Source organism: Pongo pygmaeus, chromosome 12, assembly GCF_028885625.2.
Source record: "Pongo pygmaeus isolate AG05252 chromosome 12, NHGRI_mPonPyg2-v2.0_pri, whole genome shotgun sequence".
In the NCBI taxonomy this organism is placed as follows: domain Eukaryota; kingdom Metazoa; phylum Chordata; class Mammalia; order Primates; family Hominidae; genus Pongo; species Pongo pygmaeus.
Window position 1 is genome coordinate 18,433,581 of NC_072385.2, and position 72,089 is coordinate 18,505,669.

The following is a 72,089-nucleotide window of genomic DNA, read 5'->3' on the forward strand; positions in this document are numbered from 1 at the left end:
AGGCCCTGAGGCCTGAAAGAAGAGAATAGTTTCTGGGATCAGGTCTAGGACCTGCTGCCCTGGGTAGCTTTGGAACAAGGCTCCCTGCATCCTTGCCACTGCTTCAGCTCCAGGCGTAGCTCATATTGACCCAGTTACAACTCCAGTCACTGCTTCAGAGGGTGCAAGCCATAACCTTGGTAGCGTCCATGTGGTGTTAGGCCTGTGGGTTTACCAAATGCGAGTAGTTGAGACTTGGGAGCCTCCACCTTTATTTCAAAGGATGTATGAAAAAGACAGGGTGTGCAGGCAGAAGCATGTTGCAGGTGTGGAGCCCTCATGGAGATCCTCTACTAAAACAATGGAGAAAAGAAATGTGGGGTGACAGTCCCCAGGAAGGCTCCCCACTGGGTCATGGCCTAGTAGATCCGAGAGGAGAGGATCACTGTCCTCCAGACCTCAGACCCCAGAATGGTAGATCTAGCTACAGCCTGCACCTTGCACCTTGAAAAGCCAGAGGCATAGTATGCCAGCCCATGAGAACAGCTGTGGGGGCTGAACCGTGCAAAGTCACAAGGTAGAACCTTCCCAAGGCATTGGCATGCCCTGGAAATGGGACACAGAGTCAAAGATAATTATTTTGGAGCCTTACAATTCAATAACTGCCCATCTGGGTTTCAGACTTTCATAGATCCTGTGACTGCTTTCTTTTGGCTGATTTCTTCCTTTTAGAAGAGGAGTATTTACTCAATGTCTCTGCCTCAGTTGTATCTTGGAAGAACCTAATTTGTTTCTTTATGTTACAGGCTTATAGGAGGAAGAAATTAGCTTTGTCTTAGATGAGACTTTTGACTTTTGAGTTAAGGCTGAAGTTAGTTAAGACTTTGGGGATTATTGGGAAGTCATGATTGTATTTTGAAATATGAGAAGGATTTGAGATTTGGAAGGGCCAGGGGCAAAATGATACAGTTTGGATGTGTATTCTCACCAAAATCTTATATTGAAATATAATCCTCAATGTTGGAAGTGGGCCTAGAGGGGAGGTGATTGAATCATGAGGACAAGATTTCCACGGACAGTTTGGCATCATTTCCTTTGGTGCCATTCCCACAATAGTAAGTTTTTATCAGAGCTGGTTATCTATAAGTGTGTGTAACACTTCCCCCCTGCCCTCGCACTTACCATGTGATGTGCAAGCACTGGATTTATTTTTCACCTTGTCAGTTGTCAGAGGCTTCCCCAGAAGCAGAAGCCAGTGCTATGCTTTCTGTACAGCCTGTAGAAACATGAACCAATAAACCTATTTTCTTTATAAATTAACCAGTCACTGATTACTTTTTATAGCAATATGAGAATGGCCTAATACATCCACCAAAATCTATTAGAGGTAATAACTTGAGTAAATTTGCAGAATACGAAATCAACACATACAAATAAGTAGGGTTTCTATATGCCAACAGTCAACAAACTGAAAAAGAATTCAAAAATTAATACTATTTGCAGTAGCCACAAATAAAACAAAATATGTGGGAATTTACCAAAGAAATAAAAGTTCTCAACAATTAAAACTGTAAAACACTGATAAAAGAAATGAAAAACGACACCAAAATTGGAAAGATATTTTTATGTTCACAGATTGGAAGAATCAGTATTTTTTAAAAAATGTCCGTACGATCCATAGCAATCTATACATTTCATGCCATCTCTATCAAAATAACAGGCCAGGGGCAGTGGCTCAAGCCTGTAATCCCAGCACTTTGGGAGGCCAAATTTGGTGGATCATGAGGTCAGGAGTTCAAGACCAGCCTGGCCAACTTGGTGAAACCCCACCTCTACTAATAATACAAAAAATTAGCCAGGTATGGTGGCGGGTGCCTGTAATCCTAGCTATTCAGGAGGCTGAGGCAAAGGATTGCTTGGACCCAGGAGGCAGAGGTTGCACTGTGCCCAGATCACATCACTGCACTCCAGTCTGGGTGACAGAGCAAGACACCACCAAAAAAAAAAAAGAAAGAAGAAGAAGACATTCCTCACAGATATAGAAAAAAAATTCTGAAATTTATATGGAAACATCACAAAACACCATAATAGTCAAAGCTATGCTGAGTATATAAAACAAAACTGGAGGAATTCCATTACCTGGTTTTAAATTATACTACTAAGTTGTAGTAATTAAAACAACATGACACTAGCATAAAAACAGACATAAAGACAGATGGAACGAAATAGAGACCTGAGAAACAAACTCATACAGCTAAATTAATTTTCAACAAAAGTGCCAAGAACATACAATAAAAAATAAGACAGTTTTTGTAATAAATATGGCTGGTAAAACTGGCATTCTGTGTGAGGGGCAAACATTCAGACGCTCATAGCAGTGTTCTGGAATCCTATGTGAGGGACAAACATTCAGACCACAGCAGGAGTGTTCTGGAATCCCCTGTGAGGAACAAACATTCAGACCCGCGTAGCAGTGTTCTAGAATCTTATGTGACAAACGTTTGGAACCCAGCAGCAGTGTTCTGGAATCCTATGCAAGGGACAAACATTCAGACCCTCATAGCAGTGTTCTGGAATCCTATGGGAGGGGCAGCTAAATTAATTTTCAAAAAAAGTGCCAAGAACATACAATAAAAAATGAGACAGCTTTTGTAATAAATAGGGCTGGGAAAACTGGCAAGCCATAGGCAGAAGAATAAAACTAGAACCCTATTTCTTGCCACTTACAAAAATCAAATTAAAATGAATTAAAGACTTAAACCTAACGCCTCAAACCATCAAACTTTTACAAGAAAACATTGGGGAAACTCTTTAGGGCATTGGTTTGGGCAAAAATTCCTTAAATAATGCCCCAGAAGCACAGACAACTAAAACAAACATGGACAAATCGGATTACAGAAAGTCAGAAAGCCTTTTTAAAGTGAAAGAAACAAGAAACAAAGTGAAGAGAAAATCCACAGAATGGGAGAAAATATTTGTAAATTATCCATTGAAAAGCAATTAACAGCTACATGTTATGGTTAGGATTTGTGTCCCCACCCAAATCTCATATTGAATTGTAATCCCCAGATGTTGAGGGAGAGGTTGGTAGAAGGCGATTGGATCATGGGGGTGGTTTCCCCCATGCTGTTCTTCTGATAATGAGTGATTTCTCATGAAATCTGATGGTTTTATAAGGGACTCTTCCCCCTTTGCTTCACATACATGCTCTCTCTCCTGCTGTCATGTAAGAGGTGCCTGCTTCCCCATCTGCCATTATTGGAAGTTTCCAGAGTCCTCCCCGGCCATGTGGAACTGTGAGTCAATTAAACCCATTTCCTTTATAAATTACCCAGTCTTGCCAGTTGCCATGGCTCATGCCTGTAATCTCACCACTTTGGGAGGCTGAGGAGGGTGGATCACCAGGTCAGGAGTTCAAGACCAGCCTGGCCAAGATGGTGAAACCCTGTCTCCGCTAAAAATACAAAAATTAGCCAGGCATGGCGGCAGGTTCCAGTAATCCCAGCTATTCAGGAGCTGAGGCAGAGAATTGCTTGAATCAGAAGGTGGAGGTTGCAGTGAGCCGAGATTGCACCACTGCACTTCAGTCTGGGCAACAGATCAAGACTACATCTCAGTAAATAAATAGATAACAGTCTCAGATATTTTTTTATAGCAGTGCAGGAACAGACTAATACACTACAATATATTGAGTTCAAAAAATTCCATAGAAAAAAATAATAACCCAAATAAAGAGTGGACAAAAAATTTAAATAGACATTTATGAAAAGAAGACATACAAATGTGAAACAGGCAAATGAAAAGGTACTCCAGATTACCGATCATCATGGAAATGCAAATCAAACCCAAAATGAGATATCATTTCACCCCAGTTAAGGTGGCTTTTATCCAGAAGTCAGTCAAAAACAAATGCTGGTGAGTATGTCGAGTGAAGGGAACCCTTGTACACTGCTGTTGGGAGCACATTTAAGGACAGTTTGGATGTTCCCGATATAACTAAAAATAGAGCTACTATATGGTCCAGCTATCCCACTGCTCATTATATGCCTACAAGAAAAAAAATTAGTAAATCAAAGACCTATTGGCACTCTCATGTTTGCTACAGCAAGGTTTATAATAGCCAAGATTTGGAAGTAACCTAAGTGTCCATCAACAGATGACTGGATAGAGAAAATGTGGTACATATACACAATGGAGTACTATTCAGCTGTAAGAAAGAATGAGAGCCTTCCATTTGCAATAACATAAATGGAACTGAAAGTCTTTATGTTAAGTGAAATATCAGGCACAGAAAGACAAATGCCACATGTTCTCACTATTTGTGGGTGCTAAAATTCAAAACAATTGGCATCATAGAGGTAGAGAGGATAAGGATGGTTACCAGAGGCTGGGAAGGGCAGGGAGGTAGCAAGGGGATAGTGGGGATGCTAAATGGGTAAAAAAACAATTGTTAGAAAGAATGAATAAGACAGCATTTGATAGCACAACACGGTTATTATAGTAAAAAATAATTTAATTCCACATTTAAAAAAACTAAAAGAGTATAATTGGATTGTTTATAACACAAGCTATAAATGCTTGAGGGGACAGATACCCCATTTTTTATTATGTATTACTCATTGCATGACTGCATCAAAGTGTGTCATGTACCCCCATGAATATATACACCAACTGTGTACCCACAAAAATAAATTAAAAATTGAAATTGAAATTAAAATTAAAACAAAAGGGAGGAGAGTATAATGAGGCATGTGTAACCCATGGCTTGAACTAGCTTTTCAGGTTAACTTTGGAAAGTCCTTATCCAAGAAGAGAGGTCCATTTAATCAACAGGGGATTAGAAATTTATTTTTAGTTTATAAATGGAAAAAAGAAGGATTTTAAATCTTGAGCCATAGTTCTCAGTCAATCAATCATTGCAGGGAACTCTGTTCTTTACTCTGGAGATAAACACTAGTTTTCTTTTCCATGGAATAACATCGCATTTCAAAATGTGGGGAAACATCTTGCAACTAAGAGGTGTGGCCTTGCTAAATTTGATTTGGTTTCCATTGTAATTAATTTAATCACATGTGTTCTAGAGTTTGTCCTCCGTCTTCCCCTAGTATAGGCCCATGATCTGTTGAATTTGCTCAGCTCCCTGCTCAACAGCAGGAAATCAGAATTATTTAAAAACCTCATTGTGGCTGGGAGTTGTGGCTCTCGCCTGTAATCCCAGCTATTTGGGAGGCCAGGGTGGGCAGATCGCTTGTTGTCACGGGTTTGAGACCAGCCTGGCCAACAGAGGGAAACCACATCTCTACTAAAGATACAAATATTAGCTGGGTGTGGTGATTCATGCCTGTAATCCCAGCTACTTGGGAGGCTGAGGCAGAAGAATTGCTTGAACCAGGGAGGCACAGGTTTCAGTGAGCCAAGATAGTGCAATGCATTGTAGCCTGGGCAACAGAGCAAGACTCTGTCTCAAAATAATAATAATAATAATAATAATAATAATAATAATAAAAAATAATAATAAAAAATAAGTAACAATAAAAATCTCATTTTGTTTCAAACAAAATTTCTTTTGAATATCAACTGTATCAAATTGCATGTTAACTGCAATCATTTTGTTTATTTGATATCCAATCTTGAGAAATCTTTGAGGAGTAATTTCACTCTTTTCTGCCATTTTGGTAAACATACCAAATGCCATTAAACAAAACGCACAAAATTCCTGAGAAATACATTTTCTTCTTGAGGAGTAGACTTGCTGTGTTAGAGGAACTCATGGTAACCTAGCTTCTAGTTTAATAAACATGACTAGAATATTCTATCTTAATATGAGTAGCTAGGTACTCACAGGGCATCTAGAAGATTAATGTTCATGGTCTGAAAATAGTCACATTTTTTAACTGGCCACAAATTACAATTGCAGAATATTTGTGGTCATACAAGACATCTTCCACCAAGCCTGAAAAATGTATAAATGTCCTAGGAGTGCAGCATTTTTTGTAAGGATATTGTTAATGAGCGAGCTTAGGTCAATGGGTTAATGGTTATTAATAAAACGAATAGCCACGACTTTAGTGACTACATCTGCACCTTCCAAGTTTAATTATAACGCTTTATCTTTATAGTTACTTATAAGTAGAGACACTAACCAATGACAATGCATTCCTGCTCTTGTTTTCTGAGGATGTCCAACTCTGTAATGGAGTAATTTCTAATAAACTTGCTTCTTTCACTGTGCTCTCTAACTCACCCCAAATTTTTTCCTGCAGAAGATCTAGGAATCCTACTTTGTGGTCTGTATCAGGACCCTCTTTTCCAGCAACATCTTTCAGCAACACCATGAACGGACAACAAGACAAGACCCCTACTCCAAGGAAAACAATCCACCCAGAATCAATCAGCTGACACCTGGCAAGTGGGCTGTCTTTTAGAGTCGTGAAGCCATTCTGGTGGGCAAGAATGATTATCCACTATGATCATACTCAGATTAGAGGCCAAGCCCACAGGGTTAGAGGCCCTGGGGAATATTGAGAAGAATGGATTTGGCTAAACAAGATGTTTGCCACTTTCTCTTTTTAGACTGTCCACCTTGTGCTTTCGGTCCCTCAACTGAGTGTTCTACATCTTGTCACATTTCTGCTCATCGCATCTGTTTTGCAGTACCCTGGAGGCTGCCCCAGGACAGAGGCCCCAAACTGTTTAGCTTTTACTTTCCTCAGCGATTCTCTGACTCTGAACTGACTGCTCGTTTAATTTGCCACTTGTCCAAGTAACACTGAAAAAAAGAATTGTCTTGGAACCTAGAAATTTTTACCTTAAATATCAGAAAAGATCAGCAGTAACCTCACCATCATGGCTGAATTTGAAATGTGGTATTTAAGAGCTCTACATGATAAGATCAGATATGCCTGTTTAGTGACAGCCTCTTTTATGACAACCCTTTGCAAACAAATACCCTCAAGATGGAGAACATGAGACTTTTTCTTAATAGTTTTCTCTCATTTCTTAACCATAACGCCATCTTTGATGAGCTGGTATAGGGCAGCTGGACCCTGCTTTCTTAACGCAGCAGGTCACTTTTTCCTGAGAGAGTTTCATCAGATTTGTCATAGCAGTGTGAAAATGGACTAATACCATCACAGTGAACAGGCAACCTACAAAGTGGGAGAAAATTTTCGCAACCTAGTCATCTGACAAATGGCGAATATCCAGAATCTACAATGAACTCCAACAAATTAACAAGAAAAAAACAAACAACCCCATCAAAAACTGGGCAAAGGATATGAACAGACACTTCTCAAAAGAAGACATTTATGCAGCCAAAAGACACATGAAAAAATTCTCATCATCACAGGCCATCAGAGAAATGCAAATCAAAACCACAATGAGATACCATCTCACACCAGTTAGAATGGAGATCATTAAAAAGTCAGGAGACAACAGGTGCTGGAGAGGATGTGGAGAAATAGGAACACTTTTACACTGTTGGTGGGACTGTAAACTAGTTCAACCCTTGTGGAAGTCAGTGTGGCGATTCCTCAGGGATCTAGAACTAGAAATACCATTTGACCCAGCCATCCCATTACTGGATATATACCCAAAGGGTTATAAATCATGCTGCTTTAAAGACACATGCACACGTGTGTTTATTGTGGCACTATTCACAATAGCAAAGACTTGGAACCAACCCAAATGTCCAACAATGATAGACTGGATTAAGAAAATGTGGCACATATACACCATGGAATACTATGCAGCCATAAAAAATGATGAGTTCATGTCCTTTGTAGAGACATGGATGAAATTGGAAATCATCATTCTCAGTAAACTATCGCAAGGACAAAAAACCAAACACCGCATGTTCTCACTCATAGCTGGGAATTGAACAATGAGAACACATGGACACAGGAAGGGGAACGTCACACTCTGGGGACTGTTGTGGGGTGGGCTGGGGGTAGGGAGAGCATTAGGAGATATACCTAATGCTAAATGACGAGTTAATGTGTGCAGCACACCAGCATGACACATGTATACGTATGTAACTAACCTGTACATTGTGCACATGTACCCTAAAACTTAAAGTATATATATATATAAAAGAAAATGGACTAATACATTACAATATACAAGTTACAGCCTTCCTATTTCCCCTGTTTGATCTGACCCCTATTTTGCAGCTTCATTTGTTTTATAGAAGAGAAACTAAGAGGGAGGAAATACATTATATACAGGCTTCTCTGATGCTTGGTCAGGATAAAAAATTAAAATGGGCTTCTATATGTTTGATGGAGGAAAAGACAAAACAGGGAAGGCACATAATTGATTACCCTTTTAATGCTAGTTACTCTTAATATTAGGCTTTTCTTAGCTGGCACTGAACTCCCCCTGCCAGTCCGAGCACCCCATAAGAACACAATCAGATTCCTTCCAGTTCTAGTGAGGTGTACAACATATTATTAATTTCTTCTAGTTTTCCAGGGTTATGTAGTGTCTGCTCATCATCTTCTCCCTGCCCTTCGAGTCCTGTCTTACGTACATACCCCACTCTCGAAACACCCGAGCTTCACCAGAACAACATGTAGTGGGGCCTCTTATCAGCTTGCAAAGTTGAATATTTGCCCTCTCTGGGAAGTGACAGATGATAATAGGGACACTATATTGAAGGAATGGCCTGTCCCTCCACACCTGTGAGCGTTTCTCGTCAGGTAGAACTAGAGGCTTGTGAAAAGAGACGCAGAGACAAAGTATAGAGAAAAAGTGCGCCCAGGGGACAAGAGCTCAGCATACGGAGGACCAGCACCGGCACCAGTCTCTGAGTTTCCTTAGTATTTATTGATCATTATCGGGCATTTCTCGGAGAGGGGGATGTGGCAGGACAATAGGGTAACAGTGGAGAGAGGGCCAGCAGGAAAACATGTGAACAAATGTCTCTGCAACATAAACAAGGTAAAGAAAAAAGTGCTGAGCTTTTGATGTGTATATACATAAATATCTCAATTACTTAAAGAGCAGTATTGCCTCCAGCATGTCTCACCTCCAGCCCTAAGGCAGTTTTCTCCTATCTCAGTAGATGGAATATACAATCGGTTTTTACACTGAGACATTCCATTGCCCAGGGACAAGCAGGAGACAGATGGTTTTGTCTTACCTCAACTGCAAAGAGGCTTTCCTCTTTTACTAATCCTCGTCAGCACAGACCGTTTACAGGTGTCGGGCTGGCGGATTGTCACGTCCTTCCCTTCCCATGAGGCCATATTTCAGACTATCACATGGGGAGAAACCTTGGACAATACCTGCCTTTCCTAGGCAGTTGTCCCTGTGGCCTTCCGCAGTGTTTTGCGTCCCTGGGTACTTGAGAATAGGGAGTGCTGATGACTTTTAACAAGCATGCTGCCTTCAAGCATTTGTTTAACAAAGCACGTCCTTCATATCCCTAAATCCATTAAACCTAGAGTCGACACAGCACATGTTTCTGTGAGCATGGGGTTGAGGCTAGGGTTACAGATTAACAGCATCTCAAGGCAGAAGAATTTTTCTTAGTACAGAACAAAATGGAGTGTCTTATGTCTACTTCTTTCTACATAGACACAGTAACAGTCTGATCTCTCTTTCTTTTCCCCATACTATATAGGTAAATGTACACTTTTCTATATCTGAATTAGCCATATGCAAGGAAAAACTAAAACAGTTTTCAGAGGTTCCGGGAAAATTCATAGACAAATTTAAAAGGCTAACCTTGACGTATGATCTGACCGGGCAGGATTTGCATATATTTATGTTCGCCTGCTGCATGGTAGAAAAGCAGTGCATTATGGGAGTGACTAGAGCACATGCTAATAGGGTGGCAACCTACAACCAGGGGCATGACACCTATCAAGTAGGGGGCACAGCAGTGCCTGACTAGGACCCAAAAGAACTAGAATCTAGAAAAAACAAATGAATTAGGAAGAAAGTAGGATATAGAGAGAAAAAATTATGATTGACTCCGTGAAGGAATAAAAAAAAAGTGTGATACAGCTTTTTAATTTTTATAAAGTCTGGAAAATTACTCAGGGAAAAGATGAAAACCTAGCCTTATTACAAGGGTGGATAATTTAGACCTTGAGGAAATACACTAACACTGACCCTGACTCCAAAAAGGGACAGGCATTTCTAGGAGTTTCATTTATAGCACGGTCTCCTTCTTATATCTGCAGGAAGCTGCCTAAAGCAGCCTTAGGCTTCCAGACTCCCATGGATCAGATTTTAGACTTGGATTTTGCAGTTTTCCATCACAGGAATTGAGCAGAGAAAACATAAAATAAAGCAAATCTTCCAAGAGGCCCAGCTTCTAGCTGCAGCCTTGTGCTCTCCACCACTTCAGAGGCAGCCCCTTAACCCCTGGCCTTCACAGAGGAAGTGAGAAGGTGAAAATCGCAGTCTGTGCCTCTGGGCCACTGCGCCTTGGGTATAAATCTGTGTGCCTTCTGTAGGAAGGTAAGCCTCTGCCGAAGGAAATGCACTGTGCTTCCAAGGGAGCCATCATCAGAGCCCAGCAGACTCAAAAGTGGCGGGGCCTGATACTTCCTACCTTCCCTCCCATTGGACTACTAGCTATCGAGAGATGGAGGAGCCTAGGTGACTGTTGAAGTAGCTGATAGGAGTATTAACTTCGTATTATGTGTGGGAGCAGATTACTCTGTACTGATTTAATTCAATGGTCTCCTGTCTTCTCATGATGGACAAGCCCCAAAACACTTCTTTTTGTATCTTCTAAGTTGTCCTCCAGAGCCTCTAGGTTTCTCGCCTGACTTTTTAGTACTGTCTGATTGCCTGACCTCTTACTGGGGAGAGGTTTATTGACTGAGGAGACCAAGTCATGGTCACCTTCACAGATCATAAAGCATAGAAACTGTTACTTTTGTTCCTGACCCATCGGGGAAAAACGAAGTTAAGAATGAGCTGTCACATTTACCACCTGAGGTGTTGTCTTAAGTAAATCTTGAGGATTGGGCCACACAGGCTCTGGGAAACGCACTAAACACCTCCCCCATTGAAATCCAACTTCAGCCTAGTACTCCTCGACCTCAGAAGAGACAATATGTTTTAAGGCAAGAAGCATGAGGGGAAATTCAACCCCTTATTGCCAAATTCTTGCCATATGATTTATTAAGCCCATGAGAGTCTCCTTACAATACTCTCATGTTACCAGATAAAAAGCCTAATGGCAAGTACAGATTTGTCAGAACCCTTAGAAGATTAAGAAATGCTGTTGTCTCCATACACCTCATTTTCCCCAATACTTACCAGGTCCCAGGGGATGCAAGCTGGTTTACATTCTTAAATCTGAAAGATGCACTTTTCTGGATCTCAATGCATCCAGATTCATAATATGTTTGCCTTTGAATGAACTGATCCAGATATGCATTCAGCCACAAAACTAAACTGGACAGGCATCTCTAAAGGGTTCTGGGATAGCCTCCACTTATTTGAAAATACTCTAGCTAAGGACTTAACAAATCTATAATTGGAAAGGGACACAATTATTCAGTATGTAGGTGACTTGCTCATTGCTAACCCAAATAAAGAAGACTCATAATAATAATGTTAAGTTGGTAAATTTCCTGGGAACTTGCAGATATAGGGCATCACCAAACCGAGCTCAGATTTTGACTGAAAGACTTAAATATTTGGAATCTGTTTTAACCTCTGGAACTGATCAACCTCTCTAGAAGATAAAAAAGTTATTTTAGTCACCCAACAGTCCCTGTCCAAAAAATGACTGTGGGCTTTTTTAAGAGATGGCTGGGTACTGCTGCTTATGGGTGCCCAGATTTGGGCATGTAGCCAAGCCTTTATATGATACACTAAAGGGAAAGGTTTAGAGTTCCTAGAATGTAATGAGAACTGCAAGCAAGACTTCAATACTCTCAAGGAGAAATAGGGCTCTGCTGCAGCCATGGGAGTCCCCAAGTTGGATGAACCATTTTTTCTTTATGTGACCAAAAAGCAAGGCATAGGCCTTGGGTAATCTTGTCCCAAAACTGGGGGACATTCCAAGGCCAGCAGCCTGATTTTCTAAGCAGATTGACCAGGTGGCCTCAGGATGGCCTTGATGTCTTAGAGCTATTTCCACTACCACTTTTCTAGCAGGCAAAGCTAATAAACTAACATTAGAACAGCACCTACAGGTTTTTGACCCCACACCAAGGGAAGGTGGTCCTAGAAGATAAAGTGCAGCAGTGAATAGTAAGAGAACATTTATGAAAGTATCAGGGCTTATTGCTAGGCACTCCAGACATAACCCTTAAAGCCTGCCAAACCATAAACCCAGCTACTTATCTGCCAGAGTCCACAGGTGCTTCTAGCCTTTCTGGCATACAGGTTGTATTAGTCTGTTCTCATGCCGCTAATAAAGACATATCTGAGGCTGGGTAATTTATAAAGAAAAGAGGTTTAATTGACTTACAGTTCCACATGGTCAGGGAAGCCTCACACTCATGGCTGAAGGCAAATGAGGAGCAAAGTCACATCTCTTACATGGCAGCAGGCAAAAGAGCTTGTGTAGGGAAACTCCCCTTTATAAACCCATCAGCTGTAATCCCAGCACTTTGGGAGGCCAAGGCAGTGGATGACCTGAGGTGAGGAGATCGAAGCCAGCCTGGCCAACATGGTGAAACCCCGTCTATACTAAAAGTACAAAAATTAGACAGGTATGGTTGTAGGCGCCTATAATCCCAGCTACTCGGGAGGCTGAGACAGGAGAATCGCTTGAACCCAGGAGTCAGAGGTTGCAGTGAGCCAAGGTCATGATAATGCACTCCAGCCTGAGCAACAGAGCAAGACTATGTCTCAAAAATAAATTAATAAATAAACCATCAGATCTCATGAGGCTTATTCACTGTCACGAGAACAGCATGGAAAAGACTCATCTCCCGATTCGATTGCCTCCCACTGGGTCCCTCCCACGAAATATAGGAATTATGGGAGCTACAATTCAAGATAAGATTTGACTGGGGACACAGCCAAAGCATGTCACAGGTTATGAAACAAATTTATTCTAGCAGGCCAGACTTTAGAAGGATGAGGCCCTTGACCATCCCAAGGAAGATTGGTTAACAGATGTAAGATGTTTTATGCATCAAGAAAACAAGAAGGGTAGGTATGCTGTTAGTAGTAGGCACAAGTCTTGCTGGCCTCGACCTCAGCTCAAAAAGCTGAGTTAATTGAACTTACTCAGCCCCTGCAATTGGGAAAGGATTTAAAAGTTAACATTTACACTGATTCCAAGTATGACATTTTAGTGCTTCATGCTTATGCTGTAATTTGGAATGGGTAGGGACTCCTGACCCCCAAGGGCTTTTCCATACAACATCATTCAAATTTTGAGCTTGTTAGAATGCTGCTTTGCTGCCAAAAAGTGACTATAATTAATTTCAGAGGACATCAAAAGAGAGACTGACCATGTAAAAGGAAATGCCCTTGTAGACGCCACAGCCAAGGCCCCTGCACTGAAAGGGCCAATGAAGCTTATGGGCGTGCTGGACAGCATACATAGAACTGGGCCAGAACACTCTGAAGAAGAACAAAAATGGGCCAGGGTTTGCATTTCAGTCCAGGGCCCTTCTGGCTGGCTGAATGATGGTAATAAAGTACTAATGCCAACTACCAATCATAGGAATATAATTCAGCACTTTCATTATTCTTTTCACCCTAGAAGGGATTCTTGGTTTCTGTTAATGTCTCATTTGTTTATAGGGGTAAATCTTTTCAAGACACCAAAAGAGGTGACTCAGCCCTGTGAGCTCTTTGCCTGACATGACCCAAATGGCCAGCAATTTTCTCCTTCTCCAGGTAAACCTGTCCAAAATTGAGGACCCTATCCAGGTGAGAACTGGCAACTCTAATTTACTCAGATACCTTTCTGCAGGAGATTCAAATATTTGCTAATTCTTACTGGTAACTTCACTGGTTAGATCGAGGTATTCCCCACCCCATCTGAAAAATCTTTCCCAGAAGAAATATCTCCTCAGTTTGGGTAATCTAAAAGCCTGCAAAGTGGCCATGGTCCGTCTTTCACAGCAGGTGTATCCCAACACCTATCCTCAGCTTTAAGAATCCAATATTACCTTCACTCTGTGTGCAGACCGCAGTCCTCTGGAAAGGAGAAAGGGCTAATCCTACTCTTAAGAAGACTGTAGCTAAATCAGACGCCTGACTATCTCTAACACCCATAGCTTACTGTGGGTTTGAACTGTTCCAAAGTAAAACTTATAATTAAATCCTGTTGAGTTAACATTCGGAAGACCTTTCCTAAGCACAGGTCTCCTAATAGATGAAAAGACTCATCAATTACAACAATATGTTATCAATCTAGGACAGGTGCAAACGCACTCTGTGAATATGGAAACAAGAGTCTTCCCCTCCCACATGGGAGGAAAGTTCAGTTTCAGCTCAGCTAGGGATTTAGTCTTACTAAAGATGTGGGAGGAAGTTCTCCAGCTGACCAGCTTTCCCCAACGTGGAAAGGACCACAGCAAGGACACCTGAGTTTTCCAACAGACGTTCAACGGCAAGGGATTCACAGGTGGGTACACTTGTGTGGAAGTAAAGCTGTTGCTATTCTGGGAGCCGAATCCGAGGCTGAGGGAGGTGGGCGCGGGGCGATTTCAGCGTCGGTGGAGGGCGGGCTGGGTAGCTATGCGTCTGCTTCTCCTTCTCGCGTTTGTCCTGCCACTGTAATCACGCCTTGGCCATGAAGGAAATTGTGCTCGCGCAGGCCGGGCAGTACGGGAACCAGATCGGCGCCAAGGTTGTATTTGACTCCATAAAAATTAAAATTTTGTATGAGAGAAAAATGCCACGAAGTCAAAAGTCAAAAGACTGGGGAAATAGATCTGCAACATACATGACAGACAAAAAGCTAATTTGGGATATTATATATATAGATAGATAGATAGATAGATAGATGTAAATATCCGTTTTTAACACCATTTAAAAAAATATCGTCCTTTCCCCATTGGACAGTGTTGACACCCTTGTTAAAAATCATGACCATATTTTTTGGTTCTTTATTTCTATTGCATTGGTCTTTGCATCTGTCTCTATGCTGGTACAGCATTGTTTTGCATACTGAAGTTTGAAACCAGGAGGTGTTAGTCCTCTAACTTTGTTAGTTTTTAAGATTGATTTGGGTGCTTGGGGTTTTTTGAGATTTCATCTGAATTTTAGAATAGGTTTTTCTATTTTTGAAAATATTGGAATTTTTGTAGTGATTTTATTGAATCCATAGAAGACTATAGATAACAATGGAACCTTGACAAGATTTTGTCTTCCAGTCCATAAACACATGATGTCTTTTCATTTATTTGTGTCATCTTTAATACTTTCATGCCATGTTTATAGTTTTTGCTATACAGGTTTTTCATTTCCTTGGTTAAGTGGGTTCGTAAGTATTTTATTATTTTGATGCTATCATACATGACCCTGTTGTCTTGATTTCTTCTTCAGATAGTTTATTGTTATTGTAGAAATACAACGATTTTTGTGTATTATTTTGTTTCATGCATCTTTGATGAATTTTATTTATTGCATCTGATAGTTTATTTCACAGAAACTAAAATATTTTTATAAAGTATTTTTTAAACTATTTTGAGTATTTTTATAAATATAAAAATATTTTATAAAATATTTTTATATAAGGTTATGTCATCTGCAAACAGATAATTTTACTTTTTAAAAAATTGGAATATCTTTAATTCTTTTACTCACCTTATTGTTTTAACTAACCAGAACCTTCAGTACTGTATTAAATAGAAGTAGTAAAAGCAAACATCCTTGTTTTTGCTCTTAGGGTAAAAGCTTTCAGTCTTTCACCATGTTAGCTGTGTTTTTTTGTTTTGTTTTGTTTTTTTGTATAGCATTACGTTAAGGTGTTTACTTTCTTTTTATAGTTTACTAACTATATTTTATCATGAATGTGGGTTAAATTTGGACAAATGCTTTTTCTTTTTTGATTAATATGATCACATGAGGGTTTTTTCCTCCTTTATGTTAATATATTATGCTGATTTTCATGTGTTGGAACATACTTTTATTTCAGGAGTCAATTATACTCATTCATAGTGTATAATCCTTTTAAAGTACTGCTAAGTTTGAGTTGCTGGTATTTTGTTGAGGATTTTTGCATCAGCATTTATAAGGGACTTTTTTTGTAGTTTTCTTATGGTGCCTTTGTCTGGCTTGGTGTCAGGGTAATACTGGACTCATAGAATAAGTTAGAAAAAATTACTGCCTCTTCAAAGTTTTGAAAAAGTTTGAGAAAAAGTGGTTTTAATTCTGCTTTAAACATTGGGTAGAACTCAACTGTGAAGCCATCTGGTCCAGGCTTTTCTTTGTTGCTGGGTTTTTGATTACTGATGCAATCTTCCTGCTGAATCTCCTTGCTGAATAGGTTTATTCAACTTTTCTGATTCAGTCTTAGTAGGTTTTTTCTTTCTAGGAATTAGTTCATTTTATTTAGGCTATTCAATTTTTAGTGTATACTTCCTTATGTTACTCTCCTACATCCCTTTTTTACTCCAAAAATTTGTTAGTAATGTACCCATTTTACTTTTGAGTTTAGTAATTTGAATATTCACTTTTTTTCTTAGTCAATATAAATAAAATTTTGTCAGTTTTGATCTTTTTCAGGGAACAAAGTAGGCTTTGTTGATTTTTGATATTGTTTTTCTATTCTCTATTTCAGTTATTTCCACTGCTATCTTTATCATTTTTTCAATTTTGCTAGTTTTAGTTGTCCCTCTTTAGTAGTCCCTCTTTTTCCCTCTGTTTTTAGTTCCTTAGGAGTAAAGTTGTTGATTCAGTATCTTATTTTTTAGAATCACTTATAGCTATAAATTTTTCCCTTATGGTAGTGTTTTTGATGTATCTCTTAACTTTTGTTATTTCATGTTTTTAATTTGTCTCTACATATTTTCTATTTTCTCTTGTGATTTCTTCTTTTATCCATCCTTGAGTGTTTCATACCTATATTTTTAGACATAAAATGTATAACCTACAAAATTTTCTTGATTTGTTAGTTTTATTTGTTGTAAATTTTTATTTCAGAATTAAATGTATGTATCAACATTTATTATGTTCTCATAAAATTTGTAATACCTGGAGATTTCTGGTCCACATATGTAAGTCTCTACATGAGTATTATTTTGAAGCATTTAACCTTCTGTTTTAATATTTCAAAAATCTAAATGAAACTGAGATTTTGGTTTCTGAGATGAAATCATGGTAGGTGACTGAGAAACGCTTAAAAATTAGCCAAAACTTAAAATTAAGTTAAAGTTTACCTTCAAGATTCAACCTGAATAAGCCACCCTGTATTGCTGGTAATAAAGAATAAGTCTTTAATGGTATAAAAGGAAACTTCAGAGAATGTTTCTCTTTCCCCAGTTGACATGTAAATTAAAAGATGTAAAAAATTTTTACGGCCTTATGCATTTTTTACTTTAGAATTCCAACTTTTTCTGGTTAAAATTTTTCCAAACAGATTCCTGTGTATTTGAAAGACAAATAATTTTTTAGTTGAAATGCTTAAGCAGTTAAATAAGGCCATGAAAGTTTCTTGAACTTGTGGGAATCCGTGAGAAAATCTGACATTATGTTCTATTCTCTTGGAAGGTAGGAATATCGTTTGACTTCTGCTTTGCTGACAAGAAATGTCCTGAGCAAGACTTCCTGGGGCAATGACCTCACACATGGAAAACGCTGGAGCCCGTCTGTATCCAATCTTCTTTTTTCCAAAAATTGGGGAAGTTCAGTTTTCCCTTTGATACTCTCTGTTACTGCCAATCCCAATGCCAGGGCTATCCTGCTTCTACAAGTGACAATGACAAATATAGGCCTGAAGAAAGATGAGCTGATGGCATTCCCAGCTTATTACCTCTCCTTGGGGGCCTTATCTCACATACATGGATTCAACTCATAGACTCAGCTGGTTGAGGATCTATTATTCAGCTACATTAGAAGTGACTGCTTAAGACTCAGGTGTATGGTGAAATGACGCAGAAATTTCTCAATGGAGTGTTAGGAGAATTTTCTCCTCATAATTACCTTCTTACTGTCACTAAATCATAGCTAAAATGAGGAAATTATTCAAGAAGAAATAGAAATGTAATCTTATGAGGACACAAATTTAGAGATTTGTGGAGAGCTCTTCATAATTTCATGGTGTTCTCTTTGAGCTGAGATTATAGTTGACTTTTCATTATAATATATTAGCTGTTCTAGACTTTATGCATTTATGTAAAGTTTTCTTTGTTGTACTTTAAGTTCTGTGATAAATGGGCAGAGCATGCAGGTTTGTTACATAGTTATACACGTACGATGGTGGTTTGCTGCACCCATCAACCCATCATCTACATAGGTATTTCTCCTAACTCTATTCCTCCCCTAGCCTCCCACCCCATGACAGGCCACAGTGTGTGGTGTTCCCCTCCCTGTGTCCATGTGTCCTCATTGTTCAACTCCCACTTATGAGAAGGAACATGCAGTGTTTGGTTTTCTTTTCTTTTTTCTTTTTCTTTCTCCCTCTTTTTTTTGTGACAAAATTTCACTCTTGTTGTCCAGGTTGGAGTGTAATGGCGTGATCTCAGCTCAACAAAACCTCTGCCTCCTGGGTTCAAGTGATTCTCCTGCCTCAGCCTCCCAAGTAGCTATGATTACAGGTATGTGCCAACATTCCTGGCTAATTGTTTGTATTTTTAGTAGAGACGGGGTTTCTCCATGTTGGTCAGGCTGATCTCTAACTCCCCACCTCAGCCTCCCAAAGTTCTGAGACTACAGGCATGAGTCACTGCTCTTAGCCTGGTTTTCTTTTCTTGTGTTAGTTTGCTAAGAATGATGATTTCCAGCTTCATCCATGTCCCTGGAAAGGACATAAATTCTTAGTATTCCATGGTGTATATGTGCCACATTCTCTTTATCCAGTTTATCATTAATGGGCATTTGTGTTGGTTCCAAGTCTTTGCTATTGTGAACAGTGCTGAAATAAACATGCAGTGCTGAAATAAACATACAGTGCATGTGTCTTTATAGTATAATAATTTATAATGCTTTGGGTATATACCCTATAATGGGATTGCTGCGTCAAATGGTATTTCTGGTTCTATATCTTTGAGGAATTTTCATACTGTCTTCCATAACGACTGAACTAATTTACACTCCTACCAACAGTGTAAAAGCATGCCTATTTCTCCACAGCCTCATCAGCATCTGCTGTTTCCTGATTTTTTAATAATCACCATTCTAACTGGCGTGAGATCGTATCTCATTGTGGTTTTGATTTGCATTCATCTAATGACCAGTGATGATGAGCTTTTCTTCATGTTTGTTGGCCACGTAAATGTCTTCTTTTGAGAAGTGTCTGCTCGTTTCCTTTGTCCACTATTTGACGGGGCTGTTTTTTTCTTGTAAATTTGTTTAAGTTCTTTGTAGATTATGGATATTAGCCCTTTGTTAGACAGATAGTTTGCAAAAATTTTCTCCCAATCTGTAGGTTGTCTGTTCACTCTGATGATAGTTTATTTTGCTGTGCAAAAGCTCTTTAGTTTAGTCTGATCCCATTTGTCAATTTGGGCTTTTGTTACCATTGCTTTTGGTGTTTTAGTCACAAAGTCTTTGCCCATGCCTATGTCCTGAATGGTATTGCCTAGGTTTTCTTCAATGGTTTTTATGGTTTTAGGTCTTATGTTTAAATCTTTATTCTATCTTGAGTTATTTTTTCTATAAGGTATAAGGAAGATGTCCAGTTTCAGTTTCTGCATATGGCTAGCCAGTTTTCCCAACATGATTTATTAAATAAGGAATCTTTTCCCCATTGCTTGGGTTTGTCAGGTTTGTCAAAGATCAGATGGTTGTATGTGTATGGTCTTATTTTAGAGTTCTCAATTATGTTTCACTGGTTGTTTTTGTACCTGTACCATGCTGTTTTGGTTACTGTAGCATTATAGTGTTGTTAGAAGTTGTGTAGTGTGATGCCTCCAGCTTTGTTCTTTTTGCTTAGAATTGCCTTGGCTATTTGGGCTCTTTATTGGTTCACAAGAGTTTTAAAATACTTTCTTCTAATTCTGTGAAGAATGTCATTGGTAGTTTAATGGGAATAACATTGAATTCTTTTATAAATTACTTTGGGCAGTATGGACTTTTTCAGGAATGAATTCTTCCCTATCCATGAGCATGGAGTGCTTCTCCATTTGTTTGTGTCCTATCTGATTTCTCTGAGCAGTGGTTTGTAGTCCTCCTTGAAGAGGTTCTTCACTTCTCTTGTTAGCTGTATTCCTATGTATTTTGTTCTCTTTGTAGCAATTGTGAATGAAGTTCATTCACGATTTGGCTCTCTACTTGCCTGTTGTTTGTGTATAGGAATACTATCAATTTTTTCACACTGATTTTGTATCCTGAGATTCTGTTGATGTGTTTTATCAGCTTAAGAAGCTCTTGGGTTGAGATGATGGGGTTTTCTAGATACAGGATTATGTCATCTGCAAACAAAGATAATTTGACTTCACCTCTTCCTATTTAAATATCTTTATTTCCTTTTTCTACCTGATTGCCCTGGCCAGAAATTCCAGTACTACATTGAATAGGAGCGGTGAGAGAGGCCATCCTTTTCTTGTGCCAGTTTTCAAGGGGAATGCTTCCAGCTTTTCCTCACTCAGTGTGATATTGGCTGTGGGTTTGTCATATATGGCTCGTATTATTTTGAGGTGTGATCTTTCAATACCTAGTTTATTGAGAGTTTTTAACATGAAGGGATGTTGGATTTTATTGAGGGCCTTTTCTGCATCTATTGAGATAATCGTGTTGTTTTTGTGTTTAGTTCTGTTTATGTGATAAATTACATTTATAGATTTGCCTGTGTTGAACCAACCTTGTATCCCAGTGATGAATCCATCTTGATCGTGGTGGGTCAAGGTACCCTTATCAGTCTTAAGTTCAGTCTTTTTACATAATCCCATAATTCTTGAAGGTTTTGTTGTTCTTTCTTTTTTATTCTTCTTTCTCTAGTCTTCTCTTCCTGTCTTATATCAGACAGAGAGTTTTGAGGCTCTGAGATTCTTTCCTCCACTTGGCCTATTCTGTGAGTGATAGTTGTGGTTGTGTTGTGAAGTTCTCATGTTGTGTTTTTCAGCTCCATCATGTCAGTTATGTTCCTCTCTAAAGTGAATATTCTGGTTATCAGCTACTGTGTTCTTTTATGATTTTTAGCTTCTTACATTGTTAGAACGTGCTCCTTCAGCTCAGAGATGTTTGTTATTACCCACCTCCTAAAGCCTAGTTTTGTCAATTCAGCCACCTCAGCCTCGGGTCAGCTCTATGCCTTTGCTTGGGAGGTGTTGTTGTCATTTAGAGGAGAAGAGGCATTCCGCCTTTTTGAGTTTTCAGCGTTTTTGTGTTGATACTTTCTCATCTTTGTGGGCTTATCTACCTTTGACGTTGCTGACATTTGAATGGAGTTTTTCATGGGGTCTTTTTGTTGATGTTGTTGTTGTTGCTTTCTGTTTGTTTTTAACAGTCAGACCACTCTTCCCTAGGGCTAGGGCTGCTGTGGTTTTTGGGGGTCCACTCTAGACCCTAGTCACATCAGTCTCTCCTGCACCTGGAGGTATCACCAGTGAAGGCTGCAAAACAGCAAAGATGGCAACCTGATCCTTCCTCTGGGAGCACAAGTCCAAGGGGTTACAGACTTGATGCCGGCTGGAACACTCCTGTAGGAGGTGTCTGGAGACCCCTGTTGGGAGGTCTCACCGAGTCAGGAGGAACAGGATCAGGGACTGCTTAAAGAAGCAGTCTGGCTGCCCTTTGGCAGAGCAGTTGTGTTGTTCTGACCCCCAGGAGTCTTCAGAGCCAGCAGGCTGGAAAGGTTCAGTTGGCTGAACTGGGGAGACAGTAGCTACTTCTCTCCCTGGGGACTTCATCCCAGGGAGAAATCAGAGTTCTGTCCATAGAACTCTGGCTGGAGTTGCTAAAATTCTGATGGGGAGGCCCTGTCCAGTGAGGAAGGATGGATTTCAGTCTCTCTTAAAGAAGCAGCCTGGCCACGATCAGTCACAACAGCTGAACTGTGTTATAGGGGACTCCTCCTGATCCCTGGTGCTAGCAGGCTAGAGCAGCCAACTCAAACCACAGATAGAGCGGCTGCCCCTCCCAGTGGGAATTCGGTCCACCTCCAGCTTTCTCCAGCCTGCTGCCACTGGCCAGCTGGAATTCCAAGCCAGTGGGTCTTGTGAGGTGCTGTGGGAGTGGGGCCCCAGAATGATGTCGCTTGGCTCCCTGGATTCAGCCCCCTTCCTAAGGGAAGGCACAGATGTATCTCCCGGTTTGCTGGAATTCTCAGGGCAGAGTATGCAAAATTCCTGGGTTTCCATGCATGCTGCAGTAAGCCAGAAAGCACTCTGCTGAGACTCCACACAGCTCTGTGCTTCAAACCTGAGGCCGTGGTTGCTGAGCTCATGAAGGTACCTCCTGATTTGCAGGTTGCAAAGATCCATCAGAGAAGCATGGTTTCCCGGGCAGGGTCGCAAAATCACTCATGGCCTCCCTTGTCTGCAAGTGGGGACTCGGCTAGCTCTGTGCCACACCTGGGTGGGTCACTGACCCACTTGCTTTTCCTGACTCTCTGTGGGTCGAGCTGTCTGCCTAGTCAGTCCCAATGCAAGAACCTGAATACATCCATTGAAGGTGCAGAATTCACTCGCAGTTTTCATTGCTCTCTGTGAGAGCCACGGGCCACAGCTGCTTCTAATCGGCCAGTTTGGCCCCATCTAAAGTATGATTTCTTGATACATGAGATGTTTTAAATACCTAACAATAATGATATTTATCACAAATACATTTTGTCTCAATGTGATATACAAATTGCTTATAAATCAATTCTTTTTTTGCTTACCACAAAGCTATCTGGAAATGTAACGTCTGCCATTTATAAAATTTTTGTAGAGTTAATAGAACTTTACTTGAAGAGAGGCTGGCAATATGCATCATGATTTCAAGCACTGCCAGTGAAGTTGTGGAGTTTGAAGTGTTGCTGACATCTTGTTACTGGGATTATAAATTAGTACAAACTATATGTGTGTGATTAAACAATATATACCAAAATTATAAATGAAAATACTCTCCAATTCAGCAATTTCATTTTCAGAAATTTACCCTACAGACATACTCATGATGCCTGGAATTATGTATGAATGGGAGGAAGTATTATACCATCTTTTCAATTAAAAAAAGTCTAGAAATCACCTTAATGTTTATCAATCACATTAATGATTATCACCTTACCGTTTATTGAAATTATCGTTATTCATATGATAGAATACTATGCAGCTAATTAAAAAATAAATTTTAAAAGGATGCTCAAAAATGATGTCCAAAATATGTTACAAAGTAAAAAACCTGGACGCAGAGCCAATTGTCTGATATGCCTCCATTCCTATAAAATCAGAGTGTATAAAAATGCATAGAGTGTATCTATTAACTGGTAACTCTTACAAAATTCAAAGTTAATGCAAGCAAGGCCTTTCTTTTTTAATGCTAAAACTCCAAGGAAATGCACAACATTTGAGGATTTCCAACACATGCCAATCTACCTTTGAACCTACAGATTTTAGGAAATGAAGCTCTTGAAAAATCATGCATTAATATTCCTAGCTATAGTTTTTTGGGACATAACTAGAAAGATCCATTCTTTGAAAGTCTGTAAAATTTGCTCATACAACCATCGGGGCCTAGTCCTTCCTTTGTGAAAGATTTTATTTTACTAGAGGTTTTATGTTATTCATGTTATAGTACTTCTTAGGTTTTCCATTTCTTCTTGATTCTTGAGTCAATTTTGGTACCATTTAGTAACCCACAGGGTGCTTGGGCTCAGAACACATCAGTCAAAGAAAGAGAGAAGAAAGGAAGGCAGGATGGAGGGAGGAAGGAAGGAAAGGGACAAAGAAGGAAAGAGAGAAGAAAGGAAAGAATGAGAGAAGGAAGGATGGAGGGAGAGAAAGATGGAGAGTGAGAGAAAGAGAGAAGGAGATGAGAGGGAGAAAGAAGGAAGGAGGGAGAGAAAGAGGGAAAGAGAAAGAAGGAAAGAAACAAGGAAGCAGGGAGGGAGAGAAAGAATAACGTAAATGAAGGAAGGAAGGAATGAAGGAAGGAGGGAGGGATGGAAAGGAGAGAGAGGGAGGGAAAGAAAGAGAGAAAGGTGAAAGGTAGGGATGGGAAGAGAAGAGGAGCCAGCCACAGGCTACATGCTGTTTGTTCACTCTTTTAGTTTACCCAGGCAGTTCTGCCTTTTAAATATTCCACCTTCTGCCATGAGTTACAATGTTCAATATTCATTCCTCAGAGTATTCAAAGGTTTATGTGTGCCCTGCCATGATGGTGCATGGTTTCAGCTCCCAAACACAACTCTCAGTTAAAATATTCAATGCTATAGTCAATGTTTTTGTGCCCCTAAAATCCGTGTGTTGAAAACTAACCCCTGATAGGTTAGGTTTGAATTAGGAGGAGGCAAAGACTTTAGGAAGTGATTTCATCATGAAAGCAAAGACCCCATGAATGGGATAAGTGGCCTTGTAAAAGGGAGCCAAGGGAGCTTGTTCTCCCCTTCCACCATGTGAGGACACAGCTAGGAGTTGCCTTCTATAAGGAACAGGCCCTCAACAGACACTACCTTGACCTTCCACTTGCCAGCATCCAGACCTATGAGACATAAATTTCTGCTGCTTATAAGCCCCCTAGGCTAAGGTATTTTGTTACGGTAGCCCAAATGGAATAAGACAGCCTCTGACCATCTTGAGCAACTCACTTATCTGCTGAACTCTCCACAGATTTAACTGTGATGAAATCCCTTCAACAGATGTATATTGAACAACTACTGTGTATAAGGACACACTGTGTTATTGGATAGGGTATAAAGCAAGTCACAGTTCCCCAGAGGTAGGCCCTGCAATAGCTGAAGAGCAAACCCAAGTTGCTGTGGCCAATGGGGGAAGGGGTGGGTGTCAGAGAAGAAGAGAACATGCTAGAGTCCATGTCTGCAGCAATATTGGAGCGTCTAATGGATGGTTACCAAAGTGGTGACTTCTCATCTTCTTACAAAAACTCATAGTTGTCCCTGTGTAAAGTCTTCCCAGAAGTGCAGGGCAGTTGAGAATATGCAGATCAGAAAAGAGAAGAGGACAGACAGAACACATTGTTGGCATCAGCAGCCACGGACTATTTGCAGAACGGAAAGCATTTCTCCTGGATCCCTGGGTAGCAGATAAACGTACTGAAATACATTTGTTGGCTATTTGATACACGGACTTTGAACATTTGCAGACCGAGAGGCTGAGAATCTTCTCCAACCAGATGGTGTGGGGCGTGGAAGTACAGAAAGGGATCAAAGGAGGAGGAAAACGGAGCAATGAGAAGGGAGCTCTCAGCATGACCAACACAGAGACCTGGGTCTCTGCTACCAACAATACAAGCTAATGTATAATGATTGCAGGTCTGCAAACAGCAGGCTCTCCATATCACATGTGACAAGCTCTGATGACAAACCTGTGTGACAGGTATTGTTGTCAGAGGCAGAGAGTTGCTAAAAATCACACGCAACTGGTAGAATGCCGGAGAGTTTGGTTTTAATTGGTCATCTTCCTGTTTGCTTTCTATTTGTCCCATCTGTAGTTTCTTCTCCTTTTCTTCTTTCTCTGACTTCTTTTGAATTTGCTGAGTATTTTTATTTCATTTAATCTTCTTTTTTGGCCTTTTACATCTAACTATTTTTGCTTCATTTGGTGTTGAGTTTTAATCATTGCTCTATGGTTTATGGTATATCATATGGTTTGGATCTGTGTCCCTACCCAAATCTCATGTGGAAATGTAATCCCTAATGCCAAACGTGGGGCCTGGAGGGATGTGATTGGATCATGGAGCCAGTTTCTCATGGTTTAACACCATCCCCGCTTGGTACCACATAGAGAGTGTGTTCTCACAAAATCTGGTTAATAGTGTGTGGCAACTCCCCCTCTCTCTCTTCCTCCTGCTCCAGTCACATAAGATGCGCCTGCTTCCCCTTTGCCTTCTGTCATGATTGTAAGCTCCCTGAGGCCTCCCCAGAAGCCGAGCAGATGACAGAATCACGTTTCCTGTGCAGCCTGCAGAACTGTGAGCCAATTAAACCTCTTTTCATCATAAATTCCCCAGTCTCAGACATTTTTTTTTTTTGAGACGTAGTCTCACTCTGTCTCCCAGGCTGCAGTGCAGTGGTGCGATCTCGGCTCACTGCAACCTCCGCCTCCCTAGTTCAAGTGATTCTGCTGCCTCAGCCTCCCAAGTAGCTTAGCTGGGACTAAAGGCATATGCCACAAAGCCCACCTAATTTTTTTTTGTATTTTTAGTAGAGACAGGGTTTCACCATATTGGCCAGGATGGTCTCAATCTCTTGAACTCATAATACACCCGCCTCAGCCTCCCAAAGTGCTGGGATTACAGGCATAAGCCACCATGCGCAGCCCCAGTCTCAGACATTTCTTTTTTTTAATTTATTTATTATTATTTTTAAATTATTATTATTATACTTTAAGTTTTAGGGTACATGTGCACAACGTGCAAGTTTGTTACATATGAATACATGTGGGTGTGCTGCACCCATTAACTCGTCATTTAGCTTTGGGTATGTCTCCTAATACTATCACTACCCCCTCCCCCCAACCCACAACGGTCTCTTTTGTGTGATGTCCCCCTTCCTGTGTCCATGTGTTCTCATTGTTCAATTCCCACCCATGAGTGAGAACAGGAGGAGTTTCGTTTTTTGTCCTTGTGGTAGTTTACTGAGAATGATGGTTTCCAGCTTCATCCATGTCCCTACAAAGGACATGAACTCATCATTTTTTATGGCTGCATACTATTCCATGGTGTAGATGTGCCCCATTTTCTTAATCGAGTCTATCATTGTTGGACAGTTGTGTCGACTCCAAGTCTTTGCTATTGTGAATAGTGCCACAATAAACATATGTGTGCATGTGTCTTTATAGCAGCATGATTTATAATTCTTTGGGTATATACCCAGTAATGGGATGGCTGGGTCAAATGGTATTTCTCGAAGAATCGCCACACTGACTTCCACAATGGTTGAGCTAGTTTACAGTCCCACCAACAGTGTAAAAGTGTTCCTATTTCTCTGCATCCTCTCCAGCACCTGTTGTTTCCTGACATTTTAATGATCGCCATTCTAACTGGTGTGAGATGGTATCTCATTGTGGTTTTGATTTGCATTTCTCTGATGGCCAGTGATGATATTGTGGTTTTGATTCACATTTTTCTGATGGCCAGTAATGATGAGCATTTTGTCGTGTGTTTTTTGGCTGCATAAATGTCTTACTTTGAGAAGTGTCAGACATTTCTTTATAACAGTACAAGAACAGACTAATACAGTATATGTATTTAACTTAGCATTGGCTGCCATCAACATTATACCACTTCACATAGAGGATAAGATACTTAAAACAGTGTCCGTTCATTTCCCTCCTTTTGGGTTTTGTGTTATTGTTTTCATGCATTTTACTTCTATAAGTGCTGTAAACTCACATTAATTTGTTATCATTTTTTGCCTTAGACCATCAATTATCTTTTAAAAATGCTTTTTAATGTTGTATTTTTGCTCACACATTTGCCATCTCTGGTGCTCTACATTCTTTTGTGTACATCTGGACTTCCATCTGGTTTCACTTTCCCTCTGCCTGAAGGATTTTCTTTAATATTCCTTGTAGTGAGGACTTGCTGGTAATGTATTCCTCAAGTTTTCAATGTCTGAAAGTCTTTATTGCACTATCATCTTTGAAAGATATTTTTGCTGGGTGTAGAATTCTAGACTGAAAATCGTTTCATCCTTAAGTATTTTATAGAAGTCACTCTTACTATCCTCTGGTTTGCATTGTTTCTTTTTTTTTTTTTTTTTTTTTTGAGACAGGGTCTTGCTCTGTCACCCAGGCTACAGTGCAGTGGCATGATTTCAGCTCACTGAAACCTTTACTTCCTGGGTTCAAGAAATCCTCTCGCCCCAGCCTCCCAAGTAGCTGGGACTACTGGCATGCGCCACCACACCGAGCTAATTTTTGCATTTTATGTAGAGGCCAGATTTTGCCATATTGCCCAGGCTGGTCTAGAACTCCTGGGCTCAAGTGAACATCCTGCCTTAGCCACCCAAAGTGCTGGGATAACAGACATGTGCCATCACATCCAGCCTTGCGTTGTTTCTAACCAGATGTCTGCCATCTTTTTTTTTTTGAGACAGAATCTCGCTTTGTTGCACAGGCTGGAGTGCAATGGCTCCATCTCAGCTAACTGCAACCTCCGCCTCCCGGGGTCAAGCGATTCTCCCTGCCTCAGCCTCCTGAGTAGCTGGGGTTATAGATGCGTCTCACCATGTCCTGCTAATTTTTGTGTTTTTAGTAGAGACGGGGTTTTGCCATGTTGCCCATGCTGGTCTTGAACTCCTGGGCTCAAGTGATCATCCTGCCTCAGCCTCCCAAAGTGCTAGGATTACAGGTGTGAGCCACCACGCTCAGCCCATTTTCATCTTTGTTCCTCTCTGTATAATGTCCTTATCCCTTTGGTAACTTTTCAGATTTTCTCTTTGTCACTGGTTTGGGGCAATTGGATTATGATGTGCTTCAGTGTGTCATCCCTATGTCTCTTGTGCTAAGGGTTCCTTGGTTCTTAGAACTCTGGGATTACAGTTTTCCTCAAATTTAAATTTTTTCAGCCACAGTTTTTTGAAATACTTTTTCTTCTACTCCTCCCCACCTTCTTCAGGAACTCCAATTACACATATATTAGTCCTGTTGGTGCTGATTTTCTGTTCAATTTTTTCCATTATTTTCTCCATGTTCCATTTTTGATAGTTTCTACTGCTACATCTTCCAGTTGACTAATCCTCTTTTGTATAACATCTATTCTATTTTAAATGCCATTTATTATATTTTTCATCTCAGACATTGTATTTTTCATCTCTAAAAGTTCAAGCTGGGTCTTCCATATCTGTACTTCCATGTTCTATCTTCCCTTTACTTTCTTCTTGTGGAATGTTATCATTACAATAACTGTTTTAATATCATTGCTTACTAATTCCATCTTATTTACCATTTCTGCATCTATTGATCAAGTTTTCTTCTCATTATTGAGACATTTCCTTTTTCTTCACATGCCTGGTAATTTTCAGCTGGATGGCAGACAACATGAAATATATCTTATTGTGTGTTGGATATTGTTGAGTTCCTATAATTTTATTGAGCTATGTTCTAGGATGCAGTTAAATTATCTGGAAAGATTTTGGTTCTTTGAGGGTTTTCTTTGAGGTCTTGTTAATTAGGACCTTAGCAGCCTCGGCCTAGATCTAATCTTACGCACTGCTGAGGCAATTCTTTTCTGAGTGTTCCATCCAATCGTCTGGAAAGTATAAGATTTGTCCACTGTTGCTGGTGGGAACACCAAATATGCCTGGTTCTGTGGGACATTCAAGCATTGTTCTTTCTGTTTCCTTCAGGTATTTTTTCCCCCAGACTTGTAGTTTACACACATACATGTGCTGGTCAGTATTTAACTGTAGACTGGAGAGTTTTTGTTTTGTGACTTTGTCCTTTTCATGCCCTGAATACTCTGCCCTGCAGAGTTTATCTGAGCTTCTTTGGTCTCCCTGGACTCCAGCTTCATCTATTCAACTCAGGACAATCACCAGGCTCAGCCTGGGTTCTCCATCCCTGAGCTGTGGCCTAGAAATGGTCTCCACTCACTGATTCCTTTCTGTTCACCGCACTTGGGCAGCCCAGAGTCACGAGAAACTCTAGGCCATGTGGCAGAATGCCCGCTACCCCACTTCACTACACTATACTCTCTCCATCCAGTGCTATCTGCAGCCACGCTGTCTCACAGTCCAGAATGCTAGCCAGATAGCAAGCTTTCTGCAGTGCCTTGGCTGGGGTCCGCAGATAAGGGTGGCCAAGCAGTGCTCCCAGAAACCAGCAGATGCCATCAATCAGTTTTACATGCGCCAGGCACTGAAAATCTCTGGACACCAGAAGTGTCCTCTGTTGCCAGAGCTGAACTCTCAAGTGAAGATGCCAGAAGGCTCTGAAATATGGGCAGGCTCCCATCATTGTCTATCAGTGGCCACAAGGACAAACACTCTTTCCATGGCTGGTGAGATGTCCAGCCCACTTGGGACTCTGGAAAGCCCCTTTTCAACTTTATGCCTTAGCTGGGCTCTCCATGTACCTCAGGCCAGGCAGTACACATTATGGGGGACACCACTGGGTGCTGGGATGAGAATGGCACTTGGCATGTGAGCTAGGATTGAGAGCCCACTGCTCTCTTCCCCCGCCAGGCAGTGACCTGTTACCATCTCTGGCTTCTGTCCCCTTATCAGCCTCCTCTGCTACTATTGCATTTATGGCAGGCAGTGGATCAGGAAAGCACTGGCAGTTGAGAACCATGTGGAGAACCACTACTGGCCAAGCATTCCAAACCTGAGAGCAGAACAGGAGTACAGCAGTGCTGAGGTGAACTTGACAGAGAACTTTGAGACTATGAAGGCAGCCAACACTTCCAACTTACCACAACCTGCCTCTCCCATAGATTTATTGTAGACCAACTCAAACATCCCCATGTCAACAAGAAATGGTCCTCACTCTAAGCCATCACCCTTGGATTTAGATCATGGGAATGTCCTGTCTTTAGTACGGAAATGAAATGCTTTAATTTCCACAAAAATGTAAGGATTTGGGCTACAGCCTTATTAAAACAAAGAAATATGAGCATAGTGGTCTACAGATGGAATATCTGGGGCTCTAAACAAACCGCTACTTGAAAGTATAATCACTGTCTTTTTGTCTGTTTCCTTTGCGTGGTAGGAAAATATCAGAAATTTCTTTGGTCATAGGGAATATAAACCATAGTTTGAACAAAAGCAGCAATAAAGCTACAAACTATTTTTTGGTGTATTTGCTTAAGTATAAGATAGCTGATTGGGGCTTTATCATGTAATGTTAGTTTGCTTAGTTTTCATTAAGTTTGTTAAAATTGAATTGTGAATAAATATATGGCTGATTCATATTGTAATTAAACTTCACATTGACATAAACTGTACATTAAAAGTTGCTGCACATTGTCATCCAAAATAATACTTAGGTAAAACCAAAAATACCGTAAACTAATGTCAAGGAACCTACCCTAAAATAAAAATACAGTTAACATGGAATTGCGAAACCAGAATGGGAGAAATATTTACCCATAAAATCTTGTTTGGAACATTGGTATAACACTAGAAAATAATTTTTCTAAATAACTACAATGTTCAACTGTGACTGTGCATCTGTGAAGACCAGGCATTTTGAATCATTGACCTGTAGTGTGTGGCAGTACAATTTTACAGAAATACACTACAATAATTAATGAAATTCTCTAATGGGAAGATTTAAGTGAATAAGTATTTACACTATAAATAATTGTAATATTGGTGCTATTATTTCACAAAATAAAAAAGCTGTATTACAGCCTTTAAAAGCAAATAATAGCCTTACATTTCTAAATAAAGAAAAAAGATAAATTTTATGAAATATGGTTAAAAGTAATTGATAAAAAAAAATTATAATTATATTATAGTTTGGACACAGGTTGAAAAAAGTGGATGAAAATTTTAATGAGCCCTTTTTGCCTACACTAAACTTAATCTTTTGGGGGAATATTATAATATATATAGGGTTCCTACTGGCTATCTAATTTACTTTTCACACAATGTATAAATCCTAGCCTATTGGTCTTAATATTTGAACCTAAAATAACACACAAACATACAAGAGAACAAAATAAGGAAGAAATGTATGGAGACAGTGACATTATCAAGGTGGTGGAATAGGGGGTCCCTACTTTTGTATTCCCTTGAAGCAATAAAAACTAGTCAGCCATCCATCAACCAAAGTAACTTTATGAGAGATCCAGGCACAGTGTCTCATAACAGTAATCTCCTCCATTTAAGAGCCTGAGGCAGGAGGACTGCCAGGCCAGGAGTTCAAGAACAGCCTGGGCAATATAGTGAGCTTTGGGATACAGGGCCTTATGAAACCTTGCTAAAACCCAAGATCGAAAAGGGTAATTTTGAGAAGGCAGGCCCTTTGGTTAATAAGGGTTCATGTTATCCAAAGCAATCTGTAAGTTAACTCAAATCCCTATCAAAATCCCTGTCCCAATTTTTATAGTAATAGAAAATGTAAGCCTACAATGTAGGCTGAATGTCCAAACCAATCATGAGGAATAAGAAAAAAGCTGGGGACATCATACTCGTGACTCACACAAAACAGTTCAAAAGCCACTGTTTGTAGATAAACTGGGGAAAACCTGTTAGCTACTCAGTGGAAGCCACACTCACCCACACATCTGCTATTAGTCCCAGCATATAGCAGAAGCTGCCCTAGTGCCTGCTCCACAGAACAAAGCCCTGAAAACAATCCAGCCTGCCAAAAAACATGACAGAACTCACAACCATACGTGCTCCTGGCAACAAGCCCACTAAAGGTAAAACTCACTCCAGATTCGGCAGCGACCTTGTGATGCAGCTAGAAGTCTTTTTACTGCAAACCCAGTAAAGATCTCATCAGCCTTGAGACCCAAAAGATGAAGATCTTTACCTACTAAAACCAGTTTATAAAAATGAAAAGAGGTGGCTGGGCACGGTGGCCCAAACCTGTAATCCCAGCATTTTGGGAGGCCGAGGTCAGGCGTTCAAGACCAGCCTGGACAAGATAGTGAAACACAGTCCCTACTAAAAATACAAAAATTAGCCGGGCATGGTTGTTGGCGCCTGTAATCCCAGCTACTCGGGATGCTGAGGCAGAGAATTGCTTGAACCCAGGTGGTGAAGGTTGCAGTGAGCCAAGATCATGCCACAGCACTCCAGCCTGGGTGACAAAGCGAGACTCCATCTCAAAAACAAAACAACAACAACAACAACAACAAATGAAAAGAGGTGTTTTCTCCTTCAAATGCACAAACACCAATGCAAGTCTATATTATGCCCATTCTAACGGTTCTATTTTAACATAGAACTGGAAGTCCTACATAGAATAATTAAGTCCTACGTCAAAAAATTAAGCAAGAGAAGCTAAAAGATCCAAATTGAAAAGAAGAAATAACGTCACTGTTTGTAGATGACATAATATTATATATAAAAAACATAAATAATACATTTAAATAGTGCATTTAATTCATCTATATATAAATAGTGCATCTAATAAATGCACTCAGTAAAGAAGCAGAATATACAATTAACATACAAATATCAGTTTTGTTTCTGTATGCTAGCAACAAACCAATAAAAAAGAAAAAAAATCTCATTTACAATAGCAACAAACTAATAGATTTCTTAGCAATAAATTCAACCAATGTGGTGAAAGATCTTTACAATAAAAAATAAAATATATTGATGAAAAAATTTTAAAAAATACAAATAAATGTAAATATATTATATGTTTATGGATTAGAAGAATATTGTCTAAAAGCCATATTATCCAAAGCAATCTGTATATTAATTCAACTTCCTATCAAAATTCCTGTGCCACTTTTTACAGTAATAGAAAATAAATTCTGCAATGTATATAAAACTATAAGAAATATTGAAAGGCCAAAGCAATCATGAGGAATAAAACGAAATCTGGGGACATTATACTTTATTATTTAAAACTACATTTAAAGACTACAGTAAACATAATAGAATGGTATGTTTATAGGAACCCACACAAAAACCAGTGGAACAGAATACAGAGCCCAGAAGTAAATCTATGCATCTAAAGTTAATCTTTGACAAGGGCACTATGAATACACAACACAAAAAGTGTAGCCTTTTCAATACTTAGTGCTGGGAAAACTGGATACTCACAAGCACAATAATAAAACGATCATATTTCTTACGCCAGACACAAAAATTGACTTAAGACAAATTTAATACATAAATTATTAAAAGAAAATCTTTAAAAAAGCATATGAAAAGCCTCCATGATACTGGCATTGGCAATTTTTTTAAATATAATATCAAAAGTATACCAATAAAACCAGACATAAAGTTGTAGTGTATTAAACTATTATGCACAGCAAAAAATAAGAAAACATTTAAGATGGGATAAAATATTTGCAAATCATATATGATAAGAGGATAGTATTCAAAATATAGCAGAAACTCATACAAATCAGAAGCTAAACAATAATAATTATAATACCCAACTAAAAAAATAGGCAAAAGACTAAACATTATTTTTTAATATTATTGTACTTTAACTTTTAGGGTACATGTGCACAATGTGCAAGTTTGTTACATATGTATACATGTGCCATGTTGTTGTGCTGCACCCATTAACTCGTCATTTAGCATTAGGTATATCTCCTAATGCTATCCCTCCCCCCTGCCCCCACCCCACAACAGTCCCCGGTGTGTGATGTTCCCCTTCCTATGTCTATGTGTTCTCATTGTTCAATTCCCATCTATGAGTGAGAACATGTGGTGTTTGGTTTTTTGTCCTTGAGATAGTTTGCTGAGAATGATGGTTTCCAGCTTCATCCATGTCCCTACAAAGGACATGAACTCATCATTTTTCATGGCTGTATAGTACTCCATGGGGTATATATGCCTCATTTTCTTAATCTAGTCTATCGTTGTTGGACATTTGGGTTGGTTCCAAGTCTTTGGGTTGGTTCCAAGTCTTTGCTATTGTGAATAGTGCCGCAATAAACATATGTGTGCATCTGTCTTTATAGCAGCATGATTTACAATCCTTTGAGTATATACTCAGTAATGGGATGGCTGGGTCAAATGGTATTTCTTGTTCTAGATCCCTGAGGAAATGCCACACCGACTTCCACAATAGTTGAACTAGTTTACAGTCCCACCAACAGTGTAAAAGTGTTCCTATTTCTCCACATCCTCTCCAGCACCTGTTGTTTCCTGACTTTTTAATGATCGCCATTTTAACTGGTGTGAGATGGCATCTCATTGTGGTTTTGATTTGCATTTCTCTGATGGCCAGTGATGATGACCATTTTTTCATCTGTTTTTTGGCTGCATAAAAGTCTTCTTTTGAGAAGTGTCTCTTCATATCCTTTGCCCACTTTTTGATGGGATTGTTCGCTTTTTTCTTGTAAATTTGTTTGAGTTCATTGTAGATTGTGAATATTAGCCCTTTGTCAGATGTGTAGATTGCAAAAATTTTCTCCCATTTTGTAGGTTGCCTGTTCACTCTGATGGTGGTTTCTTTTGCTGTGCAGAAGCTCTTTGGTTTAATTAGATCCCATTTGCCAATTTTGGCCTCTGTTGCCATTGCTTTTGGTGTTTTAGACATGAGGTCCTTGCCCATGCCTATGTCCTGTATGGTATTGGCTAGGTTTTCTTCTAGTGTTATTATGGTTTTAGGTCTAACATGTAAGTCTTTAAGCCATCTTGAATTAATTTTTGCATAAGGTGTAAAGAAGTGACCCAGTTTCAGCTTTCTACATATGTCTAGCTAGTTTTCCCAGCACCATTTATTAAATAGGGAATCCTTTCCCTAATGCTTGTTTTTCGCAGGTTTATCAAAGATCAGATAGTTGTAGAACTGCGGCATTATTTCTGAGGGCTATATTCTGTTCCATTGGTCTATATCTCTGTTTTGGTACCAGTACCATGCTGTTTTGGTGACTGTAGCCTTGTAGTATAGTTTGAAGTCAGGTAGCGTGATGCCTCCAGCTTTGTTCTTTTGGCTTAGGATTGACTTGGCGATGTGGGCTCTTTTTTGGTTCCATATGAACTTTAAAGTAGTTTTTTCCAATTCTGTGAAGGAAGTCATTGGTAGCTTGATGGGGATGGCATTGAATCTATAAATTACCTTGGGCTGTATGGCCATTTTCATGATATTGATTCTTCCTACCCATGAGCATGGAACGTTCTTCCATTTGTTTGTATCCTCTTTTATTCATTGAGCAGTGGTTTATAGTTCTCCTTGAAGAGGTCCTTCACGTCCCTTGTAAGTTGGATTCCTACATATTTTATTCTCTTTGAAGCAATTGTGAATGGGAGTTCACTCATGATTTGGCTCTGTTAGTCTGTTATTTGTGTATAAGAATGCTTGTGATTTTTGCACATCGATTTTGTATCCTGAGACTTTGCTGAAGTTGCTTATCAGCTTAAGGAGGTTTTGGGCTGAGATGATGGGGTTTTCTGGATATACAGTCGTGTCATCGCAAACAGGGACAGTGTGAATTCCTCTTTTCCTAATTGAATGCCTTTTATTCCCTTCTTCTGCCTAATTGCCCTGGCCAGAACTTCCAACACTATGTTGAATAGGAGTGGTGAGAGAGGGCATCCCTGTCTTGTGTCAGTTTTCAAAGGGAATGCTTCCAGTTTTTGTTCACTCAGTATGATACTGGCTGTGGGTTTGTCATAGATAGCTCTTATTATTTTGAGATACGACCCATCAATACCTAATTTATTAAGAGTTTTTAGCATGAAATGTTGAATTTTGTCAAAGGTCTTTTATGCGTCTATTGAGTTAATCATGTGGTTTTTGTCTTTCGTTCTGTTTATATGCTAGATTATGTTTATTGATTTTCGTGTGTTGAACCAGCCTTGTATCCCCAAGGATGAAGCCCACTTGATCATGGTGGGTAAGCTTTTAGATGTGCTGCTGGATTCGGTTTGCCAGTATTTTATTGAGAATTTTTGCATCAATGTTAATCAAGGATATTGGTCTAAAATTCTCTTTTTTGTTTGTGTCTCCGTCCGGCTTTGGTATCAGGATGATGCTGGCCTCATAAAATGAGTTAGGGAGGATTTCCTCTTTTTCTATTGATTGGAATAGTTTCAGAAGGAATGGTACCAGCTCCTCCTTGTACCTCTGGTATAATTCGGCTGTGAATCCATCTGGCCCTGGACTTTTTTTGTTTGGTAAGCTATTAATTATTGCCTCAACTTCAGAACCTGTTATTGGTCTATTCAGAGATTCAACTTCTTCCTGGTTTAGCCTTGGGATGGTGTATGTGTCAAGGAAATTATCCATTTCTTCTACATTTTCTAGTTTATCTATATAGAGGTGTTTATAGTATTCTCTGATGGTAGTTTGTATATCTGTGGGATCCGTGGTGATATCCCCTTTGTCATTTTTTTTTTGCGTCTATTTGATTCTTCTGTCTTTTCTTCTTTATTAGTCTTGCTAGTGGTCTATCAATTTTGTTGATCTTTTCACAAAACCAGCTCCTGGATTCATTGATTTTTGAAGGGTTTTTTTGTGTCTCTATTTCCTTCAGTTCTGCTCTGATTTTTGTTATTTCTTGCCTTCTACTGGCTTCTGAATGTGCTTGCTCTTGCTTCTCTAGTTCTTTTAATTGGGATGTTAGGGTGTCAAATTTGGATCTTTCCTGCTTTCTCTTGTGGGCATTTAGTGCTATAAATTTCCCTCTACACACTGCTTTGAATGTGTCCCAGTGATTCCGGTATGTTGTGTCTTTGTTCTCGTTGGTTTCAAAGAACATCTTTATTTCTGCCTTCATATCGTTATGTACCCAGTAGTCATTCAGGAGCAGGTTGTTCTGTTTCCATGTAGTTGAGCGGTTTTGAGTGAGTTTCTTCATCCTGAGTTCTAGTTTGATTGCACTGTGTTCGGAGAGACAGTTTGTTATGATTTATGTTCTTTTACATTTGCTGAGGAGTGCTTTACTTCCAAGTATGTGGTCAATTGTGGAATAGGTGTGGTGTGCTGCTGGAAATAATGTATATTCTATTGATTTGGGGTGGCGAGTTCTGTAGTTGCCTATTAGGTCCGCTTGGCACAGAGCTGAGTTTAATTCCTGGGTATCATTGTTAACTTTCTGTCTCGTTGATCTGTCTAATGTTGACAATGCAGTGTTAAACTCTCCCATTATTTCTGTGTGGGAGTGTAAGTCTCTTTGTAGGTCACTAAGGAGTTGCTTTATGAATCTTGGTGCTCCTGTATTGGGTGCATATATAATTAGGATAGTTAGCTCTTCTTGTTGAATTGATCTCTTTACCATTATGTAATGGCCTTCTTTGTCTCTTTTGATCTTTGTTGGTTTAAAGTCTGTTTTATCAGAGACTAGGATTGCAACCCCTGCCTTTTTTTTTTTTTCCATTTGTTTGGTAGATCTTCCTCCATCCCTTTATTTTGAGCCTATGTGTGTCTCTGCACGTGAGATGGGTTTCCGGAATACAGCACACTGATGGGTCTTCACTCTTTTCCAATTTGCCAGTCTGTGCCTTTTAATTCGAGCATTTAGCCCACTTACATTTAAGGTTAGTATTTTTAAGTGTGAATTTGATCCTATCATTATGATGTTAGCTGGTTATTTTGCTCGTTAGTTGACGCAGTTTCTTCCTGGCCTTGATGGTCTTTACAATTTGGCAAGTTTTTGCAGTGACTGTTACCGGTTGTTCCTTTCCATGTTTAGTGCTTTCTTCAGGAACTCCTTTAGGGCATTTCTGGTGGAGACAGAATCTCTCAGCATTTGCTTGTCTGTAAAGGATTTTATTTCTCCTTCACTTGTGAGGCTTAGTTTGGCTGGATATGACATTCTGGGTCCAAATTCTTTTCTTTAAGAATGTTGAATATTGGCCTCCACTCTCTTCTTCCTTGTAGAGTTTCTGCTAAGAGTTCTGCTGTTAGTCTGATGGGTTTCCCTTTGTGGGTAACCTGACCTTTCTCTCTGGCTGCCCTTAACATTTTTTCCTTCATTTCAAATTTGGTGAATCTGACAATGTTGTGTCTTAGAGTTGCTCTTCTCGAGGAGTATCTTTGTGGTGTTCTCTGTATATCCTGAATTTGAATGTTAGCCTGCCTTGCTTGATTTGGGAAGTTCTCCTTGATAATATCCCGCTGATTGTTTTGCAACTTGGTTCAATTCTCCTCGTCACTTTCAGGTCCACCAATTCGACCTAGATTTGGTCTTCACACATAGCCCCGTATTTCTTGGAGGATTTGTTCGTTTCTTTTTATTCTTTTTTTTCTAAACTTCTCTTCACACTTCATTACATTCATTTCATATTCCATCGCTGATACCATTTCTTCCAGTTGATCGCGTTGGTTACTTAGGCTTGTTTATTCATCACGTAGTTCTGGTGTCATGGTTTTCAGCTCCATCAGGTCCTTTAAGGACTTATCTGCTTTGATTATTCTAGTTATCCATTTGTCTAATTATTTTCAAGGTTTTTAACTTCTTTGCCATTGGTTTGAACTTCCTCCTTTAGCTTGGAGAAGTTTGTTCTTCTGAAGTTTTCCTCTCTCAACTCATCAAAGTCATTCTCTATCTAGCTTTGTTCCATTGCTGGTGGAGAGCTGCCTTCCTTTGGAGGAGGAGAGGTGCTATGATTTTTAGAGTTTCCGGTTTTTCTGCTTTGTTTTTCCCCATCTTTGTGGTTTAATCTACCTTTGGTCTTTGATGCTGGTGATGTACAGATGGGTTTTTGGGGTGGATGTCCTTTCTGTTTGTTAGTTTTCCTTCTGACAGTCAGGACCCTCAACTGCAGGTCTGTTGGAGTTTGCTAGACGTCCACTCCAGATCCTGTTTGCCTGGGTATTGGCAGCAGTGTTTGCAGAACAGCGGATATTGTTGAACCAAAAATGCTGCTGCCTTAACGTTCCTCTGGAAGTTTTGTCTCAGAGGAGTACCCAGCCTTGTGAGGTGTCAGTCCAACCCTACTGGGGGGTGCCTCCTAGTTAGGCTACTCGGGGTTCAAGGACCCACTCGAGGAGGCAGTCTTCCCATTCTCAGATCTCCAGCTGCATGCTAGGAGAACCACTACTCTCTTCAATGCTGTGGGACAGGGACATTTATATCTGTAGAAGTTACTGCTTTCTTTTGTTTGTCTGTGCCCTGCCTCCAGAGGGGGAGCCTACAGAGGCAGGCAGACCTCCTTGAGCTGTGATGGGCTCCACTGAGTTCGAGCTTCCCAGCCACTTTGTTTACATACTGAAGCCTGAGAAATGGTGGGCACACATCCCGCAGCCTCACTGCCACCTTGCAGTTTGATCTCAGACTGCTGTGCTAGCAATGAGCGAGGTTCCGTGGGCATAAGAACCTCTGAGCCAGGTGCAGGATATAATCTCCTGGTGTGCTGTTTGTGAAGCCCATTGGAAAAGCGCAGTATTAGGGTGGGAGTGACCCGATTTTCCAGGTGCCATCTGTCACCCCTTTCTTTGACTAGGAAAGGGAATTCCCTGACCACTTGCAGTTCCCCAGTGAGGTGATGCCTTGCCCTGCTTTGGCTTATGCGTGGTGCACTGTACCCACTCTCTGGTACCCACTGACAGGCACTCCCCAGTGAGATGAGCCTGGTACCTTAGTTGGAAATGCAGAAATCACCCATCTTTTGCATCACTCAAGCTGGGATTTGTAGACTGGAGCTATTCCTATTCGGCCATCTTGGCTCCAACGACCAAGACTAAATATTTTTTACAAACATATTCCAATATCCAGCAGGTGTGTAGAAAGATGCTAAACATTACCATTCATGAGAAAATTGCAAATGAAAAGATACCACTTTACAGCAGTTGGAATGGCTAATATCAAAAAAAAGAGATATGAAAAGTGTTAACAAGGATGTGACAAAATATTTCTGTACAGTCTTAATGAGTTGTAAACTGGAAGAGTCATTATGAAAATTAGTATGCAGGTTATTTTAAAAAAATTGAACTATCGTACAATCCCGAAATTCCACTTCTGTCTATAAACAAAATAAAATCAGCATCTCAATAATAATCTGCACCCCTGTATTCAATGCAGCGTTATTCACAACTGTCAAGAGTACTTTTTAAAAAAAATTACTTATCTGTAGATGCTGAATGGATAAGGAAAATGTGGTAAAATTGACAACTGAATATTATTCACCCATAAAAAGGAATGAAATTCTGTTATTTCAACAACATGAATGGACCTGGGTACATTATGCTATGCAAAATAAGCTTGGCACAGAAAAACAAACACTGTATGTTCTCACTTAAATTGAGAATTTAAAAAGCCTGAACTCACAGAAGCAGAGAGTACAATGGTAATGACCAGGCCTGGAGGTAGAAAAATGATAAGGTGTTGAAAGAGTACAAACTTTCAGTTATAAGATAAATAAGTTTTGGGGGTCTAACATATAGCTTTAAAATGTAGTTAATAACAGTGTTTTGTATGCTTAAAATTTGCTACAACAATAGGAGACCTCAAATGCTCTCACTACGAAATCATAACCATGTGAGGTGATATGAATGTTCATCAACTTAATTGTATTAAATATTTTACAATATATATCTATCAAATTATTATAAAGTAGACAATGCATAATTATGCAATTTTTATTGGTCAAAAAAATCAATGTTATGTACACATGCATATATTCACATAAGTGTGTATATACACATATATAAAACATATAGATATATATCAATTACATATGTTGTTATATATATACTTGTGTGTGTATATATATATATACACACATACATATCAATGACAAAATCCTAGTAAGCTTCAAACTAAACAAGAGAAAATTATAAAATGATAACTATTAAAAAATCAGGAAACAAATCGGTATTTAATACATGCTCAGCAATACTCTAAGTTACTCAATGGCAAAGTACATGTTTTAAATGTAGAAAGTAGATACATTAAACCATGTTACAGTTTAGGAATTATGGCACAGAGTGTTTACAGCTTTAGCGTCAATACATACCAAAAACTTAAAATTTTGAAGTAAAATAACATTAGGTTTTATTTTATGGGGCAGAGGCTTAGTGTTCTGATAAAATTATTGAATATGAATTTCTGTAGAATCACATTTGAAATCCTCACAGGATGTGGAATTATAAAGCAGAAAACATACGACTTCTGGATGTGGTGTTTCTGTGATTTCTAAACCAAATCCCAATATCTCCATTACTCTCACACATTTTAGACAAGACTCAAAATGGAAATTAGAAAATGTTTAACATAGAGTTCCTTAAAAATCACAGACGGTCCCATGTCCTCAAAAGCAATAAAAGAGCAAGCAGCCAGGTCCTCCAGTTCAACTCTCTGAGATGAATGCACACATCACAAAGAAATTTGTCAGAATGCTTCTCTCTAATTTTTATGTGAAGATATTTCCTTCTCCACCATAGGCCTCAAAGCGCTCCAAATATCCACTTGCAGATTCAACAAAAAGAGTGTTTGAAAACTTCTCAATCAAAAGAGAGGTTGAAATCTGTGAGATGAATGCATACATCACAAAGAAGTTTCACAGAGTTCTTCTGTCTACCTTTTATTTGAAGAAATTTCCTTTTCCAACATAGGCCACAAAACGCTCCAAATATACAGTTGCAGACTCTAAAGAAAGAGTGTTTCAAGCTCCTCAATCTAAAGAAAGGTTCACCGCTGTGAGTTGAATGCACTCATCAGAAAGATATTTCTTATAATGCTTCTGTGTCATTTTTAAGTGAAGATAATTCCTTTTCTACCATAGGCCTCAAAGCACTCCAAATATCCACTTGCAGATTCTACAAAAAGAGTGTTTCAAAACTGCTCAATCAAAAGAAAGGTTCAACAATGTAAGATGAATGCACACATCACAAAGGAGTATCTCAGAATGCTTCTGTGTAGTTTTTATGTGAAGACATTTCCTTTTCCACCATAGGATTCAAAGAACTCTGAATCTCCAATTGCAGATTCTACAAATAGAGTGTTTAAAAGCTGCTCAATCAAAAGAAAATTTGAACTCTGTGAGATGAACGTGCACATCATGGAGAAGTTTCTCAGATTCTTCTGTGAAGTTTTTATGTGAAGATATTTCTTTTCCACCATAGGCCTCAAAGCGCTCCAAATATCCACTTACAGATTCCACAAAAAGAGTGTTTCAAAACTGTTCAATGAAAAGAGAGGTTCAACTCTGTGAGATGAATGCACACATCACAAAGAGGTTTTTCAGAATGCTTCTGCCTAGTTTTTATGTGAAGATAATTCCTTTTCCACAATAGTCTACAAAGCGCTCCAAATACACATTTGCAGATTCTGCAAAAAGAGTTTTTCAAAACCGTTCAATCAAAAGAAAGGTTCACCTCTGTGAGACGAATGTACACATCACAGAGAAGTTTCTCAGAAAGCTTCTGTGTAGTTTTTATGTGAAGATATTTCGTTTTCCACCATTGGCCCCAAAGCGCTCCAAATATCCCCAGCAGATTCTATAAAGAGTGTTTCAAAACTGCTCAGTCAAAAGAAATCTTCAACTCTGTGAGATGAACACACACATCACAAAGCAGATTCTCAGAATGTTTCTAATTTTTATGTGAAGATATTTCCTTTTCCACCATAGATCTCAATGCCCTCAAAATATCCACTTGCAAATTCTACGAAAAGAGTATTTCAAAACTGCTCAATCAAAAGAAAGGCTCAACTCCATGAGATGAATGAACACATCACAAAGAAGTTTCTCAGAATGCTTCTGTCTAGTTTTTATGTGAAGATATTTCCTTTTCCACCATAGGCCTCAGAGCATTCCAATAATCAACTTGCAGATCCTACAAAAAGAGTGTTTCAAAACTGCTCAATCAAAAGAATGGTTTAAATCTGTGAGATGAATGCACACGTCACAAGGAAGTTTCTCAGAATGCTTTTGTCTAATTATCATGTGAAGATATTTCCCTTTCCACTAGAGGCCACAAAGAACTCCAAATATCCACTTGTAGGTTCTACAAAAAGAGTGTTTCAAATCTGCTCAATCAAAATAAAGGTTCAGCCTGGTGAGATGAATGCACACATCACAAAGTTGAGTCTCAGAAAGCTTCTGTCTGGTGTTTATGTGAAGATATTTCTTTTGCACCTTAGGCCCCTATCTACTTGCAGATCCTACAAAAAGAGTGTTTCAAAACTGCTGTATCTAAAGCAGTGTTCAACGTTGTGAGATGAATGCACACATCACAAAGAAATTTCTCAGAATGCCTCTGTCTTGTTTTTAAGTGAAGATGTTTCCTTTTCTATCGTAGGCCTCAAATCGATCCAAATATCCACTTGCAGACTCTCCAAAAAGAGTGTTTAAAAACTGCTCTATCAAAAGAAAGTTTCAACTCTGTGAGATGAAGGCACACATCACAATGAAGTCTCTCAGAATGCTTCCATTTAGCTTTTAAATGAAGATATTTCCTTATCCACCATAGACCTCAAAGCACTTGAAATATCCACTTGCAGATTCTACAAAGGAGTGTTTCAAAACTATTGAATCAAAAGAAAGTTTCAACTCTGTGAGATGAATGCACACAATACAAAGAGGTTTCTCAGAATGCTTCTGTCTAGTTTTTATGTTAAAATATTTCCTTTTCCACCATAGGCTGCAAATCTCTCCAAATATCCACTTGCAGTTTCTACAAAAAGAGTGTTTCTAAACTGCTCAATCAAAAGAAAGGTTCAACTCTGTGAGTTGAATGCACATATCACTAAGAAGTTTCTCAGAACACTTTTGTCTAGTTTCTGTGTGAAGTTATTTCCTTTTCCACCATACGCCACAAATCGCTAAAAATATCAAGTTACAGATTCTACAAAAAGAGTGTTTCAAAACTACTCAATCAAAAGAAAGATTCAACTCTGTGAGATGAATGCAAACATCACAAAGAAGTCTCTCAGAATCCTTCTGTCTAGTTTTTATGTAAAGATATTTCCTTTTTCACCACGGGCTGCAAAGTGCCCCAAATACCCACATGCAGAATTCATAAAAAGAGGGTTTCAAAACTGCTCAATATATAGAAAGGTTCTACTCTGTGAGATGAATGCACACATCACTAAGATGTTTCTCAGAATACTTCTATCTAGTTTTTATGTGAAGATATTACCTTTTCCAGCTTAGGCGTCAAAACGCTCCAAATATCCACTTGCAGGTTCTACAAAAAGAGTGTTTCAAAACTGCTCAATCAAAAGTAAGGTTCCACTCTGTGCGATGAATGCACACATCACAAACAAGGTTCTGTGAATGCTTCTGTCTAGTTTGTATGTGAAGATATTTCTTTTCCACCTTAGCACTCAAAGCGCTGCAAATATGCTCTTTCAGACTCTACAAAAGGAGTGTTTCAAAACTGCTCAATCAAAAGAAAGGTTCAACTCTGTGAGATGAATGTGCACATCACAAAGAAGTTTCTCAGAATGCTTCTTTGTAGTATTTATGCGAAGATATTTTGTTTTCCACTAGAAGCCACAATGTGCTCCAAATATCCACTTGCAGATTCTACAAAAAGTGTGTTTCAAAACTGCTCAACCTAAAGAAAGTTTCAACTCTATGAATTGAATGCACACTTCACAAAGAAGTTTCTCAGAATGCTTCTGTCTAGTTTTTAAGTGAAGATATTTCCTTTTCCACCATAGGCCTCAAATCGCTCCAAGTATCCAGTTTCAGAAACTACCAAAAGATTGTCTCCACACTGCTCTATCAAAAGAATGGTTCACCTCTGTCATTTGAATACACACATCACAAGGAAATTTCTCATAATGCTTCTGTCTTGTTTTCATGTGAGGATATTTCCTTTTCCACCATAGACCTCAAAGCCCTCCAAGTATCAACCTGCAGATTCTATAAAAAGAGTGTTTCAATACTGGTGAAACAAAAGAAAAGTTCAACTGTGTGAGATGAATGTATACATTAAAACCAGCTTCTCATAAAGCCTCTGTCAAGTTTTTATATGAAGGTATTTCCCTTTCCACTGTAGGCCTCAAATCGTTCCAAATATCCACTTGCAGATTCTACAGAAAGTGTGCTTCAAAACTGCTCAATCAAAAGAAAGTTTCAACTCTGTAAGTTGAATGCGCATATCAGAAAGAAGTTTCTCAGATTACTTCTGTGTAGTTTTTATGTGAAGATGCTTCCTTTTCCACCGTAGGCCCCAATGCGCTTCAAACATCCACATGCAGATTTTATAAAAAGAGTGTTTCAAAACTGCTCAATCAAAAAAAAGGTTCAACTATGTGAGATGAACGCAAACATCACAAAGAAATTTCTCAGAATGCTTCTGTCTAATTATTATGTGAAGATATTTCCTTTTCCACCAAAGGGCTCAAAGAGCTCCAAATATTCACTTGCAGTATCTATGAAAAAGGATTTCAAATCTGCTCAATCAAAGGAAAGTTTCATCTCTGTGAATTGAATGCACACATCACAAAGAAGTTTCTCAGAATTCTTCTGTCTAGTTTTTATGTGAAGATATTTCATTTTCCTCTATAGGCCTCAAAGCACTGCAAATAACCATTTGCATATACTACAAAAATACTGTTTCCAAACTGCTAAATCAAAAGAAAGGTTCAACCCTGTGAGTGGAATGTACACATCATGAAGAAGTTTCTCAGATTTCTTCTGTCTAGTTTTTATGTGAAGATATTTCTTTTTCCACCATAGGTTTCAAAGCTCTCCAAGTATCCAATTGTGGATTCTACAAAAAGAGTGTTTCAAAAGTCCTCAAACCAAAGAAATGTTGAATTCTTTGAGAGGAATGCAGACATCACATGGTATTTTCTCAGAATGCTTCTGTCTAGTGTTTATGTGATGTTATTTCCTTTTCCACCATGGGCCTCAAAGTGCTCCAAATAACCTCTTGCGGATTCGACCAAAAAAGTGTTTCCAAACTGCTCTGTCAAAAGAAAGGTTTACCTCTGTGAGATGAATGCTCACATCACAGAGAAGTTTCTCAGAATGCCTCTATCTAGTTTTTATTTGAAGATATTTCCTTTCCCACCATAGGCCTCAAAGCTCTCCAAATATCCATTTGCAGATACTACAAAAGACTGTTTCCAAATTGTGCAATCAAAGGAAACCTTCAACTCTGTGAGTTGAATGCACACATCACAACGAAGTTTCTCAGAATTCTTCTGTCTAGTTTTTATGTGAAGATATTTCCTTTTCAACTATAGGCTTCAAAGCGCTCCAAATATCCAATTGCAGATACTACCAAAAGACTGTTTCCAAACTGCTCAATCAAAAGAAATGTTCAACTCTGTGAGATGAATGCACACATCAAAAAGAAGTTTTTCAGAATGCTTGTGTCTAGTTTTTAAGTGAAGATATTTCCTTTTCCATCCTAGGCCACAATGCGCTCCAAATATCCACTGGCAGATTCCACAAAAAGAGTGCTTCAAAACTGCTGAATCAAAAGAAAGTTTCAACTCCATGAGATGAATGCACATATCACAAAGAAGTTACTCTGAATGCTTGTGTGTAGTTTTTAGGTGAAGATATTTCCTTCTCCACTATAGGTAGCAAAGCTGTCCAAATATCCACTTGCAGATTCTACAAAAACAGTGTCTAAACTGCTCAATAAAAAGAAAGTTTCAAATCTGTGAGATGAATGCACACATCACAAAGAAGGTTCTCTGAATCCTTCTGTCTAGTTTTTATGTGAAGATATTTCCTTTTAAACTGTAGGCCTCAAAGCACTCCAAATATCCATTTGCAGATACTACAAAAAGACTGTTTTCAAACTGCTCAATTAAAGGAAAGGTTCAACTCTGTGAGTTGAATGCTCACATCAGAAAGAAGTTTCTCTGAATGCTTCTGTGTAGTTTTAATGTGAAGATGATTCCTTTTCCACTATAGGCTGCAAAGCAGTCCAAATAGCCACTTGCAGATTCTAGAAGAATATATCAAAACTGCTCAATCAAATGAAAGATTCAACTCTGTGCTTTGAATGCACACATCATGAAGAAGTTTCTCAGAATGCTTGTGTCTAGTTTTTATGGGAAGATATTTCCTTTTCCACCGTAGGCCACATAGTGCTCCAAATATCCAATTGCAGATTCTGCAAAAGGAGTTGTTCAAAACTGCTCAATCAAAAGAAAGTTTCAACTGTGTGAGATGAATGCAAACATCACAAGGAAGTTTCTCAGAAGGCTTCTGTCTAGTGTTTATGTGAAGATATTTCCTTCTCCACCATAGGCCTCAAAGCGCTCCAAATATCAAGTTGCAGATTCTACAAAAAGAGTGTTTCAAAACTGCTCAATCAAAAGAAAAGTTCAACACTGTGATTTGAATGCACACATCAAAAAGTAGTTTCTATGGTTTCAGGTCTAACGTTTAAGTCTTTAATCCATCTTGAATTAATTATTGTATAAGGTGTAAGGAAGGGATACATTTTCAGCTTTCTACAGATGGCTAGCCAGTTTTCCCAGCACCATTTATTACGTAGGCAATCTTTTCAGCTTTGCTTGTTTTTCTCACGTTTGTCAATGATCAGATATTTGTAGATATGCAGTGTTATTTCTGAGGACTCTCTTCTGTTCCATTGATCTATATCTCTGTTTTAGTACCAGTACCATGCTGTTTTGATTACTGTAGCCTTGTAGTATAGTTTGAAGTCAGGTAGCATGATGCCTCCAGCTTTGTTCTTTTGACTTAGGATTGAATTGGCGATGCAGGATCTTTTTTGATTCCATGTGAACTTTAAAGTAGATATTTCCAATTCTGTGGAGAAAGTCATTGGTAGCTTGTCGGAGATGGCATTGAATCTATAAATTTCCTTGGGCAATATGGCCATTTTCACGATATTGATTCTTCCTACCCATGAGCATGGAATGATATTCCATTAGTTTGTTTCCTCTTTTATTTCATTAAGCAGTGGTTTGTAGTTCTCCTTGAAGAGTTCCTTCACGTCCCTTTTAAGTTGGATTCCTATGTGTTTTATTCTGTTTTAAGCAATTGTGAATGGGAGTTCACTCATGCTTTGGCACTCTGTCTGTTATTGGTGTATAAGAATGCTTGTGATTTTTGTACATTGATTTTGCATCCTGAGACTTTTCTGAATTTGCTTGTCAGCTTAAGGAGATTTTGGGCTGTGACAATGGGGTTTTCTAGATATACAATCATGTCCTCTGCAAACAGGGTAATTTGACTTCCTCTTTTCCTAATTGAATGCCCTTTATTTCCTTCTCCTGCCTAATTGCCCTGGCCAGAACTTCCAACACTATGTTGAATAGGAGTGGTGAGAGAGGGCATCCATGTCTTGTGAAAGTATTAAAAGAGAATGCTTCCAGTTTTTGCCCATTCAGTATGATATGGGCTGTGGGTTTGCATAGATAGCTCTTATTATTTTGAGATACGTCCCATCAATACCTAATTTATTGAAAGTTTTTAGCATGAAGGGTTATTGAATTTTATCAAAGGCCTTTTCTGCATTTATTGAGATAATCATGTCGTTTTTGTCTTTGGTTCTGTTTATATGCTGAATTACATTTATTGATTTGTGTATATTGAACCAGCCTTGCATCCCAGGGATGAAGCCCACTTGATCATGGTGGATAAGCTTTTTCATGTGCTGCTGGATTCTGTTTGCCAGTATTCTATTGAGGATTTCTGCATCAATGTTCATCAAGGATATTGGTCTAAAATTCTCTTTTTTTGTTCTGTCTCTGCCAAGCTTTGGTATTAGGATGATGCTGGCCTCATAAAATGAGTTAGGGAGGTTTTCCTCTTTTTCTATTGAATGGAATATTTTCAGAAGGAATGGTAGCAGTTCCTCCTTGTACCTCTGGTAGAATTCCACTGTGAATCCAAACCATAGAAACCGTAGATGATAACATAGGCATTACCATTCTGGATATAGGCATGGACAGGGACTTCATGTCTAAAACACCAAAAGCAATGGCAACAAAAGTCAAAATTGACAAATGGGATCTAACTAAACTAAATAGCTTCTACAGTGCAAAAGAAACTACCATCACAGTGAACTGGCAACCTACAAAATGGGAGATAATTTTCACAACATGCTCATCTGAGAAAGGGCTAATATCCAGAATCTACAACGAACTAAAACAAATTTACAAGATAAAAAGAAACAACTCCATCCAAAAGTGGTCAAAGGACATGAACAGACACTTCTCAAAAGAAGACATTTATGCAGCTAAAAAACGTGAAAAAATGCTCACCATCACTAGCCATCAGAGAAATGCAAATCAAAACCACAATGAGATACCATCTCACACCATTTAGAATGGCATTCATTAAAAGGTCAGGAAACAACAGGTGCTGGAGAGGATGTGGAGAAATAGGAAAACTTTTACACTGTTGGTGGGACAGTAAACGAATTCAACCATTGTGGAAGTCAGTGTGGCTATTCCTCAGGGATCTAGAACTAGAAATACCATTTGACCCAGCCATCCCATTACTGGGTATATATGCAAACGAATATAAATCATGCTGCTATAAAGACACATGCACACATATATGTTTATTGTGGAACTATTCACAATAGCAAAGACTTGGGACCAACAGAAATGTCCAACAGAAATAGACTGGATTAAGAAAATGTGGCACATATACACCATGGAATACTATGTAGCCATAAAAAGTGACGAGTTCATGTCCTTTGCAGGGACATGGATGAAATTGGAAATCATAATTCTCAGTAAACTATTGAAAGGACCAAAAACCAAACACTGCATGTTCTCACTTATAGGTGGGAATTGAACAATGAGAACACAAGGACACAGGAAGGGGAACATCACACTCTGGGGACTGCTGTGTGGTGGGAGGAGGGTGGAGGGATACCATTAGGAGATATACCTAATGCTGAATGAGGACTTAATGCGGGCAGCACACCAGCATGGCACATGTTTACATATGTAACTAATCTGCACACTGTGCACATCTATCATAAATCTTAAAGTACAATTAAAAAAAGAAGTTTCTCAGAATGCATCTGTCTACTTTTTATGTGAAGACATTTCCTATTCCACCCAAGGCCTCAAAGCACTCCAAATATCCACATGCAGATCCTAGAAAAAGAGTGTTTAAAAACTGCTCAATCAAAAGAAAATTTCAAATCTGCGAGATGAATGCACACATCACAAAGAAGTTTCTCAGAATGCTTCTGTCTAATTTTTATGTGAAGATATCTCCTTTTCCACTATAGGCCTCAAAGCGCTGCAAATATCCATTTTCAGATAATACAAAAAGATTGTTTCCAAACTGCTGAATGAAAAGAAATGCTCAACTCTGTGAGTTGAATGCACATATAACAAAGAAGTTTCTCAGAATGCTTCTGTCTGATTTTTATGTGAAGATATTTCATAGCCCAAGAAAGATCTCAAAGCATTCATAATGTCCACTGGAATATTCTACAAAAAGAGTGTTTCAAAACTGCTCATTCAAAAAAAAGGTTCATCTCTGGAAGATGAATGCACACATCACAAAGAAGTTTCTCAGAATGCTTCTGTCTAGTTTTTATGTGAAGATACTTCCTTTTCCACCATAGGCCGCAAAGTGCTCTGAATATCCATTTGCAGTTTCCACAAAAAAAGTGTTTCCATACTGCTCAATCAAAAGAAAATTTAAACTCCACAAGATTAAGGCACACATCACAAAGAAGTTTTTCAGAAAGCTTCTGTGTAGTTTTTATGTGAAGATATTTCCTTTTCCACAATAGGCTTCAAAGCACTTCAAGTGTCCACTTACGGATTCCACAAAAAAGTTTTTCAAAACTACTCAATCAAAAGAATGGTTCAACTCTGTGGGATGAATGAATACATCACAAAGAAGTTTCTCTGAATGCTTCTGTGTAATTTTTATGTGAATATATTTCTCTTTCCACCATAGGCCTCAAAGCACTCAAAATATCCACTTGGAAGTTCTACAAAAAGAGTGTTTCAAAACTGCTTAATCAAATGAAGGTTACAACTCTGTGAGATGAATGCACACAACACAAGAAGTTTCTCAGAATGATTTTGTGTAGTTTTTATTTGAAGATAAATCCTTTTCCACAGTATACCTCAAAGCGCTCCAAATATCCACTTGGGGATTCTACATAAAGAGCGTTTAAAAACTGCTCCACAAAAAGAAAGTTTCAACTCTGTGAGATGAATGCACACATCAAAAAGAAGTTTCTCAGAATGCTTCTGTGTAGTTTGTATGTGAAGATATTTCCTTTTCCACCATAGGCTGCAAATGGTGCCTATTTCCACCATAGGCTCCAAATATCCACTTGTAGATTCTGCAAAAAAAGAGTTTCAAAACTACACTATCAAAAGTTAATTTCAACGCTGTGAGTTGAATGCTCACATTACAAAGAATATTCTCCGAATTCTTGCGTGTAGTTTTTTTGTGAAGATATTTCCTTTTACACAGTAGGCCTCAAAGTGCTCCAAATATTGACTCACAGATTCCACAAAAAGAGTGTTTCAAAGCTGCTCAATCAAAAGAAAAGTTCCACTCTGTGAGATGAATGCACACATCACAAAGATGTTTCTCAGAATGCTTCTGTGTAGTTTTTATGTGAAGATATTTCCCTTTCCAAAATAGGCTGCAAAGGACACCAAATATCTACTTGCAGATTCTACAAAAAGAGTGATTCAAAACTGCTCAATCGAAAGGTAGTTTCAACTCTTTGAGTTGAATGCAAACATCACAAAGAAGTTTCTGAGAATGCTACTGTGTAGTTTCTATGTGAAGACATTTCCGTTTCTACTATAGGACTCAAAGTGCTTCAAATATCCACTTACAAATTCTACAGAAAGAGTGTTTCAAAACTGCTCAATCAAAAGAAATGTTGTTGCTCTGTAGTAGTTTTTATGTAAAGATATTTCCTTTTCCACAATAGGCCACAAAGGGCTCCAAATATCCACATGCAGATTCTACAAGACGGTTTTAAAACTGCTCAATCAGAAGAAAGTTTCAAAAAGAAGTTTCTCAGAATACTTCTGTGTTGTTTTTATTTAAAGATATTTCCTTTTCCACCATAGGCTGCAAAGGGCTTCAAATATCCACATACAGATCCTGCAAAAAGAGAGATTCAAAACTGCTCTATCAAAAGATAGGTTCAACTCTCTGAGTTGAATGCAAATATACCAAAGAAGTTTCTCAGAATGCTTCTGTGTAGTTTTTATATGAAGATATTTGCTTTTCCACAGTAGTCCTCAAAGGGCTCAAAATATCCACATGAAGATTCTGCAAAAAGAGAGATTCTAAACAGCTCAATCAAAAGATAGGATCAACTCTGTGAGATGAATGCACACATCACAAAGAAGTTTCTCAGAATGTTTCTGTGTAGTTCTTCTTTGAAGGTATTTCCTTTTCCACCATAGGTCAAAAGGGGCTCTAAATATCCACATGCACACTCTGTAAAAAGAGAGATTCAAAACTGCTCAATCAAAAAAGTAGGTTCAGCTCTGTGAGTTGAATGCACACATCACAAAGAAGTTTCTCAGAATACTTTTGTGTAGTTTTTACGTGAACGTATTTGATTTTCCACATTAGGCATCACAGCACTCCAAATATCCACTTGCAGATTCTACAAAAAGAGAGACTCAAAACTGCTCAATGAGAAGATAAGTTCAACTCTGAGAGTTGAATGCACACTTCACAAAAAGTTTCTCAGAATGCTTCAGTGTAGTTTTTATGTGAAGATATTTCTTTTTCCACAATACGCCTCAAAGCTCTCCAAACATCCACTTGCAGATTCTGAAAAAAGAGAGACTCAATACTGCTCAACTCCTCAATAAAAAGATAGGTTCAACTCTGTGAGTTCAGTGCACACATCCCAAAGTAGTTTCTCAGAATGCTTCTGGGTAGATTTTATGAGATCATATTTGATTTTCCTCAGTAGGCTTCACAGCACTGCAAATATCCACTTGCAGAGTCTACAAAAAGAGAGATGCAAAACAGCAAAATCAAAAGATAGGTTCAACTCTGTGACTTGAATGCATACATCACGAAGGTGTTACTGAGAATGCTTCTGGGTAGTTTTTATCTGAAGATATGTCCTTTTACACCTTAGGGTGCAAAGGGCTCCAAATATCCACTTGCAGATTGTATAAAAAGAGTGTTTCAAAACTGCTCAATGAAAAGATAAGTTTAACTCTGTGAGTTGAATGTAGACATCAAAGGAGATTCTCATAATGATTCTGTATAGTTTTTATGTGAATATATTTAGTTTTCCACAGTAGGCCTCACAGCAATCCAAATATCCACTTGAAGACTCTAAAAAAGAGAGATTCTAAACTGCTCAATCAAAAGATAGGTTCAACCCTTTGAGTTGAATGCACACATCACAAAGAAGTTTCTCAGAATGCTTCTGTGTAGTCGTTAGGTGAACATATATTATTTTCCACAGTAGACCTCACAGCGATCCATATATCCACTTGCAGATACTACAAAAAGAGAGATTAAAAACTGCTCCATCAAAAGATAGGTTAAACACGTTGAGTTGAATGCACACCTCACGAAGAAGTTTCTTAGAATGCTCCTGTGCAGTTTTTATTTGAAGATATTTCCTTTTCCACCATAGGCCGCAAAGGGCTCCAAATATCCACTTGCAGATTCTCCAAAAAGAGAGACTCAAAACTGCTCATTCAAAAGATAGGTTCAACTCCGTTAGTTGAAAGCATACATCACAAAGAAGTTTCTCTTAATGCTTCTGTGTAGTTTTTATTTGAAGATATTTCCTTTTCCACCATAGGGCGCAAAGGGCTCTTAATATCCACTTGCAGATTCTACAAAAAGAGAAATCCAAAACTGCCCAATGAGAAGACAATTTCAATTCCGTGAGTTGAATGCACACGTCACAAAGAAGTTTCTCAGAATCTTTCTGTGTAGTTTTTGTGTGAAGACATTTCCTTTTCCACAATAGGCCTCAGAGCTCTCCAAGCATCCATTTGAAGATTCTGAAAATGAGAGATTCAAAACTGCTCAATCAAAAGATAGGTTCAACTCTGTGAGTTGAATGCATGCATCACAAAAAAGTTTCTCTGAATGCTTCTGTGTAGTTTTTATTTGAAGATATTTCCTTTTCCATAATAGGGTGTAAGTGTTCCAAATATCCACTTGCAGACTCTACAAAAAGGGAGATTCTAAACTGCTCAAACAAAAGATAGGTTCAACTCTGTGAGTTGAATGCGCACATCACAGAGAAGTTTCTCAGAATGCATCTGAGTAGTTTTTATATGAAACTATTTTTTTTAAATAGGCCTCAAAGGGCCCCAATTATCCACTTACAGATTCTACAAAAAGACTGTTTTGAAACTAGTCAAACAAAAGAAAGATTCAACTCTGTTGGATGAATGCACAGATCACAAAGAAGTTTCTCAGAATCCTTCAGTGTAGTTTTTATGATGATATTTCCTTTTCCACAATAGGCCTCAAAGGGCTCCAAATATAAATTTGCAGATTCTAAAAAAACAGAGTTTTAAAACTGCTCCATCAAAAGTAACGTTCAACCCTGTGAGATGAATACACATCATAAAGAAGTTTCTCAGAATGCTTCTGAGTAGCTTTTATTTGAAGATATCTCCTTTTACACAATAGGCCTCAAAGGGCTCCAATTATCCACTTTCAGATTCTACAAAAAGAGTGTTTCAAAACTGCTCAATCATAAAGTAGGTTCAAACTTGTGAGATGAATGCACACCTCACAAATAAGTTTCTCAGAATGCTTCTGTGTAGTTTTTAAGTGAAGATATTTCCTTTTCAATAATAGGACACAAAGGGCTCCAAATATGCACATGCAGATTCTACCAAAAGACTGTTTCAAAATTGCTCAATCGAAAGAAAGTTTCAACACTGTGAGATGAATCCACACATCAAAAAGAAGTTCTCAGAATGTTTCTGGGTTGTTTTTATTTGAAGATATTTCCTTTTCCACCATAGGCTGCAAAGGGCTCCAAATATCCACATGCGGATCCTGCAAAAAGAGAGATTCAAAACTGCACAATCAAAACATCGATTCAACACTATGAGGTGAATATACACATCATGAAGAAGTTTCTTGGAATCCTTTTGTGTAGTTTTTATGTGAAGATATTTACTTTTCCACAGTAGGCCTCAAAGGGCTCAAAATATCCACCTGTATATACTGCAAAAAGAGAGATTCAAAACAGCTCAATCAAAAGATAGGATCAACTCTGTAAGATGAATGCACACATTGCAAAGAAGTTTCTCAGAATGTTTCTGTGTAGTTCTTATTTGAAGATATTTCCTTTTCCACCATAGGCCAAAAGGGGCTCCAAATATCCATTTGCACATTCTGCAAAAAAAGAGATTCAAAACTGCTCAATCAAAAGATATGTTCAGCTCTGAGTTGAATGCACACATCACAGTGAAGTTCTCAGAACGCTCCTGTGTAGTTTTTATATGAACATATTTGATTTTCCGCATTAGGCCTGACAACGCTCCCAATATCCACCTGCAGATTCTACAAAAAGAGAGATTCAAAACTGCTCAATCAAAAGATGGATTCAACTCTGTGAGTTGAAAGCACACATCATGGAGATGTTTTTGAGAAAGGTTCTGTGTAGTTTTTATTTGAAGATATTTCCTTTTCCACCACAGGGCAAAAAGCACTCCAAATATCCACTTGCATATTCTAGAAAAAGAACCTTTCAAAACTGCTCAATCATAAGATAGGTTCAACCCTGTAAGATGAATGCATGCATCCTAAAGGAGTTTCTGAGAATGCTTCTGTGTAGTTTTGATCTGAAGATATTTGCTTTTCCACGGTAGGCCTCACAGCGCTCCAAATATCCAATTGTAAATCCTTTAAAAAGAGTGTTTCAAAACTGCTCAATGTTAAGATAAGTTCAACCCTGTGAGATAACTACACACATCACAAAGAAGTTTCACAGAATGTTTCTGTGTAGTTTTTATTTGATGATATTTCCTTTTCCGCCATAGGCCGCAAAGTGTTCCAAATATCCACTTACAGATACTGCAAAAAGAGAGATTCAATACTACCCAATCAAAGGATAGGTTCAACCCTGTGACATGAATGCACACATCACAAAGAAGTTTCTGAGAATTATTCTGTGTAGTTTTTAGGTGAAGATATTTGATTTTCCACAGTAGGCCACAAAGAGCTCCAAATATTCACCTGCAGATTCTGCAAAAAGAGAGATTCGAAACTGCTCAATCAAAAGACAGATTCAACCCTGTGAGTTGAATGCACACATCAAAAAGAAGTTTCTGAGAATGCTTCTGTGTCGTTTTTATTTGAAGATATTTCCTTTTCCACCATAGGGCGCAAAGGGCTCCAAATATCCACTTGCAGATTCTACAAAAGAGATATTCAAAACTGCTCAATGAGAAGATAAGTTCAACTCTGTGAGTTGAATTCACACTTCACAAAGAAATTTCTACGAATGCTTCTAATTTTTAGGTGAAGATATTTCCCTTTCCAAAATAGGCCTCAAAGGGCTCCAAATATCCACTTGCAGATTCTACAAAAAGAGTATTTCCAAGCTGCTCAATGAAAAGAAAGTTTCAAACCTGTGAGATGAATGCACGCATCACAAAGAAGTATCTTAGAATTTTTTCTGTAGTTTTAATTGGAAGATATTTCCTTTTCCAACATAGGCTGCAAAGGGTGCCAAATATCCACTTGCAGATTCTGCAAAAAGAGAGATTCAAAATTGCTCAATCAAAAGATAGGTTCAACTCTGTGAGTTCAATGCACACCTCATAAATAAATTTCTCAGAATGCTTCTGTGTAGTTTTTATTTGAAGATATTCCCTTTTTCACAATAGGCCTCTGAGATCTCTGAACATCCACTTGTAATTTCTACAAAAAGAGAGATTCAAAACTGCTCAATCAAAAGATTGGTTCATCTCTGTGTGTTAAATGCACACATCACAAAGAAGTTTGTCAGAATGCTTCTGTGTAGTTTTTATGTGAACATATTTGATATTCCAATTAGCCTCACAGTGCTCCAAATATCCACTTGCAGATTCTACAAAAAGAGAGACTCAAAACTGCTCAATCAAAAGATAGATTCAACACTCTTAGTTGAATGCACACATAACGAAGATGTTTTTAAGAATGCGTCTGTTAATTTTGTTATTTGAAGATATTTCCTTTTCCACCATGGGCAAAAAGCACACAAAGTACCACTTGCAGGTTCTACAAAAAGTGTGAACTGAAGATGGCCGAATAGGAAAAGCTCCGGTCTACAGCTCCAAGTGTGAGCTATGCAAAAGACAGGTGATTTCTGCATTTCCATCTGAGGTACCAGGTTCATCTCACTAGGGAGTTCCAGACAGTGGGCACAGGTCAGTGGATGCGCGCACCATGCATGAACTGAAGAAGGGCGAGGCATTGCCTCACTCGGGAAGCACAACTGGTCAGGGAGTTCCCTTTCCTACTCAAAGAATGGGGTGACAGACGGCACCTGGAAAATCGGGTCACTCCAACCTGAATACTGTGCTTTTCTGAAGGGCTTAAAAAATGGCGCACCAGGAGATTGTATCCCACACCTGGCTCAGAGGGTCGTATGCCCACGGAGTCTCACTGATTGCTAGAACAGCAGTCTGAGATCAAACGGCAAGGCGGCAGCGAGGCTGGGGGAGGGGCGCCCTCCATTGCCCAGGCTTGCTTAGGTAAACAAAGCAGCTGAGAAGCTCGAACTGGGTGGAGCCCACCACAGCTCAAGGAGGCCTGCCTGCCTCTGTAGGCTCCACCTCTGGGGGCAGGGCACAGACAAACAAAAAGACAGCAGTAACCTCTGCAGACTTAAATGTCCCTGTCTGACAGCTTTGAAGAGAGCAGTGGTTCTCCCAGCACACAGCTGGACATCTGAGAATGGGCAGACTGCCTCCTCAAGTGGGTCCCTGACCCCTGACCCCCGAGCAGCCTAAGTGGGAGGCACCACCCAGTAGGGGCAGACTCACACCTCACACGGCCGGCCGGGTACTCCAACAGACCTGCAGCTGAGGGTCCTGTCAGTTAGTAGGAAAACTAACAAACTGAAAGGACATCCACACCAAAAACCCATCTGTACATCACCATCATCAAAGACCAAAAGTAGATAAAACCACAAAGATGGGGAAAAGCAGAGCAGAAAAACTGGAAACTCTAAAAAGCAGAGCACCTCTCCTCCTCCAAAGGAACGCAGTTCCTCACCAGCAAAGGATCAAAGCTGAATGGACAATGACCTTGACGAGCTGAGCGAAGAAGGCTTCAGACTATCAAATTACTCTGAGCTATGAGAGGATATTCAAACCAAAGGCAAAGAAGTTGAAAACATTGAAAAAAATTTAGAAGAATGTATAACTGGAAAAACCAATACAGAGAAGTGCTTAAAGGAGCTGATGGAGCTGAAAACCAAGGCTCGAGAACTACATGAAGAATGCAGAAGCCTCAGGAGCTGATGTGATCAAATGGAAGAAAGGATATCAGTGATGGGAGATGAAATTAATGAAATGAAGCGACAAGGGAAGTTTAGAGAAAAAAGAAAAAAGAAACGAGCAAAGCCTCCAAGAAATATGTGACTATGTGAAAAGACCTAATCTATGTCTGATTGGTGTACCTGAAAGTGACGAGGAGAATGGAACCAAGTAGGAAAACACTCTGCAGGATATTACACAGAAGAAATTCCCCAATCTAGCAAGGCAGCCCAACATTCAGATTCAGGAAATACAGAGAATGCCACAAAGGTACTCCTCGAGAAGAGCAACTACACGACACATAACTGTCAGATTCACCGAAGTTGAAATGAAGGGAAAAATGTTAAGGGCAGCCAGAGAGAAAGGTCGGGTTACGCACAAAGGGAAGCCCATCAGACTAACAGTGGATCTCTCAGCAGAAACTCTATAAGCCAGAAGAGAATGGGGGCCAATATTCAACATTCTTAAAGAAAAGAATTTTCAACCCAGAATTTCATATCCAGCCAAACTAAGCTTCATAAGTGAAGGAGAAATAAAATACTTTACAGACAAGCAAGTGCTGAGAGACTTTGTCACCACCAGGCCTGTCCTAAAAGAGCTCCTGAAGGAAGTGCTAAACATGGAAAGGCACAACCGGTACCAGCCACTGCAAAATCATGCCAAAATGTAAAGACCTTTGAGACTAGGAAGAGACTGCATCAACTATCACGCAAAATAACCAGCTAACATCATAATGACAGGATCAAATTCATACATAACAATATTAACTTTAAATGTAAATGGACTAAATGCTCCAATTAAAAGACACAGACTGGCAAATTGGATAAAGAGTCAAGACCCATCAGTGTGCTGTATTCAGGAAACCCATCTCACGTGCAGAGACACACATAGCCTCAAAATAAAAGGATGCAGGAAGATCTACCAAGCAAATGGAAAACAAAAAAAGGCAGGGGTTGCAATCCTAGTCTCTGATAAAACAGACTTTAAACCAGCAAAGTTCAAAGGAGACAAAGAAGGCCATTACATAATGGTAAAGGGATCAATTCAACAAGAAGAGCTAACTATCCTAAATATATATGCACCCAATACAGGAGCACCCAGAATCAAAAAGCAAGTCCTGAGTGACCTACAAAGAGACTTAGACTCCCACACATTAATAAAGGGAGACTTTAACACTCCACTGTCAACATTAGACAGATCAACGAGACAGAAAGTCAACAAGGATAACCAGGAATTGAACTCAGCTCTGCACCAAGCAGACCTAATAGACATCTACAGAACTCTCCACCCCAAATCAACAGAATATACATTTTTTTACAGCACCACACCACACATATTCTAAAATTGACCACATAGTTGAAAGTAAAGCTCTCCTCAGTAAATGTAAAAGAACAGAAATTATAACAAACTATCTCTCAGATCCCAGTGCAATCAAGCTAGAACTCAGGATTAAGAATCTCACTCAAAATCTCTCAACAACATGGAAACTGAACAACCTGCTCATGAATGACTACTGGATACATAACGAAATGAAGGCAGAAATAAAGATGTTCTTTGAAACGAACGAGAACTAAGACACAACATACCAGAATCTCTGGGATGCATTCAAAGCAGTGTGTAGAGGGAAATTTATAGCACTAAATGCCAACAACAGAAAGCAGGAAAGATCCAAAATTGACACCCTAACATCATAATTAAAAGAACTAGAAAAGCAAGAGCAAACACATTCAAAAGCTAGCAGAAGGCAAGAAATAACTAAAATCAGAGCAGAACTGAAGGTAATAGAGACACAGAAAACCCTTCAAAAAATTAATGAATCCAGGAGCTGGTTTTTTGAAAGGATCAACAAAATTGATAGACCGCTAGCAAGATTAATAAAGAAAAAAAGAGAGAAGAATCAAATAGATGCAATAAAAAATGATAAAGGGGATATCACCACCGATCCCACAGAAATACAAACTACCATCAGAGAATACTACAAACACCTCTACGCAAATAAACTAGAAAATCTAGAAGAAATGGATAAATTACATGACACATACACTCTCCCAAGACTAAACCAGGAAGAAGTTGAATCTCTGAATAGACCAATAACAGGAGCTGAAATTGTGGCAATAATCAATAGCTTACCAACCAAAAAAAGTCCAGGACCAGATGGATTCACAGCCGATTTCTACCAGAGGTACAAGGAGCAGCTGGTACTATTCCTTCTGAAATTATGCCAATCAATAGTAAAAGAGGGAATCCTCCCTAACTCATTGTATGAGGCCAGCATCATCCTGATATCAAAGCCGGGCAGAGACACAACCAAAAAAGAGAATTTTAGACCAATATCCTTGATGAACATTGATGCAAAAATCCTCAATAAAATACTGACAAACCGAATCCAGCAGCACATCATAAAGCTTATCCACCATGATCAAGTGGGCTTCATCCCTGGGATTCAGGGCTGGTTCAATATACACAAATCAATAAATGTAATCCAGAATATAAACAGAACCTAAGACAAAAACCACATGATTTTCTCAATAGATGCAGAAAATGCCTTTGACAAAATTCAACAACCCTTCATGCTAAAAACTCTCAATAAATTAGATATTGTTGGGGCGTATCTCAAAATAATAAGAGCTATCTATGACAAACCCACAGCCAATATCATACTGAATGGACAAAAACTGGAAGCATTCTCTTTGAAAACTGGCACAAGACAGGGATGCCCTCTCTCACCACTCCTATTCAACATAGTGTTGGAAGTTCTGGCCAGGGCAATTAGGCAGGAGAAGGAAATAAATGGTATTCAATTAGGAAAAGAGGAAGTCAAATTGTCCCTGTTTGCAGACGACATGATTGTATATCTAGAAAACCCCATTGTCTCAGCCCAAAATCTCCTTAAGCTGATAAGCAACTTCAGCAAAGTCTCAGGATACAAAATCAATGTACAAAAATCACAAGCTTTCTTACACACCAACAACAGACAAACAGAGAGCCAAATCATGAGTGAACTCCCATTCACAATTGCTTCAAAGGGAATAAAATACCTAGGAATCCATCTTACAAGGGACTTGAAGGACCTCTTCAAGGAGAACTACAAACCACTACTCAAGGAAATAAAAGAGGATACAAACAAATGGAAGAACATTCCATGCTCATGGGTGGGAAGTATCAATATCGTGAAAATGACCATACTGCCCAAGGCAATTTACAGATTCAATGACATCCCCATCAAGCTACCAATGACTTTCTTCACAGAATTGGAAAAAAACTACTTCAAATTTCCTATGGAACCAAAAAAGAGCCACATCACCAAGTCAATCCTAAGTCAAAAGAACAAAGCTGGAGGCATCACACTACCTCACTTCAAACTGTACTACAAGTCTACAGTTACCAAAAGAGCATGGTACTGGTACGAAAACAGAGATATAGATCAATGGAACAGAACAGAGCCCTCAGAAATAATGCCACATATCTACAACTATCTGGTCTTTGACAAACCTGAGAAAAACAAGCAATGGGGAAAGGATTCCCTATTTAATAAATGGTGCTGGGAAACTGGCTAGCCATATGTAGAAAGCTGAAACTGGATCCCTTCCTTACACTTTATACAAAAATCAATTCAAGATGGATTAAAGACTTAAATGTTAGACCTAAAACCATAAAAACCCTAGAAGAAAACCTAGGCATTACCATACAGGACATAGGCATGGGCAAGGGCTTCATATCTAAAACACCAAAAGCAATGGCAACAAAAGCCATAATTGACAAGTTGGATCTAATTAAACTAAAGAGCTTCTGCACAGCAAAAGAAACTACCATCAGAGTGAACAGGCAACCTACAAAATGGGAGAAAATTTTCTCTACGTACTCATCTGACAGAGGGCTAATATCCAGAATCTACAATGAACTCCAACAAATTTACAAGAAAAAAAGAAACAACCCCATCAAAATGTGGGTGAAGGACATGAACAGACACTTCTCAAAAGAAGACATTTATGCAGCCAAAAAACATGAAAAAATGCTCACCATCACTGGCCATCAGAGAAATGCAAATCAAAACCACAATGAGATACCATCTCACACCAGTTAGAATGGCAATCCTTAAAAAGTCAGGAAACAACAGGTGCTGGAGAGGATGTGGAGAAATAGGAACACTTTTACACAGTTGGTGGACTCTAAACTAGTTCAACCATTGTGGAAGTCAGTGTGCCAATTCCTCAGGGATTTAGAACTAGAAATTCCATTTGACCCAGCCATCCCATTACTGGGTATATACCCAAAGGACTATATATCATGCTGCTATAAGGACACATGCACACGTAAGCAACCCAAATGTCCAACAGTGATAGACTGGATTAAGAAAATGTGGCATATGTACACCATGGAATACTATACGGCCATATAAAATAATGAGTTCATGTCCTTTTTAGGAACATGGATGAAATTGGAAATCATCATTCTCTGTAAACTATCGCAAGAACCAAAAACCAAACACTGCATATTCTCACTCATAGGTGGGAATTGAACAATTAGAACACCTGGATACAGGAAGGGGATCATCACACTCTGGGGACAGTTGTGGGGTGGGGGGAGGGGAAAGGGACAGCATTGGGAGATATACCTAATGCTAGGTGAGGAGTTAGTGGGTGCAGCGCACCAGCATGGCACATGTATACATATTTAACTAACCTGCACATTGTGCACATGTACACTAAAACCTAAAGTATAATAATAAATTAATTAATTAAAAAAGTGTGAACTGCTGAATCATAAGATAGCTTCAAACTTGTGAGATGAATGCACACATCACAAAGAAGTTTCTCACAATGTTTCTGTGTAGTTTTTTTTTTTTTTTGAAGATATTTCCTATTCCACCATAGGCCACAAAGGGCTCCCAATATCCACTTGCAGATTCTGCAAAAAGAGAGACTCAAAACTGCTCAATCAAAAGATATGTTCAACACTGTGAGTTGAATTCACACATCCCAAAGAAGTTTCTCAGAATTCTTCTGTGTAATTTTTATGCGAAGATATTTGGTTTTCCACAGTAGGCCTCAAAGGGATCCAAATATCCACCTGCAGATTCTACAAAAAGAGAGATTCAAAACTGCTCAATCACAAGATAGGTTCAACCCTTTGAGTTGAATGCATACATCACAAAGAAGTTTCTCTGAATGCTGCTATGTTGCTTTTATTGGAAGATATATTTTTTCTATCCACTTGCAGATTCTACAAAAAGGGAGATTCAAATCAGCTCAATGAGAAGATAAGTTCAACACTGTGTTTTGAATTCACACCTCACAAAGAAGTCTCTCAGAATACTTCTGTTTAGTATTTAAGTGAAGATATTTCCTTTTCCACAATAGGCCTTGAAGCTCTCCAAACATCCACTTGCTGATTCTACAAAAAGAGATTGAAAACTGTTCAATGAAATGGTAGGTTCAATTCAGTGAGTTTAATGCAAACATCACAGAGGAGTTTTTCAGAATGCTTCTCTGTACTTTTTCTGTGAACATAATTGATTTTCCTCAGAAGGCCTCACAGCACTCCAAATATCCACTTGTAGATTCTACAAAAAGAGAGATTCAAAACAACTTAATCAAAAATTAGGTTCAACTCTGTGAGTTGAATGCACACATCAGGAAGAAGTTTCTGAGAATGCTTCTGTGTAGGTTTTATTTAAAGTTATTTCCTTTTCCACCACAGAGTGCAAAGGGCTCCAAATATCCACTTGCAGATTCTACAAAAAGAGAGATTCTAAACTGCTCAATCAAATGATATTTTCAACTCTGTGAGTTGAATGCAGACATCACAAAAACTTTCTCAGAAGGCTTCTAAGTAGTTTTTATGTGAAGATATTGCCTTTTCCACAATAGGCCTCAAAGGGCTGCAATTATCTACTTGCAGATTCTACGAAAAGGATGTTTCAATACTGCTCAATCAAAAGCAACTTTCAACTCTGTGAGATGAATGTATACATCACAAAGTAGTTTCTCAGAATGCTTCTATCTGGTTTTTATGGGAAGATATTTCCTTTTCCACAACAGGCCTCAAAAAGCTGCAAATATCCACTTGCAGTTTCTACAAAAAGAGAGTTTCAAAACTGCTCAATCAAAAGAAAATTTCAGCTCTGTGAGATGTATGCACACATCACAAAGAAGTTTCTCAGAATGATTCTGTGTAGTTTTTATCTGAAGATATTTGCTTTTCCACAGTAGGCCTCAAAGTGCTCCAAATATCCACTTGCAGATTATACAAAAAGATTGTTTCAAAACTGCTCAATCAGAAGATAGGTTCAACCCTGTGAGATGATGGCACACATCCCAAAGAAGTTTCTCAGAATGTTTCTGTGTAGTTTTTATTTGAAGATATTTCCTTTTCAACCACAGGGCACAATGGGCTCCAAATATCCACCGGCAGATTCTGCAAAAAGAGAGATTCAAAACTGCTCAATCAAAAGATAAGTTGACCCTATGAGGTGAATGCACACATGCCAAAGGAATTTCTCAGAATTCTTCTGTGTAGTTTTTATGTGAAGATATTTGGTTTTCCACAGTAGGCCTCAAAGGGCTCCAAATACCGACCTGCAGATTCTGCAAAAAGAGTTTGTAAACTGCTCAATCAAAAGAAAGGTTCAACTCTGTGAGCTGAATGCACACATCAGAAAGAAGTTTCTCAGAATGCCTCTGTCTACTTTTTATGTGAAGCTATTTCCTTTTCCACAATAGGTCAAAAAGGGCTCCAATTATCCACTTGCAGATTCTACATAAAGAGTGTTTCAAAACTGCTCAATCAAAAGAAAAGTTCAAATCTGAGATGAATGCACACATCACAAAGGAGTTTCTCAGAATGCTTCTGTGTAGTTTTTATCTGAAGATACTGGCTTTTCCATGGTAGGCCTCAAAGTGCTCCAAATATCCCCTTGCAGATACTACAAAAAGAGTGTTTGAAAACTGATCAATCATAAGATATGTTCAACACTGTGAGATGAATGCACATATCAGGAAGTAGTTTCTCAGAACGTTTCTGTGTAGTTTTTATTTGAAGATATTTCCTTTTCCACCATTGGCTGCAAAGGGCTCCAAATAGCCACTTGCAGATTCTGCAAAAAGAGAGATTCAAAACTGCTCCATGAAAGAAAGTTTCAAATCTGGGAGTTGAATGCACACATCTCAAAATAGTTTCTCAGAATGCTTCTGTGTAGTATTCATGTGTAGATGTTTGCTTTTCCACCATTGGCCTCAAACTGCTCCAAATATTCAACTGCAAATTCTGCAAAAAGAGAGATTCAAAACTCATCAATCAAAAGATATGTTCACTTCAGAGAGATGAATGCATACATCACAAAGAAGTTTCTCTGAATACTTCTGTGTCGATTTTCTTTGTAGATATTACCTTTTCCACCACAGGGCGCAAAGGGCTCCAAAAATCCACTTGTAGATTCTACAAAAAGAGAGATTCCAAACTGCTCCATGAGAAAATAAGTTCAACTCTGTGAGCTGAATGCACACATCACAAAGAGCTTTCTCAGAATGCTTCTGTATGGTTTTTATGTGAAGATATAGCTTTTTCCACAATAGGACACATAGCTCTCCAAACATCCACATGCAGATTCTGCAAAAAGAGAGATTCAAAAGTGCTCAATCAAAAGAAAGTTTCAACTCTGTGAGTTGAATGCGCACATCAAAAACAGGTTTCTCAGAATGCTTCTGTGTAGTTTTTATGTGAGCATATTTGATTTTCTACAGTAGGCCTCACCACGCTCCAAATATCCTCTTGCGGATTCTGCAAAAAGAGAGATTCAAAACTACTCAATCAAAAGGAAGTTTCAACTCTGAGAGTTGAATGCACACATCACAAACAGGTTTCTCCGAATGCTTCTGTGTAGTTTTTATGTGAGCATATTTGATTTTCTACAGTAGGCCTCACAACGCTCCAAATATCCACTTGCAGATTCTACGAAAAGAGAGATTCAAAACTGCTCAATCAAAACATAGGTTCAACTCTGTCAGTTGAATCTACACATCACAAAGGAGTTTCTCAGAATGCTTCTGAGTAGTTTTTATATGAAGATATTTCATTTTCTGCAATAGGCTTCAAATGTCTCCAATTATCCACTTGCAGATTCTACAAAAAGAGTGTTTCAAAACTGCTAAATCAAAAGAAACGTTCAATTCTGTGAAACGAAAGCACACATCACAAGAAAGTTTCTCTGTATGTTTCTATGTAGCTTTTATTTGGAGATATTTCCTTTTCCACCATAGGGCACAAAGGGCTCCAAATATCCACTTGCATATTCCACAAAAAGAGAGACTCAAAACTGCTCAATGAGAAGATAAGTTTAACTCTGTGAGTTGAATGGACATCTCACAAAGGAGTTTCTCAGAATTCTTCCATGTAGTTTTTTTGTGAAGATATTTCCTTTTACACAGTAGGCCTCAAAGATCCCCAAACATCCACTTGCAGATTCTGCAAAAGGAGAGATTCAAAACTGCTCAATCAAATGATAGGTTCAACACTTTGAGATGAATGAACACATCAGAAAAAGTTTCTCAGAATGCTTCTGTGTAGTTTTTCTGTGAACATGTTTGATTTTCCAAAGCAGGCCTCACAACGCACCAAATATCCACTTGCAGATTCTACAAATAGAGCGATTTGAAACTGCTCAATGTGAAGATAAGTTCAACTCTGTGAGTTGAATGCACACCTCACAAAGAAGTTTCTTACGATGCTTCTTTTTAGTTTGTATGTGAAGATATTTCCTTTTCAACAATTGGCCTCAAAGCTCTCCAAACATCCACTTGTAGATTTTGCAAAAAGAGAGATTCAAAACAGATCATTCAAAAGAGAGATTCAAATATGTGAATTGAATGCACACATCACAGAGAAGTTTCTCAGAATGCTTCTGTGCAGTTTTTAGCTGAAGATATTTGCCTTTCCATGATAGGCCTGAAAGCGATCCAAATATCCACTTGCAGATTCCACAAAAAGAGTGTTTCAAAACTGCTCAATCATGAAATAGGTTCAACCTTGTGAGATGAATGCACACATCACAAATAAGTTTCTCTGACTGCTTCTGTATAGTTTTTATGTGAAGATATTTCCTTTTCCACAATAGACCTCAAACGGCTCCAAATATCCCCTTGCAGATTCTACAAAAATAGTTTCAAAACTCCTCAATCAAAAGAAAAGTTCAACTTTGTGAGATGAATGCACACATCACAAAGAAGTTTCTCAGAATGCTTCTGTGTAGTTTTTATCTGAAGATATTTGCTTTTCCAAGGTAGGCCTGAAAGCGCACCAAATATCCCCTCGCAGATTCTGTAAAAGGAGTGTTTCAAAACTCCTCAATCATAAGATAGGTTTAACCCTATCAGATGAATGCACACATCACAAAGAAGGTTCTCTGAATGTTTCTGTGTAGTTTTTAATTGAAGATATTTTCTTTTCCACCATGGGACCCAATGGACTCCAAATATCCTCTTCCAGATTCTGCAAATAGAGAGATTCAAAACTGCTCAATCAAAAGATAGGTTCAACTCTGTGAGTTGAATGCACACTTCCCAAAGTAGTTTCTCAGAATGCTTCTGTGTAGTTTTTATGTGAAGAGATTTGCTTTTCCACTGTAGGCCTCAAAAGGCTCCAAATATCCACCTGCATATTCTGCAAAAGGAGAGATTCAAAACTGCTCTATCAAAAGATAGGTTCAACTCTGAGATTTGATTGCATACATCACAAAGAAGTTTCTCTAAATAGTACTGTGTAGTTTTTATTTGAAGATATTTCCTTTTCCACTATGGGGCGCCAAGGTCTCCAAAAATCCACTTGCCAATTCTACAAAAAGAGAGATTCAAAACTGCTCAATGAAAAGATGGGTTCAGCCCTGTTAGTTGAATGCCTACATAACAAAGAAGTTTCTCTGAATTCTTCTGTGTAGTTTTTATGTGAAGATATTTCCTTTTCCACCACAATCCTCAAAGCTCTCGAAACATCCACTTGCAGATTCTGCAAAAAGACATTCAAAACTGCTCCATCAAAAGATAGGTTCAACTCTGTGAGTTGAATGCACACATGACACAGAAGTTTCTCAGAGTGCTTCTGTGTAATTTTTATCTGAAGATATTTGCTTTTCCACAGTTGGCCTCAAAGCCCTCCAAATATCCATTTGCAGATTCCACAAAAAGTGTGTTTCAAAGCTGCTCAATCATCAGATAGGTTGAACCCTGTGAGATGAATGCACACATCACAAAGAACTTTCTCAGAATGTCTCTGTGTAGTTTTCATATGAAGATATTTCCTTTTCCACCGTAGGGCGCATAGGGCTCCAAATATCCACTTGCAGATTCTGCAAAAAGGGAGATTCAAAACTGCTCAATCAAAAGAAAGGTTCAACTCTGAGTTGAGTGCATACATCCCAAAGACGTTTCTCAGAAGGCTTCAGTGTAGTTTTTATGTGAAGATATTTTGTTTTCCACAGTAGACCTCAAAGGGTGCCAAACATCCACCTGCCGATTCTGCAAATAGAGAGATTCACAACTGCTCAATCAAAAGATAGGTTCAACACTGTGAGTTGAATGCATACCTTACAAAGGAGTTTCTCTGATTGCTTCTGTGTAGTTTTTATTTGAAGATATTTCCTTTTCCAGCATAGGGCTCAAAGGGCTTAATATATCCACTTGCAGATTTTACAACAAGATAGATTCAAAACTGCTCAAGGAGAAGATAAGTTCAACTCTGTGAGTTGAATGCACACCTCACAAAGAAGTTTCTCAGAATTATTCTGTGTAGTTTTCATGTGAAGATATTTCCTTTTCCACAACAGGCCTCGGAGGTCTCCAAACATCCACTTGCAGATTCTGCAAAAAAAGAAGTTCAAAGCTGCTCAATCAAAACGTAGTTTCAACTCTTTGAGTTGAATGCACACATCACAAAGAAGTTTCTCAGAATGCTTGTGTGTAGTTTTTATGTGAGCATATTTGATTTTCCAAAGTAGACCTCACAGCACTCCAAATATCCACTTGCAGATTCTACAGAAAGAGAGATTCAAAACTGCTGAATCAAAAGATAGGTTCAACTATGTGTGTTGAATGCACCCATCCCACAGAAGTTTCCCAGAATCCTTCTGTGTAGTTTTTTTGTGAAGATTTTTTTTCCACAGTACACCTCAAAGGACTCCAATTATACATTTGCAGATTCTACAAAAAGAGTGAATCAAAACTGCTCTAACAAAAGAAATGTTCAACTGTGTGAGATGACTGCACACATCACAAAGAAGTTTCTCAGAATGCTTCTGTGTAGTTTTTATGCGAATATATTTACTTTTCCACAATAGGCCTCAAAGGGCACAAAATATCCACTTGCAGATTCTGCAAAAAGAGAGATTCAAAGCTACTCTATCAAAAGATAGTTTCAACTCTGCGAGTTGAATGCATACATCCCAAAGAATTTCTCAAAATATTTCTGTGTAGTTCTTATGTGAAGATATTTGCTTTTCCACAGTAGGCCTCAAAGGGCTCCAAATAGCCACCTGCAGATTCTGCAAAAAGAGAGAGTCAAAACTGCTCAATGAGAAGATAAGTTCAACAGTGTGAGTTGAATGCACACCTCACAAAGAAGTTTCTCAGAATGCTTCTGTGTAGTTTTTATGTGAAGACATTTGCTTTTCCACAATAGTCCTCAAAGCCCTCCAAACATCCACCTGCAAATTGTGCAAAAAGAGAGTTTCAAAACTGCTGAATCAAAAGATAGGATAAAGTCTGTGAGTTGAATGCATACATCACAAAGAAGTTTCTCTGCATGCTTCTGTGTAACGTTTATTTGAAGATATTTCCTTTTCCACCATAGGGTCCAAAGGGCTCCAAATATCCACGTGCAGATTCTACAAAAAGAGAGATTCTAAAATGCTCAATCAAAAGATAGATTCAACTCTGTGAGTTAAATGCACACGTCACAAAGAAGTTACTTAGAATGCTTCTGAGTAGTTCTTATCTGAAGATATTTCCTTTTCCACAATAGGCCTCTTAGGGCTCAAATTATCCACTTGCAGATTCTAGAAAAAGATTGTTTCAAAACTGCTCAATCAAAAAAAGTTTCAACTCAGTGAGATGAATGCACACATCACAAAGAGGTTTTTCAGAATGCTTCTGTGTAGTTTTTATCTGAAGATATTTGGTTTTCCACGGTAGGCCTCAAAGGGCTCCAAATATTCACTTGCAGATTCTACAAAAAGAGTGTTTCAAAACTTCTCAATGATAAGAGCAGTTCAACCCTGTGAGATGAGTGCACTCCTCAAAAAGATTCTCAGAATGTTTCTGTGCAGTTTTTATTTGAAGATATATCCATTTCCACCATAGGCCGAAAAGGGCTCCAAATATCCTCTTGCAGATTCTGCAAAAGACAGATTCAAAACTGCTCAATCAAAAGAAAGGTTCAACTCTGTGAGTTGATTGCACACATCCCAAAGAAGTTTTTCTGAATGCTTCTGTGTAGTTTTTATGAGAAGATATTTGCTTTCCACAATAGGCCTCAAATATCTCCAAATATCCACCTGCAGATTCTGCAAAAAGAGTGATTCAAAATGGCTAAATCAAAAGACAAGTTCAGCTCCATGATTTCAATGCATACATCACAAGGAAGTCTCTCTGAATGATTTTCTGTACTTTTTATTTGAAGATATTTCCTTTTCCACCATACGGCACAAAGGGCTCCAAATTTCCACTTGCAGATTCTCGAAAAAGAGATTCAAAACTGCTCAATGGGAAGATAAGATCAACTGTGTGATTTGAAAGTACACCTTGCAAAGAAGTTTCTCACAATGTTTCTGTGTAGTTTTTATGTGAATATATTTCCTTTTCCACAAAGCCTCAAAGCTCTCCAAACATCCACTTGCAGATTCTCCAAAAAGAGAGATTCAATACTTCTCAATCAAAAGATTGGTTCAACTCTGTGAGTTGAATGCA